The 72,089-nt window shown below is 40.3% G+C and overlaps 1 protein-coding gene across 1 annotated transcript; it reads left to right on the top strand.

The window, feature by feature from the left end:
* Positions 1-30,996: 30,996 nt before the first annotated feature.
* Positions 30,997-37,286, top strand: LOC147885322 (uncharacterized). The gene is made up of 5 exons (XM_087396999.1): positions 30,997-31,104; positions 31,190-31,361; positions 32,650-32,690; positions 36,675-37,009; positions 37,142-37,286. Exons 1-5 carry the CDS (start codon positions 30,997-30,999, stop codon positions 37,284-37,286), a joined length of 801 nt encoding a protein of 266 aa, XP_087253125.1.
* Positions 37,287-72,089: the final 34,803 nt, after the last annotated feature.

Genomic DNA, 72,089 nt, shown 5'->3' with positions numbered 1-72,089 from the left:
CAGTTTTAATATTATCAACACCAAACTCATGAAGTATTTCGTCAAGAAACTTAGTTTGGTGTAAAACCAAAGTTCCATGGACTCTATCATGGTTTACTTGGAGATCAAGAAAATATGTGAGAGGACCTACGTCAGTGATAGCGAATGTGGATGCGATTTCAGATTTAGCTTGTTGTATGACTGTTGGTGATGAACCAATGAGAGGAATATCATCTACATAAAGTACAGCAATTAGAAACGTGTTTGCAGTATGACGAATATAAATGTTAGGTTCTGAAAGGAGATGAGAATACCCATTTTGAAGCATGAAGGTGTTTAAACCAGAGTCGTGGGGATTACTTCAAGCCATACATTGATCGGTGAAGGTGACACACATGCTCAGGATGATCTGGATCAATTAAATCTGGAGGCTATTGTGTGTAGATCTCTTTAGGAAGGTGGCCATGTAGAAAATCCATCTGTACATCAAGGTGGTGAAGTTCTAGATTGAACATGGTAGCAAGAGCAAGTAGGAGCCGAAAGAATGCCATGCAAATAGTTGGTAAAAAGGTTTCATGATAGTCAAGTCCTTCAACTTGACTAAAAACCACGAGCAACTAGACGAGCTTTAAATTGCACAATGGTTCCATCAAGTTTAAGTTTTTTCTTGAGGATCGATTTGCTGCTTATGGGTTTACGATTTGGTGGAAGATGGACAATAGACCAAGACAAGAGTCGGCTTGCATCGCAACTTGTCAATGTTGACACTCTGGTTCGTCAAGTGCTTGTGAGACCGAGATGGGATCATCGGATGTAGAAACAGGTGAGGATTCCAACACAACAGAAAAGGCATACTTGGTGGTAAGAGTATGTTCAACTAGGAGAACATCAATTCTCTCAGTGGAGTTATAAAGTTCACCAAGTGATCGTGTCCTCAAAGATGTAGATGTTATATCTAAAGGAGAGGCCTCATAGGGAGGAGAGTTTTGTGCCTCTAAAGGAAGAGTTGGATTGGTGGGAGACATGGGGTCATTTTCTGAAGCATTTAGGAAGGGGTTAAAATCAAAGGAACTAGTAGATAAACTTCATCTATGATTTGAATGATGCATGGAACTGAGAGAGTGTTACATGTATCTATTTTTCACCCTACTTGCTAAGATTATTGGTAGTCAGTGAGTGACTACGAGTAGTCACTGAGTGACTATGTGTAAGTAAAGTATTAGGTAGAAATGCATTAGACGTGGTGATGGTTCTATCTATGCTTTGTGTGTTTAGTTGGGGATGCCTAACTAGACATGAACATTTTTGCCATTTAGTATCATGTGTGATTCCATTTGTAAATACTAAAATTAATTGTGTATGCTTATTTGACCATACAATGGTGTGATGCCATGTTTACGTGTTTATTGATGTTTGATTATAAACAATAACATTAGATTGATTAATGTGAGATGCATCTAATTGTGACATCTAATGTTATTGGTTACCTGAGTACAAGGGAAGACGTGGACAAAGGAGAATGAAGAAGCTCATGGAAATATTTCTCTAGCTTTGTATACAATGCTATATGCCTTAATTTTGTAATAGTGCTCAAAGGATTTTGTAGATGGTAGAGGGCTTAAATGCCTACCATGCCTTTTGAGCACATATCCACTTTACTTTTGGAGAACTATGTAAAAGGGTGAATAAGATGAAACGTATGGAAAAGGATGGGAGAAAGGTAAAGTGTGGAAAAGGATGGATGAGAGGGAAAAGTATGAAAAAGGAGAGATCAAGAAGACACTACGTATCGTTTGTATTCATGACTCTAAGCTTAATGAAATATCTATAAATACTCTAGGTGTGGAAGCAAGAGCCACACACCTAGGGGGGAGATTGTACCCAATGCTTGTCCCTTGTCTTCTTCTTGCTCATAGATTTCCGCATCTCTTGTATTTGATTCTATTACTTGGTAATGTTAAATTTCCCTTTTGTAAAAGTGGTATCAGAGCTTTGGTACTCTCTTTGAGGGAGAGGATTGTGGAGTACTTCAGTTGAGGTAGATTGGGAAGAGAGCCTGGAGGGAGTTGACATCTCAAAACCCAAGGGAGGTAAAGAGAGTGGTCAAAAAGGGGAGTTTGAGAAACTTTGCAAGCCAAGATTGTTCAAAACAAAGAAAGGAGATGAATTTTGCAACAGGGAGATGAAATCAAGCCACGCCATCACTACTTGCTTACTCTTGTCTCACCCAGACGCCTCTGGGAGAAATTTGTTAATTCATAGATTGAACAATGAGTCAAAGATGAATCACAATGAACACTTCTTTATTCATGAGTGGTTACATATATAGGAAACTGCCTCCACATTGGTATATCCTAGATCCACAATTATCTCCATAATTAGATCAATTAGTTACCTCCTATGATTACTCCAAATTCACACATCACACCAACCTGACATACCTAACTGCCAAGTCACTAGAACCTTCTAGCACACCTACACTCACACACTCCTAGCATAGGACTCCTAGCCCATAGGCACACACACACACATACATCAATTTGTCCTTCATTCCCCCCCATAAATTGATGACCTCAACCCTAGCAGTAGTCCATGGGAAACTTCATGGCTTGTCCACCTCTAGTGGGAACACACATGATCCACAACTTGGAACTCACTCTAGTTGCATCAGCAGTGGACTCATTTGGGCATCCTCATCCCAACATGATCTTACTCTGACTTTAGTCTTTTGGTTTTTACAATTGGGAGATAGATAATGACTATGTATGGAAATCCCCATGAGTCCTACAAGGTAAAACCTCCAAAAGACTAACAATCATTTAAGGATGGAGTATGCATGGTAGAGAACCATTCTTGACTCAAACAGACAACATAAAACTAGAAGGCAGGACCAATGCCCTACTGGATGAAAGTCTCCTCATTGATAGAGGTCTTTGCAGCATCTTGGTCTGGTTCTTTCTTCCTGGTCTTCATAGTTTTCAAGAGCACAAAGATATCAATATTGATGTAACTCTTTTTCTCTTTGTCCTTCTCCACACTCTTTAATGCATCTTGTCCATATTCTGCAATACAACATCTTTGTAGTCCTTTACTTTCTTTGAGTGTCCAAGCCTTAAAAACATTTTGTGAATCATATGTATTGAAGAGAGTCTTACCACTTTTCATGCAAGGGCAGTGTCTACTCTTGTACAAGAGGAGGTCATGATTGGAAACCATCATGTAAGTCATGATATACTATTTCTTCATGTAAGCTCTTGTCATAGTCAACCCACACTAGTCAACTAGTCAACTAGTCAACAAGATAGTATGACTTGAAATCCACTTCAAAGTACCATAACTTCATTGCTCAATATAAAAGATGAAAAATGCATTCAACTAAGCTTCAAAGAGCATTCTCTAAATTGAAAAAGCAATCTTTGGACTGTACTTTTACTCCACTTAATACCTCAAGCATTTAGTGTAGCATCAAACTTCAAGAAATATCTAGAAATGCTTGCATAAAATAGAGGAAATTTGGAGGCTTGATACCTCACTCCACATAGCATCAAAATTGGGGCTTTTATTACAAAATCAAAGGTACATAGGACGAGAAGTCTCAGTACAAATCTCAAGCGAAATGGCCTGTCACATTACCCGGGGCAGTAGCACCTTCATCAATTGAGAAAGCCATGTCTTCACCTAACACGACTAGTTTTTCATCGATTTCTCCTCATTCACTTGACCATTTGTACTCAAATTTCACCAACAAGTGGAGCATAGGGTTGCCTAAGTTCTCCTCACAGCATTTTTTGAATGGTGGCTCTAGTAGGCTCAATTCTCAAAAATGGCATGGGCTGAAGAAGGAGGTGACACGGGTTGTAGAAGCTCTAATTCTGAAATTCCTCATAGATGGAAGTGCACCCTAACAAGGGGAAACTACAGTAGAGAGGGCATGAGAAACAGTGGCTTGTAGGTGGAGAACAGGCTTAAGGCATTTCAGGAAGGAAGGTAGAAGAGAAACTCCATTTGGGGAAGAAGAGGGAATCTTCTCGGAATCTTGTGAATACTCTTCCTAGGCACTAGTATTCTCAACAAGCTCTGATACCACATGTTGGTTCATGAATTGAACAATGAGGCAAAGATGAATCACAATGAACACTTCTTTATTCATGAGTGGCTAATATATAGGCAACTGCCTCCTTAATTAGCTCAATTAGTTACCTCCTATGATCACTCCAAATCCACACATCACACCAACCTAACATATCTAACTACCAAGTCACTAGAACCTTCTAGCACACCTACATTCACACACTCCTAGCATAGGACTCCAAGCCCATAGACACACACACACACATACATCAATTCATCCTTCAAAATCTTTCGACAAAAATCACAAGCGAGATAAGTGGATATTTTATTGAGTATATTTCACTTCTTTTTGAGTTACTATGCCACAACACTTCCCACAATCACCATCAACTAAAGATCAATTGCGCACACTACAACTAGATCAATTCTTACAAGAGAGGGAGCAGAGAGAAAATTTAGAAAGAGAAATCGAGTGCATAAAGAAAAAGAGGAAAAAACACTCACGAGAGAAAAGCACATCAAAATCAGATTCTAAGGGGTCACGACCAACCCCCCCATTGTCAAAACAAAATATGTCATCAGAAGGGAAAGAGGCTTGTGTGGAAATGGGCTGCAAAGGAGGGTGGGCGAACAACGAGCAGGAGGGAAGGGCAAGGGCAAGGGTAGAGTGGAAGAGTGGAGGTGGGAGGAGCTGGAGCAGAGATGGGGGGATCGTAAGTGGGTGGAGAGGCAGAGTGGGAGGTTCGGGGAGGGGGAGCAGCCGCTAACGAAGGAGTTGCTACGGGGGGCAGCAACAAGTGAAGGAGTTGTTCTTATATGTATATGTATGGTTTTAATTTCAAGATATAATTACAAGCTATATTTTCACTGATTAGTTTGCAACAAGAGGAAATAATCGATTGTTTTCTGCTTTATAGTGTGCTCATGGGAATGCTTCTCAAAGCAGACCCATGGGTTCGTGATTGCTTGCTATCTTGTCATGCTTCAACCAAGGACAATGCCACTATTGATGGCATGTTGTGTACCATATAAGCTTGTTCAGGATGTGTGTGTGTATGTGTGTGTGTGTGTGTGTGTGTGTGTGTGTGTGTGTGTGTGTGTGTGTGTGTGTTAAATTTCTCTTCCGATTATTCTTCCTCGAGTGCTTCGTGAAGACCTTGAAGGGATTTGTGAGACAAAATGCAAGGCCTGAAGGTAGCATGGCTGAGGGTTGGTTGGTACAAGAGTCACTTGTATATATTTCTGAGTTTCTTGTTGATGTGGATAGCTCTCTCCCATGAATATGGAGAGATGATGAAGACCTAAGGATGACCTCTATTGTGCCTCAAGGAAAAGAACGTAGCAAAGTAATAGACACGGAGTTTCTTAATAATATCAACCTTTATTGCATGCTTAATAGTGATGTGATGAAAAGATGGGTGACAAGATACGAGGATGCAAAGGCAAGAAGACAAGGGGAAAGGGCTCTCTTTCGTACACACCACGGATCTCATGTGCCATACCCTCAACATCTAAGAGCACTTCCAAAGGATATCCATGTGGATTGGCTACTTAACGAAATGGAGAGAGCAAAGAGTGACAAGGGGATGCATATCACAATGGAAGAATGGAAGTATGCTAGGGGATGCATGAGCAAAGTTGGTATATAGAATGTTATGCATAAGTTAGGAGCTTTCAACAATTTAGATTACTTATTTAATTGATTTTGTCTTCGTGTAGTGTACTATGTTCAATGCTATATGATGTGAGGGCAAGCATTTTCGAACACAACAGATTGATGATAAGAGAAACACACAAGATTGCGGCGTCATTGCTAGCTTTGAGGGAGCCAATGGAGCCATGGATGATTATTGTGACATAATCCAAGATATTATTAAGCTGAACTTTCAACGCTTCTTTGTGTATGTTTTGGATGTAAAGTGGTTTAAGGATGTGGTGGAAAGAGGCCCTAATGCAATAATCAAACGCCATGCAAGTGGCGTTGTAACTATTGACTCCACAAAGTTTTGGCAAAGTAAGAAGGACACACTAGTACTACCGCAACAATGTGAACAGGTATTGTACACACATAAAAAAATACTCACTTTTAAATATTTGATACCTTCGATGCAAGGAAAATAACATGATTGTATTTGTTTTTGAATTAGGTTGTCTATCAACCAATGGTGGATAATAATAGGTGGTGGCATGTCATACCTATTACGCCACGTTCCAATGTGATGTATTATACATTTACTAATATGGAGCATATGGAGGATGATTATGGCCATGGAGGTGATGGAGAGAGGAGGATGATCATGAGATAGGAGATACAGATATTGAGGCCATGATCTGTGAGGACGAGCCTACCATTGGTGTTGCTGATTTCGATGAGCACATGAGTAGCACAAGTAGTAGTGGGTTGAATGTATTTGTAGATCTCAACACTGGTTTAGATTTTGAAGTAGATAGTTTGGCAAGGGTTGACCTCATTGAGGATAAGATTGGACCGTAGCCCATCATTGATATTGGCAAAACTATTTTACATATTGTCTCATTCTCCTCACCTCACTTAATTTTTGTATATGTGGGTTTGCCAAAAAGCATTGATATTTTTGTTAAAATTATGTGCTTTGGTAATCGTGGGCAATGTTTGGAAATTAGTGATGTACATTTATCAGCCTGCATCAAAATCTCACTTTCTGTATTCTTTGTTTTATGTCTAAATCCGCATCTAATTCACAGTGCAGACGCGCTAATAGGTGCGCTAATAGACACACAAATAGACATGCTATTAGATGCGCTATTAGATATGCTCGTATTTTCACTATTCTAGCAGCGTCTGTAGATGCGACCGCTATTTTGCACGTCTATCAAGCGCATCTATAGTTGCTTTGTCTTATTATGTATTACGAATTGCAATGACCTTTGACATGCATATGAGCCATATATCAAGGAATAGCATGGAAAAAGAAACATTAAAAAATTATAAATATTGTTGGATTTATTAAAAGTCCTTGCATATTTTCAAATTCTTCCATTCTAGGGTGAATCTAGATACAAATATCACCTACTATATCAATGTTTGAAGACCACCATGCACTAATCTCACTACTTTGGCTTCCATTTTTTCAACTGGTTTTGGTTTTAAATAAAACATGAAAAAGTTATGGAGCGTTTCCTCGAATGGGTGTGCGAAATTTTAGCACAACATTTGAGGCCCCGTTAAACCACATATAAGGTTCTCAATTAGGTGTGTCCATTGGTTGAGAAGAAGCTCATGTAGTGTACTTTTGAATGATTACTTGGTTGCATGCATTGTGTGGAATAAAATTGTGATGTTTTTGAATAAATTGTTATAATGTCCTATACTCTTCAGGATGCATGCTTCAAATGCAACATAGCACTTGTAATGCTTTAACAGTCTCGTTCCACATCTTTATTCCATATATTTTTAGTCTCATTTTGAAGATTGGAATGTGTAATATAACGTGAAGGCAAAGTTTGTTGAATTTCATTGTGCAATGCATAAGTTATGGGTCAAGAAAGGTATCCTTATGCCAAAAATGCCCTAAACCTCACCAAAAATGGCTACACCCAAGCAAACATTGACCCACCAGCTTAACATAGTGACCAGTACAAGGAAGGATTAGGCAAGGGCAAAGTAAGGCAAGGACATATAAATCGATTATAAATCTCTAATATGATGTTGAAGAAGAAGAGAGAGACTGGAGAGGACTCACATGAGGAAGGACTTGACCATCAACTCACTCCATCACAAAGCAAATGTCTTGTATACAACTTGCAAGGGGAAAGGCTAGATTCAAGGAGACCTTTAACAATAAGCCATGACGAGTTCTTTCATTGGATATTTTAGTATCTTTGTGTCTCCTTTGTGTAGACATTTGAGAGGAATTATATGTGTGTATCTTTGTGTGTCCTTTGTGTAGACATTTGAGAGGAATTATATGCGTGCATGCACGCGCCCATCGGTGCATGCATGCATCCAAGCATGCACACATACACGCACACTCATACACATGCACACACGTGCGCACATACATGGAGAAAGTATTCATCCTTGGCTAGTTTGTCGAATGGACATTTCATGCCCTTTGTGTAGAATTTTGAGAATGGTTACCCTGCTAAAGTCATGTGTGCAATTGTATTTAAAAAAGAAATTGAATATTAAATTAGTGGAAGGGATGTGACTCGTGATGGCTGAATATTTAAAGTCACGATGAATCTAAAGATGGAAACAAGGGAGTAGGAAAGATGCCACAACCCTACTTTTAAAATGTATACTATAGGGATAAAATTGTAAGAGTTACTCACAATTTGTGAGTCTAACCCCCCAAGAGACTCCAAGCATTATAGAGGTCTTTCCTTAAGAGGTATACCTAACGTGTGGCACTCTTATGGGAGGCATTCTTGTCGTGTTGAATTGTCAAAAGACGTATGCATGCATATCGCATTTTAATGCATTAGTTTGCCATTTTGGATATGAAGGGTGGGACACCTAGGGGTGAGGTGTTCCATCGACTCGCCAGCTTCATCTCTCGCTCCATCCTTTGCATCCTTCATTATCATCATGAGGTGCATGCTCTGCTTCATCCTCGCTTCCCTTCTCCTCTCCTTCGCCTTTTCTTCTTGGCCTACCTTCCTTGGCCACGAACAGCATCACTTCCCCTTCGACGCCATCCCTGCACCCATCCAAGTGCCTTCCGGTCATCAGCTACGGGCTTGCTATTACGCTGTGGGACTGCAGCACTACTCTTACAATGGATCTATGTGGGTTCTTTACAATGCCATGGCCAATCTCTACAAGGAGCCCAACGGAAAGGTGGTTGGACAGCATTTCTTCTTGCCCCATCCCCATGCCCAGGGTGGGCAACCGTCCTAGGAAACATACCACCCCAAAAGTCTAGTCACAACAAAATCCTTGCATTATAGAAGTGAAAAAAAAACAGAGAGATGTACTAATAGCAAAATTCTGTGGGGTTTAACAAAATGCTGTGTATGCTACAGGAACCCCATTTCTACAATGTGCAATTCAATTCTTATAGCCAACCACATTTTAATTAGCACGATTCCACGCATGTCAACAGCCGACGATTACAATTTCGAATAAAACACTACAACTCCAAAACATTTAGTTCACAAGGCATTCATTGATAGAACATTGCACAAGGAAATTGAATGCAAAAAAAATAAAAGGAGTATACATTAATTCATAGCCTAGAAAGTGCTTGTATATATGTATAGCATGAAACCAAACCACTTGTGGCTTCAAGTATAAAAAATAAGAGGAGTGTATATACAAGAGAGGCAGCACACAAAGTCAAGCCAATGGCTTTAAGTACAAAAAAGGTAGCTATCACTAATTCTAGCACTACTTCTACGACTAATCTAAGTCATCTCCATCCTCACTCCCTTCTTCATCGCCTTCTTGACAGGAGTAGGGTACCTGCCCACGATATCAAACTGCAAATAGATGACACAATTTGCAGAGAGGTTAATACAAAGAAACAACCTCCTAATAAACCATATAAACACAATATAATTTGAGATCGATACTTACAAATTGGGCCTCCCATGATGCAATACCCCCTGCTCTAAAATGCACATTTTCATATTGCTCCATTTGGATCCTTCGTGGCTCCACATGCTGCGAACTGGGATCCACCTTCGCTGCCTTCATTGCTTTTTTCCACTCGTGCTTATGAGCGGTGTAAGGTTGGCCCCTTAGTAGTTGACCTCCCTCTCTCTTGGCAATCTCGGCTAGTGCCTGTCTCTTAAGCAAAGATCTTTTATTGGCAAGTATAATGGTAATCTTTGACTTTGTCCATTTCTCTGTGAACTCAATATTGGGGGGATTGGGATACCTAGAGCGTACATCATTGATGGTATTATCACCCAACCTTTTTTGCTACTCTTTGAATGGAATATAGAAATCTTTGTAGTTGTTAGCAACTATAGAGTGCATGAAGGCCATGATGTCCTTCCCCTGTGTATCCATCAAGATGCCTACTGTCATAGTGATGTCATAGAAGACCGTACCATCATCCTCTGGCATGACTGCATCATCTGAATCCTCCCCGCCCCCATGATTACCCCCAAAGCACTATGCCATGCATCCCCCAAGGCTCTCCCTGCTACTACACCTACTGCCTTGTTGTGACAAGCTAGTACGCTGGGTACTCGTCTCTTGAGAAGAGACTCCCAGCCGCACGAGAGTATGCTGGTGGCTCTGTGAGGCGAAGGGCCTCTTGATGGTAGGGGAGAAGGGACTCCTGATGATCACAGGGGAGAAGAGACTCCAGACCGTAGGGGAGAAGGGACTCCTGATGATTGGGAAGAAGGTTGGTAGTTCTGTCGCCTATTGGGCTATCTTAGCTCCACAAGAGTAATCTCAACTGGTGTGGGTATGGGGTGGTTTGGAGTCTATACTACCGACTCCTGGGGGGTGTTTTGAGTACTTGTCATGTATGTGTACAACTCCTTAGGAGTGGGAGGTTGCCCCAAAATGTTATATAAGTGTTGTAATATGGCATCCCGAAGATCAAGCGAGGCTCCTGAAGAGCTTTCTAGCCACATGATGAACTATAAAAAATAAGAGAAGAAGATTTCCATCATGCATGCCCTCTTTAAATCATGCATGCAATCCTGTGATTTTCGTCATGCATGCCCTCTTTCCATCATGCATGCCTTGTTTCTTTATGCCACCCTCATGCTGCAGCCCAATTTTCTTCATGCAATCACTTATTTCCATCATTCTTGCAATCACTTATTTCCTCACGAATGCTTAATTAGGCATTGAAAATTTGACTTAAACATGAATGCAAGGGAAAGGAGAAAGGAAAGAGAAGGGAGGATGGGAGAATGGAAGCAGGAGGGAGAACAGAAGGAGAAGGGGGAATGGATTAAGGAGAAGGGAGATGGGAAGGGGAAAGGGAAGGGAAAGGGGAAGGAAAAAAGGGAAAAAATGTCTATCAGAGCACGTCTATAGGTGCAGCTACATCATTTTCTCTAGTGTTTGATGAGTGTTTGATGTGCTGTTAGACGTGCTCTGACAGACACTTTTCGACAAAAAGTTGAAAACGACAGACACCTGACCCCAAAAAGAACAAAAGGACCCAAAAAATCCTTTCCTTGCATATGACAAAGGATGAATCTAAAGAGAACAACTTCCAGAGAAGACCAACTGACAAGAGACGTACCTTGGATAGAGGTATGGAAGCTTCTTATCTTTTTTGAAATCTTTCTCTCCTTCTTCTCTTGTGGATTCCTTCTTCACCCTCTTCTCTTGTATGCTTGGGATGAGTGTGTATGCTTGGACATGAGTGTGAGTGCCTAGAGCTATGTGTGTATGCTTGGAGACCTATGTATTGAAAGGAAAGCAAGCGTGGCGGAGAGAGGAAATGAGCGAAATGTAGGTTTAAAAGCCAGTTTGCGTGTCTAAAAGCGCATCTAACAATGCATCTACACTATGTATTAGATATGCCTATAGATGCATTCCATAGTATAGATGCACCTATGGGCACGCTTTTAGATGCGCTATAGAGTTTTCTCATTAAATACTCAAGGAAGAACACATTTTTTGGGTTGTTTATCTATAGGATGTCTTGATCTTCAACAAGTACTTCTAGTTAGAATAATCCCTCTGTATCCACCATCGAGAAATGTGGTTAGAGAAAAAAATCAAATGTATGTGTGATTGATGTTGAGGGAACATGTATCATGCATGTGGAATTACACTCAATCACATCTTAAAGTATGACTCCGTACCTCTACGCTATCTTTTTGGATGCAACATCTCTGCAAGGGCTACCAAACTTACATTTATCCCATCCAAAGCCCTCACTAATCCACCTTTACATGCGCTCTCCAGTATGCATGATTGCCATGTGGCGATCTTCTCTCGACCAATGTGGAGACCAACTGGCCGATACACATGCAACGCCATACTCTATTGTCTATGCCTACTACGTGAAAGAAGTTTGAATATATCAAATTCAATGTAATATTGCGCATATTTTACCCCACGTCATTAATCTTTATTGCATTCAGGACGGCCCAAGAATTATAACTGCAATGTATTCTTCGAACCTTGTTGACATCAGTTCTGTCTTATTTAAGGCTCGGAGAACAGAATACGTAGGATGTACTTTATTGCCTTCACGAGGGCCGAATTTTAATGTATTCTTCCCTGGTTGACATTAGCTTGCGATTTAAGGAAGGGCCATGTATTAGATTGGTGAAAAGAACAAAAAATATTTGCCACAAAATTGTCAGCTGAAATACATAGATTTTTTGAAACCATAAAGCCTATGTCTCTTTGCATGCAGGTAGGGTGCTTAGTCTCTTTGTGACGATGTAGGTGGAGAGAGTACTAGAAAATATTGAGAAAATGGATAATAACGAGGAAGTTTTTAAATGTGGCATTCATGGGGGAACAACGCAGGCTTTGATTATAACTTCGAGAAAGCTTACCATGGATTTCACTCCTACCCTTTTAAGAAAACCCAAAACAATAAAAATTAAGAAATTAAGAAAGTGGAAAAGGTAAGAAATTTATAAAATACTAAAGTTGCAAAAAAACAAAATCCATAGGTGATGTATGGGGAGAGGTAACACACTTCCTTTCTGGTTGTTTATAAAATGAGAGAGCATGCCCTCTCTCATCAGCTTTTGTTTCATCTTTTCTTTTAGCTCTACTCTTTGCTCAGTTTTTCTCAACGTTTGTTTTGTTTTATTGAGTTCAAATCTCGAACGCTTCCCTGTAATGCTTTGCTCATATGCTCCTTTTGTTGATGAATGAGGAGTCTAGGCTTGTACTAACCAGTGTGTCCTCAAACAATGCTCCTAGACTTTCTTTGCCAATCGCCTCGCTGTCAATGATCAATCAAAGTCCTTACTAATCTCACAACACAAAAGAAGAAATGACACCTTATAGGCAAGTTCAAAGGAAATTTGAAAGAGGTCAACACTGATCAACATCCTTCTCTCAATTGGCATTATCTAGTTTGCACAAGAAAGAAATATCAATTTCAATAAAACTCCCCTCTTATGTACATGTCTCCAACTATGAAGAATTATTATCCAAGAATTCACACGTAGGAGCCCTCGATAGGTCGACGGATCAGATCCTTAGAGACTATGTAATATTACCCCAAACAACAAGCAACTGATTCTACTACAGAAGAGATGGTAGTAGCCTTTATAGAACATTGGTCTTGCACAATCAAAATATCGGGTGAGATTACACATGGCTCCAAAGACAGATTTGTGCTTGAGTAGAGCAACAAAGGGCATTACCCTGAGACAACCGTCACTCAACCTTGTCGTACTATGCACACAAATTCTAAGCATCTCCAACTCCAAATTTGTATGCAAATGTGCAACACAAGACATTATCTAAAATTGGAGTCCTTCAAGTAATGGGGACAACCCTATATGCCACTTTCTTAGCTAGAATTGTTGAGAGTTCATGCTCAACATCATGTGATCATATGTGCATAGCACCATCATGTGATCATATGTGCATAGCATTGCATAGCACTAACCCAATAGAGTGCTATAAAGGAAAGGGTTAGATGACCTTAACCCTAATTAACCCTAAATGAGTTTGTATATATTCTACATTTTCAACTAAATCTAGTGTGCAGTTAGTCATTTGTGGTGTGTGCTCTAGTTGTGCCCTCTCTCCTCATCTCCACTCTTCTCCTCTCCCCTCTTCATACTTTGTCATGGTATCAAAGCTCCCTTGTCTTTCGTTGAGACATCAAGATCCTTGCGAGAGCGTGAGAGAGTTATTGAGAGATCGAAAGAGATCTAGTGTCAAGTGATTCCATCCTCTCATTTCGTTGATGAAAGAGATTTCCGTCCACTTAGAAGAATTTCCGTCCATTCCATTCATCTTTGTGTGAGAGAGAGTGCTTTTGATTCATTCTTCAAGAGAAAGAGATAAAGATTTCAGTTGTGAGTGTTGAAAGTTCATCTCTTCTAAGTGATTGTGAGATATTCAGCACCTTGCGAGATCTTGTGAGATCTCTTTTTTCAAAGAGATAGAGAGAGAGTTCTTCTTCATTTCTACTAGTTTGAAAGTTTTTGTTCATTTCCAGAGAGACTTCTAGGTCTTTGTAGCTTTCAACTCGTCAGCAAAGCCTCTCCAAGCTCCATCGACAGAGGCATCTCCAACAAAGGGCCTTACAAAGCTACGACTCCAGTAGGCTCACGGGCCAGCTCCATAGCCAGCGTCTCTAAACTACATGCCTACTAGGAACAAGGAGCTCGGATCTACACATCCATCAACGATCGGCTCAACAACTAAGCCTGATTGTAGCAGCGACTAAAGATGCTGTAACTCCGATGGCTACAACGAACTCCCTCACAGCGGCTGCTCCAGTCTATCGACTGACGATAGCCCAAAGCTCCACGGGCTTCAACGACGACACAAAGCCTTCAACGAGGCCTCAGCCGCTCCAACAACCACCGAGCTAGCACTAGCGACTCAAGACTCGCAGTGCACCAAGTACTCCATCCGATGCACCGAACTTAGCAGAGCAAGTCTCCAATGACGCTTCTCTAATAGATTCAGTGACAGCACCAACGCCTTGCACACAGCCATGCCATAGCTCATCTACGTGCAGCAACGAGACTCCAGCCTCCCAGTAGTCGACTCTCTACATGACAGACTCGCCCGCCTAAGCAGTGTGTGTCGCCTCCAACACTATACCTAAAGCTACACAGCCAAAGCATTGCGGGCTCACGGGCCCTGCACGGGCAATAGCCGAACGACTAGATCTTGAAATGACAATGATCTCCTATCCTCCAGCGGCTCTATAGCTCCAGTCGCCATAACGGTAGCAGCTTCAAGGCTTACAGCTCCTCCAACAACTGCTCCTTGTCAACGACCCAAAGTAAGTACTCGCAGCCACGAGCTCTAGCCGTCGAGCTCCACCGTTGTCAACCCGCCTGCGTTCTACTCCGACATGGGCTACGGGCAGCGCTCCCCATAGTGTTGACGGAATCCTAAGATTCCCTGAGAATCTTAGATAATTCTGGTAGTCTAAATGCTCCATGTGGCAGATAAGGGGTTACTTGCTTGATCATACATGGTTAGGAGATTGACACGTGGCACATCAATCAGCCACATCATCAACTAACACGTGGCAGGTCCACGTCATTCTCCACTTGACAGCCACATCACATACCATGTCAGCAAGACATGTCACTATGCCACATCATCATTGATCAAGTCAACTAGTCAACCTAACCCTAGTTAGCAAATGGATAGGATTGGTTAAGTTAACCACGGGTCAGTAAACCATGGTCAAGTTACCTTGACTCAACCAGATTGCCACATCATCAATCTAATCATCTGCCACATCACAGTACTGACCCTCTGCAAGCACGCATAGTGCTCCACAGGCACTTCATGTGAACAAAGGTGCTACCGCATCATTGCTTCACAAGCACACCTCCTGCTAAGCACAGTGCCACATCACCACTGGATGTGACTCATAGTGACGCATCATCTTTGAGCACATTTGCACTCCTTTTGCCCCTCCACCTAGATCAAGTCGTATCTCTTGATCTAGGAAGAATTTGAGGGTTCTCCAAAAAGGAAAAATGATCGATTTCTTATGCTCTATGCGTTTATCACATCATGCACATATTTCAACACAAGTATCACTCACTTTTGAGCTTCACCGACAAATCCACTTCCTACACGCACATCCGCCTCTATGTCAATGCATTTGGCCCATCACATAAAAAGAACCAAAGAAAAGGAATTATTTGATGTTCTTTCATCGATTGACGGTTGATAATAAAAGCATTGCCCCTAATCTTTATCGGGAGGATCAGGTCCTATGGACCTTATGTGTCGCGTGTCGTCTCTAAAATGTTCCTGTTTTTTTTTCTACCTCTTTTTAAAACTGCTCAATTAGATTATATTCCGAACTAGCGATAATATGCTCCATTAAAAAAAAAACTACACAACATCAAATTCAATCAATAAATGAATGCAATAAGATGCAAGGCATTTGACTAATACAATCAGATGTGTTTCTCATTATAACTGCAAAAGAATATAAAATATTGGGTTTAGAAAAACGTTATCTCTTCTCTATCTCTATATTTTCTTAAGGAGGAGTTGCCATATGGCTGCCAACAGAAATGCCGCATGCTGCTAGCTAGAGCAAGGAGAGCTCATGGAGGAGAGCATAGAAGAAAACCACGTGGCTGTATGGAGAGCTCATAGAGGAGAGCAAACTACACAGAGAGCTCACAGAGTATGGGGAAGCAATACACCTATGTCAAATGTAAACATATTGCAGGTGGATCTGGTCGTGCGCTACTAGTAGTGTATCTTAGATGAATTGCACTATGAAAAGCTTACCATCAAGATATACACGATGGTGAGATATCTTCATAGATAAGGAGTTTGTAGAACTTCACAAGAATCCTTCTTGGTGTTTTTCTTATATACAGTTTAAGCTTAGTTGGGTAAGCGGCTTGTTATTCTAATTATAATAGTATACCATCTAGATTTGAAACTCCTTCATCCTCCCTCCAAGCCACCTCCACCCTCCCTCCATCCATCCCCACATCCCTCTCCTATACCATCACTCCAAGTTGCCTCCACCCTCTTGCCAACCATTCAAGAGGAGCTTGGCTTCTCTAGATCAAAATAAAAAGATGATTACTCTCCATGTTTGAGATTCTCCCCCTCTCCTCTACCGCTTCCCTTTTCTCCCCCTCTCCTCTCCTCTTCCTCTTCCCTCTTCTCTCCCCTTTTTTCTTTCTCTATTCTTCTCAACTCACTTTCTTTCTTCTTCTCTTTTACCTTTATTTTCTTCCTCTTTTTGAGAAATTTCTCCCTTGCTCTTTTCTTGTCTCTCCTTTTTCTATTTCTCCTTTTTTTCTCTCCTCATTGTTTCTCCTTCTCTTCTCCTGTATTTCTTTCCTCATTCTTGTTAGAGCTATATATAGCTTGCCCTAACTCAACCTACTATATATATGCCTATGATCTATGAATAGAATTACTTTTCTTGGGAGCAACTCTTGTGTCGGTGTCTCTCCTGTTTCTCTTCCTCTCAACATGGTATCAGAGCATGGCTATGCTCTAGTGTGACTATGAGGAGAAAGCGATATGTTTTTTGTCAATCTGGCAACACGATCATTCACAGAACGTTCTTTTTTATCGTGTCGACTATTTGATTGTTGCTAAGTTTTGAGTTGATATGCAAAAGTCATCAAAGATCCATCGCAAATTAGCATTATGGTCATGATTAATAAAACGGCCCGTGTTGGCTTGTTCGAAGTGTATGTGCTGGATATTTTAATTGATTGGATCACTACATTCCGATTTCTAGCAAGAAAGTTATGGTTATTTCTTTTTGCTCCTGCTATCAAATAAATTGGTAGAAGAGTGTTTGGACAGGAAGATGAACACTCATAACAGAGAAGAATTGATCTAGGACATTAGGATGGAAAAGGTTCATACTTTCATAGAATCAATAATATTTGAAGCAAAAGCAAAAGCAATTAAAAAATATATATCTATACTTAATGATAAGAAGCTTCCTAACACAGTGTCGCTCTCCCACTTTCAGTCTCCACCAGTTGATCACACCATCTTGCACTCAGTATTTGTGTTCCCTTGGATTTAACACACTAGCATATCTTGCTTTTACATTCCCACATGAAGAAATAAGATGCTCAATCACATAAAGCAAACTTCTTTAGCTATAGGACTCCATAAAAATTTAGATGAAGAGGAGACCCAACACCCATCAGTCATATCCATAAAAACCAAGAGCGCAGGATCATTGTTGTAAGCATAGTAAATCTTTAGGGATCAAGATCTTATCTAATCGATGCCAAGTAGAGTCTCAATCTTGTCATTAAGAGTAAGGTAACCCAATCTTATACATGCTTTTGCAATGATAATTATATACGTTCAACAGACTAGAAAGTTGATTGAGAAAATCACTTGGACAAAAGGTTATCTATCATATGAAAGAAAATTTTGATTTCTATTAGGTCATTAGTGAAAACAAGAGTTTAGTGCTTCAGCACTTGTGGTTTCATGTTGCTTTTGCAAAAGTAAAAGCCAATGATGCTTCACATATATTAAGCTAGTTTTTATTTAGTGCATCCTTTACTGACCAGTTTCTTATTTAGTTCATTGCTTGCTGAGTCTTTGTGTAAGTGCTTTGCTACTCAACATTCATAGAATGTCCTTCAACCAAAGAGCTCTATCAATATCTATACTCGAGTGCCTCACAAAACTTAATTGTTTTTCAGCAATCACTATGACATACATCTATGTGTTGGAGCTTTTCTTTCTGGTGAATGTTTCAATATTTTATTTTTATTAAAGCATACAAAATTTCGATGCTAATATAAAAGTTTAGCTTCTTAACAAAAATAACAAGTCATACACCATAGTGGCCCATCTCAACCGATGAATTAGGATGCACCATCTTCTTAGGCACTTTTCCCTTCCAAGTTAGTCATCTCCCCTACAAGCCATGCTTCCTTGTCTTGTTCCTTGCAAGCCTTACACCCAGTCCTTTTAAGCTCACTTTCTTACTCCTTTGCAATCCTTGCACCTGAGTCTTCATCCCTGACTCTTTGCATGATGTTATGGATGTCTCTACACACTCTAAGGCCTAAAACCATCAAACCATCTTGCAACAAGATAACGTGAAGAAGGGATACATTTTCTATGGGAATACAATTGTTTGTGGGAATACTACAATAACCTACTCGGGATACATTGTTGGAAATGCTACAATCTACATTGGTGTTGATAGTATGATATAAAACATGCTCAACATTCTTGGAGGTAGTTCATGAGCTACTTTCTTAGAGCAGGAATGGAAGAAAGAGAAAGATCTAGGGAATTCTCCCATGAGTGGTCTAGCAATGATGGTGGTATAGACTTTGAACTTGTTAGAAGAAGTTCATGAAATGTTAAAGAATACTTGAGCATTTGTTTAAGATATGCAAGCAACCATGAAGTAATTACAAGTTTAGGCAATAGTAGAGCAATTGCATGGGTGTGGAGTCTCTCATTAAAAGGTGATCATCTTCAAAATCGTACTCAACAACATGAAGAATGAATGTGAGGGAAAGTCAAAATTTACGTCTCAATGCAAGAGCATTGGGTTGCACCTATTGGGCCATGATCTTGAATCATTACACCAATTGGATGAGATGATGAGGAAGCAAAGAGGAAACATGATGAAGCAAAATTGACTAGTAGAAAGCACTACCACGAAAGCAAAGAGGAAACATGATGAAGCAAAATTGAGTAGTAGAAAGCACTACTATGAAATATGGCCTTTTTAATGCTTTATATTAGTAGTTTTTAAACAAAATTGACAGACCTTATTAATGCCGCTAGAACAAGTGGTATCTAAGTATCAAAATTAGCATTGATAAGATTCATTGCAAAATTTTCCATACCTCACTTTGATAAGGTACATTCTTTCTCATAGTTTATTACATGGGAATTATGTGTGAAAAGTTTAGTATACAAGAAGCAATATTTGAACCATGATATCATCCATGAACTCTTGAAGGACGAGTATGTCATAACAAATTTGTATTGCATAGTTAGTTATACATGAATCATTGGATGAATCTTCTGCATTATCATCTAACACCATATCGACACCATCATCTTCATTATATTGTAAGTCTTTTATGTCCCTTGCATAAAAAACTAGATCAGTCACATCCATGTCTGAACTTAATCCAAATAGCTTAATTTGTTAGTATCTTTTGGAGGTTGTATCATCACCAACTGATGAGTAGGGAAGGGGCATTGGAAGCGCTTGCCTTTATGTCATCTAACATCACATCTTGCATCTCTTCCTTGATTTCCTCATCTTCAAAGACATGCCACTTCCTTGGTTTAACTTGCATCAGATAGCACGAATTTAAATCGAAGGGATCCCCTTGAAAAATGACATGAGAATAAGTTATAAGGTGAATCAACAATTAGAATATCTATGCATCAAGAATTGTTATTTGGTGCGAAAAAAATTGTAATATCTATGATCCAAATTCTTGAATAACAAGTCAATGGGAAAAGAACCATTTGAATATCTTTTAATAGTTTTTTGGGCTCCGCTACACACAACTTTAAAGCATTCAATTAGGGGAGAATTGGGGTCTCAAAAGGGCCTCATAAGGAATGGATTAGGGAATGCTTAGTGGGCTAATGCAAGGGGCTTGGAGGGTCCCAAAGAGGCCTAACAAGCCCAACCTAGGTGGGTTAAGCCTATATTTGAGCCCACCTCTCCCCCCATCAATGAGGGAAGGGGGCTACTTTTTGAAATTTGAATTCGAAATTTTGAATCTCCCTCCCTCCCTCTCTCTCTCTCTCTCCCTCCCTCCCTCCCTCCTCCTCCTCCCTCTCCCTCTCCCTCCCTGCCCCTCCCTCCTCCTCTCCCCTCCTCCATCTTGCTCCTCCTCCTCCTCTCCCCTCCTCCATCTTGCTCCTCCTCCTCCCTCTCCCCTCCTCCTCCTCCTTCTGGCTCCTCCTCCCTCCTTCTTCTCCCCTCCTTCTCCAGCTGCCCAGGATCCCTCTCCTCTGCTCCTCCCTCTTGCAGAATCTCTCCCCTCCTCCTCGCTCTTGTAGCATATCTCCCCTCCTCCTCCCTTCTATAGCAGCTCCTTCCCTCCCTTCTACACCTGTTGCCCTACTCTCCTCCTCCTCTTTCTCTTGCCCTCATTTGCTTCTCCTCCTCCCTCTTCCTTGCTACTCTCTCCCTCTCACTGCTCCATCTTTACCAGCTCTCCCCTACATTTTAGCCTACATCACTGATACCTCTCTTTGAGTACTCATGGCACCATTTGAGGACATATCCAACAAGTACCATGTGAACCTACAACTGGAGGTAGAATATGCAAGCACACACTCTTTGGGATATAGTGGAACTCCTCAAAGTGTGCTCCACAGTCTTTGATTGCAAGAAGGGAAGAAGCATCTTAACCTTTGGGTGGATGGAAACTTATATCCTTTAGACCCTGCCACCCAAAAGAGTCCTCCTTTTCATACAGTGCATGATGTTGTTCGGTCTGTTGGCAAGGGACATGCTGGATTGCTCAATTATTGCAATCAATTGAACCATTCTCAGACATTGGCTATGCAAGCAAGCGAGGTGTAGAGAGCCCAAGCAAAAGAACTTGCACATTTGGGAAATATCACTATTGTGGCAATGCATAATAGTATGCAGGATCTCCAATTGCAAAACAAAGAACTCAGTGACAAAGCACATGCACTGGACTTGGAGCAACAATGAATTGAAAGAATCAATCTAGAAGCTTGCTGAAAGCAAACAAGATTTGGAAAGGTCTATCTATGGCCAAATTCAACGTGCTATGGAGAAGGAACGAGAGAAGTCGATAGAACGAGTACAAAAGTTGAAGGGAACACCTTTGGGACTAAAGGAGAGGAAAAGACAATTGCAATATATGGATGCATTGTCAACCAATAGTGGTGCCCAAAAGAGGAGAATACGGGCTGCAAGGTTAGTTCCCCAAATTCTCAATGAAATTTCTTACTCCAAAATATTTTTGGTGTTGCATTCTTTCCACTAAAATTCATTTGTACTCTAGGAATTTCATGGAGGATGTGATGGGAACAATGGAAATGGATGATAGTGATCCTTCATATGTTCTAAGAAGTTTAATAAAGCCAAGTGATGTCATGGAAGTGTTGAAGGACCCTAGACAAAAAGGGCTACATAAACAAGTTGCTAGAGATGTAATGAAGGATTTCAAGGGCCTGGTACAAGAAAAGGAGGTGCTTGGAGCTTGTGATGCTGCTGGTGTAAGTCATGAAGCTTACAACTTTGTTTTTAAAATTTTCAAGTTTGCTATGGAGGAAAAGTATAAGATATCTACAATGCCATTGCCAACACCGTGGTCTGTAAGGCTTGCACGTTAAGAAACAAACCAATGTGCTAGAGAAAAGCTTGGAGGATACCATTGTGTAAGTGGCACAATGACTTGGAAGAGTAAAAAGAAACCTGGCATCCAAATCTGTGAGATGAATGCTTTCAATAATGTTTACATGGATGTAGAGAATTTGCAAAGAGCCATGGTCAAATTCTATGGGATGAGAGAAGAAGGTAAGAGAAATTCCCTCTTCACGTTCAACTTTATTTCTTCTGATTTCTATATCCTTACTGAATTTCGCTTTCATTGTACAGATGGCAAGCTAGTATTTGTTATAAAAATGGATGAATCTCAGTTGGTAATAGAGCACAAGCTAGAGAGGGTGAGCATTTGTATTATGAATGATGCCTTGCATTTTGCTCAAGGGGATGAGGAAGTTGAGCAGGGTTTCTTAGTCCAATCTAAGAAGGACATATGGTGGCTTGCAGCCTTTGAGACCCCAAAGGAGTGCCACGAGACATTGAAGTGGGTTTTAGAAAGAACCGGCATCCCGTCAATTATTCAAAGACAAGAGGCAGGGCAAACATTAATTGTGGATGGGCATGGAACGTTTCAAGTTAAATGGCATCTAGCTAGTGATTTGAAGACCCTCAAGTGCTTGTATGGTTGTGATACAGGTGCAGATGCAAAATGGACATGCTTGTATTGCACCCACTCTCAGAAGATGCAAAAGGGAAGCCTACAGTGGGAAAATGGCATCCTTTCTTACAACCAAAGTGCAGCCCCTGATCATCACAAAAAGGATCCTAAGTGGGACCCCATTCTACCAATTCCATTAGAGTGGCTACACGTGTGTACTTTGAATGTTGAAATGTGTATAGTTGATAAGTTACTTTATCTCCATCTAGTTTATGCTTGGAATTTGAGGCCACATCAAGTATCTGAAGGCGGTTCTCATCCAAGCAACACGAGTCCCCACCATTTGACTCTCATGGGGGATCCCAGGGATCTCAACACCATGAGAAATCCCAGCACGATGAAGGATCCAAGCACGATCAGGGGTCCTCTAGGCCTTCCACACAACTAACCATGGAAGTAGAGAGGTCTCCCAAGTGGGGCAAAATAGTCGAGTCAATCCTGATCAACTGCCCCTCCCTCCTCTGTGGGGTCCTAGCATGGAGCATCTAGACCAACAAGGGGAGCAAGAAAGGCAAAGAGAGGAGATGGAGAGATTACAGGGGCCACAACAAGAGGAAGTATTTGGCGGGCTCGCAGATATAATGAACCTTGGCCCCAATCCTCCAATCAAGCAGACCGCATGGAAAAGCACCATCAACCCTCTATGCCTCGATATTATCAGATATGAGGAGCCTCTAGTATGAGCTGAGCAAGAGCCTCAGCCCGCTATCTCATAGCCTCATGAAAAGGAAAAGAGACCAAGGACAAAGCAGACCCTCAATGCCATACCGTCAATGCCATACCTTGAAAAGGAAAAGAGCCAAGGACATGGCTACTGCCGTCAATGCCATACCTTGAAAATTGGTTCCAAAGGCATTGAGGGCAGCCATGCGGTTCACCAAAATGACCTTGTCAGCATTGCGATTGATGTCAGGTGACCAATCACTCTTGATAAGGCCTTGCACTTCAGGAGGTCATTAGTGCCATGTGGAGAAAACTTTTTGTGGATAACCACAAAGCACCCTTTTGCTTGGCCAAGGTAATGTGCCAGTGAGTGATCTCGGCCAAAGCTACTACGAACAAGGCGATGCCGACATGAGAATAGGTCGACCTCAAATGCCTCCTGCAACAGTCCAACATTACATTAGAATTCCATTAAAGCAAAAGTATACCAAGAGAGAAGAAATTCAAAGCTCATAGTTTCTTACCACTATGGAGTCATCATGCTCAATCCCTTCCTCTTTGTCAATGAGGATGGATCCAGAGGCCTCGTGCTATCTGGAGTGAGATGTGGAGGCTTCTTCTAACATCAGTTAGGTCGGAGTAGATTGATGTCTCTACATCTTTGATTTGGGCAAGTGTTAAAGCAAGAACCTCTTCTATTGAATCATCTACTCCCAAAAACCCAGGTTCTTGCATAGTCGTGTCCACCTCATATCCACATAGGACACCAAGAGCTTCATCCTCCCGGAGACCAAACATAACCTCTATGTCATGGAGAAAGAGGTATTGTTCTCCATCGACAAGAAGGGGAGCAAGAAACCATATCATTGTTGCGGGGTCAATAGAGGTGGTGCTCGAGGTGGATGGAATTTGAGAAGTAGAATGGGGTTCAAGAGGTCACTGGAGCACTTCCAAGGCCAATGCAGCTTCCCGCTCCTTAGCTTCTTCATCTATGGGCTCTTCATTGTAGATGTTGGGCTCATCTACAGAAATAAGAGGATCGGAAAGGGCAGGGGTAGGGGCAGGGCTTGAGGTCGAGGCCTCCTCTTCCATTTGTCCCTCCTGGAGAAGGAAAATAAAGGTCATTTCCCCGGATAGGAACCTATTTTCTATGTTTTCGATGATGCCACATGCTAGGAGGTCATCAGTGTCCACCTCCCTAAACCCTAGGGGTGTGAGTTGGGCTCGAGAGCGATCTAAATGCTTCACAAACCTGGGTTCTTGATTGAACAAGTACTTCAAATAATCAATTGGGACCCATCTTTTTGTAGACTCATCAAGTTGATATGCAAAACTCGCGATGTAGTCTTGCATGTACTTGATGAGGTCTTCAAAATCATCTCAGGCTCCCAAGTAACCTGACCAGGACATCTATGCTCTTATCAAAGACTAGAAATAACTCCTCCTCTCTATCAATTAATGGAGTACGGGAGATGAAATCGTGGAAGGCAGACCTAGCAGAATCCATGGTAGTTTGGTAGCTAGGATAACTATGGCAAATCCATAATTAATTAAACCACTATTAATTGGAAAATGTCAAAATCCATAATTGTTCCACCCCACATTGTTTACAATCTTCAATATTGCAGGAGGGATAAAAGTGGCACTATGCATGTGCTTCTCTGCATGCTTTCCTACCTTTTCACCATTTAAGGTAAAATGAAAGGACTCAGACATGCCATCCTCCATGACCAATAGGTGTTCCCACACGTCCCTGCACTATGATGTAACAGTCACATTCTTGACATATCCTAAATGAGAACCAATACATAAACTTACCCATGTATTATCATCATCATTAGAGTCAAAAAGGAGCCAATTGCCACCTGTTTTCTTCCAACTCCTATATTGGAAAGCAAAATATAACATTTGGCGAGAGATGTGGTACTTGACAACCACATTGTCCTTACATACATGGCATTGAAACAGATCACCCTTTTGTTCACTTGACCTGCTTCTCCAATTCACCCCAAGCAATTCCTCAAGGGCATTCTCATGTGGGAAGTTTTTCAAGAAGGTGGGTCTCTTTAAGCAATGTAGATTCATTTTTTGTGAGATTTCATTTTGTGAGTGTTGAAGCATGTTTCTCCTTGTATTGCTAAGGTCATGTGCTAATCTTCATGCTTGACTTTCAGAGATTGACAAAAAATGAGATTTGGTGAAAGAAAGAAGACACCTCTTCTCTTTTTGGTATTTGTCTTCCTCCTCTTTCTCCTTGTTTGTAAGCTTATGCTTTCTCCTTGTTTGTAGGCTCGCTTATTTTTAGTATATCCCAAACAACTACCACATTGGTTTTATTAAATCCCATAACAAACCCACAAATCCTAAATGAATGAATTGTATGCCATTCATCTTGTAATAATAGAAGCAAACCGTCGCACTGGTGGCTATTAATATCCTGGTATGCAAATAACCACTGTGCTGGTGACAACATATCCTACACTATGGCCTGCTATCCTAAAATTCATTTTTTCAAAGTGCTATACTAAATCAATCCCCTTTAGGCTGGTTATCTTTAACTGGTTGATTTCAGCCACTGGGCTACTTAATACATTAGAGTAGTCCTATTTCATCACTTCATCCACCTCATATATTAAGCAATCGTGTATAAAATTGAGATCCATTCGAGTTTACTTTGCTTGACTAAAATAAGATCGGCTAACATTTTACTTAGGTAGACCTAAGGTAATTCATATATGCTCACAAAATATTACGCTCATATTACTGACACTAAGAATAAACCAACTGTCTTTCTAGAGACATTTAAGTATTAACATGGAAGCAGGTCAACACAAAATCAGGTATTACAAGCACCATAGATCATGGATGATGGCAATTTGAGAAAGTCTACGAGTCCAAGAAATACCTGCAAGATTTTTACTTTTTCAAAAATACAATGATATTTTGTGGCTAAAGGAAATTCCAAACTATCGACTATCTTATCAACCTATCTATAGCAAGCATCTCCCAGCTCTTTAGGCCAGTCTGATGAGCTATTGCAGAACTCATTGCACACTCAGACCACCAACTTATTGCTTGCCTTTTTTAACTTGTACACCCATAGTAACTCCTCCTTTTGCTCGGGGTCCTCTTCATCCTAGTATTGGCGCTCTATAAAACTTCACGCTGCCATCATGTCCTGCCAAAAGAAACCTGCATTATGAGCTTGACAATTGTGAAGCATGTCCTCCTTGTAGCCATTATCCTCCCTTTTCTCTGGGTCTAGTTCTATGAGGAGGTCATCCAATATTGTTCTCAGGTAGAACATGAGCATTCCAAAATCTTTTGGGTATGCCATAGATTTTCAGTAGGCAGATAGGTGTACAGAGTTTCAAGGCCAGATTTTATAATGGGCTCTTAGTTGTGTCTGCACTGCACTTAAATAGGGAGAGGGTACACTGAGCCCGGCCTTCTCATTCTTCTTTCATATGACCTGACATGTCCACCTCTCATCATTCGGCTGAGGTGGGTAGTCTTCTCTGTCAGTGTGTTGGAACTCTAGCAAAGATATGCAAAGATAATGTGTGAGCAATGACTTCCATACATGGAAGTTACAAAAAGAATCACAAATACCTTGAGTGATGTCACAAGAATCTATGTGAGGATCTATAATTACTCACTACCAACCTACCACCACCGGGCTTGCATGATCAGTAGAGTACAATTAATTACCACAGTGACCGTGCTTGCATGCTTAGTAGAGTGTAGCTAATTACCACAATTAATTACTAGTTAATTACCACCATGACGGTGTCACAAGAATCTATGTGAAATCATTTGGTTGAGGTGGATAGTCTTCTCTATCAACATGTTGAAACTCTAGCAAATATATGCAAATAGTAATGTGCAAGGAGAATAACACTAGTAATAATAGAAGCAAACCACCACGCTAGTGGTAGTTAATATCCTAGTGTGCAACCAACACCACATTGGGGACCACTTATCTTGTATTAGAGAGGTGATCAACACCTAAAAAAGACCTGAGTAATATATATCCAATATTTACTCTTATACATTTTGAATTAGTTGCACTTAGAATGAAAAAGCGCTTCTGAGGTTGAAGTCGAAACCAAAAAAATGACAAGTGAAAACCAAAAAACTAAGTAGCCAAAGCTCCAACCAAGAGATCAAGTGTGCCATCTCTGAAGAACTTTATATTCACACAAGGCTTTGAGGATAGGGGCATGACATAAAGAACAGTGGGAGCCTTCAGCAAACAAAGTACTTCAAAAAATGTGGGTCCTTATAATATTGAAGGCCTTCCCAAAGTTCCTCTTGCATTCGATCCATCTTCTGAATGACAATCTTGGGTTGATGTTGTGGAACATCAAGTACCTCCTCCAAATGATCAATCTCTTATATGAAAATCCTTGGTTGCCAAGGGACCCATTGCAAAATGACTTCATCTTCCATAAAACAATAGGCTAAAGAAATGTCGTTGCTACCATGGCTTTCTATCTATGTTCCTTCATTGTTTTGTATCAAAGAGCATGCAAACTTTAGCAATCTTCCTACAATATATAGACATATAGATGTATATGGATGTTCAAAATCTTTCATTTGGCATTATGGTCCTTTTCTTGGCAAAGGATCCCTTCAATCACTTTGGAGCTTTATATAACATCACTTCAATTTCGATCACTTCATCTATAAATTTGGATATATACAGAGATATAGATAATGTATATATTCAGTCTGACATTACGGTCCTTGGCTCGTGACACCTATCTTAACACTTGACTCAGAGCATTCTCTTGCTATACTAAGTGCTACTGTCATCATAGCAACATCTCTTCCTCTCTCATTAGCATTATCCAACCACTTTATTTCAAATCTTCAACTCCATTTAATCGAAATCTTTCATCTAACACTTAGTTTGGCACTCAACTGTCCCTTGATAGTTGTGTGTTATAGTTGAAGCCTAGTGTTAGATGTGAAGACCATGGTTAGTCAAAGTTACACACTCAGTGTCACTCAATAACGCGATTTTTTGTGATTTGATTTTCAATAGTCTATTACATGAGTTGAGTTTAAGTTGAGAGGTTTACCTAGGTCATTTTGGGAATTTATTGCATTGTTAATTGTTATGGCTTACTCATTTTTTTATCGCACTTGGCACTAAATTCTTTTTTGAATTTTGTGTCGCAACTTGTTGCATACTAGATGTCTCACATGAGTGAGAAGAGAAAGTTTCAACATCCTGATCTCATTAAGACTCAGAGAAAGGTGCTAAAAAATGAGAATGTGCACTTCTTAATGAATGTCAATCAGAACATCATTGAGAGAGATTTTAATAATGGTGAAAGCAGTGTACAAATTTTGGCTGGGACACTGGCAGAGCGTGGAGTGAGGACCCTGCTTGAACAATTTCCAGATGTATTTCCAATAGAATCTGTAGATCAATTCATGCATCACTTCACCTTGGAGAGTCAACGATGCCTTGGTCAAATAGATCGAGACATCACCTCTTGTGACACAAAGTGGGAGGGTCCTGCTATAGAAGCCAGGGTCGCATACATTAAGAATGCATGGCAAGGTTTCAAAGGAAAAGGAGTTGCCTCATCCTCCCTCCATCAATACACCCATGCCCCCAAGCACTACCACAAGCATCATTGCATCCACCACAGTCACAAGAATCATTGCATCCACTGCAGCCACCACAAGCACCATTGCAGCCACGCCACCCATATGCACCAATGCATCCACCACAACCTATCTTCTCCCATATCCCTTTTCCCCAAGTTCTTCCATACCCACAAGCAATTCCTCCACTTACTCCCATCACATGCACACCAAAATTTTGCATCTTTGTTTGTGCCTCATGTCACACATGCGACCAGTTTCCCTCTCCTTCATACTCGCCTGCACCAAGAATGCACAATCTATTTGCACATGTTAATAGGGTGCCATTCTCACATTCATACTCGCTTGCACAAGCACCACCCGCATCACATGGCATGCATGAACATGCACAAGTGGCAACACCCGTGCGACCCATATTGCTTCAACGACGTGACGTTCGATTCACACCTAGTGGAGTTGTGGGCACAGGCACATGCGGAACTATCAGCATGCGCAATCTTCTTGTCACACCATTTGATCCACGTACAATTTATGCCTATAAGGTGCTGAAGCATTCTGTGCCTACCGATGCATTGAAGGAAAAAGCCTTGGAGGAAGCCACATGCCTGGGCAATGTCATACATCCAAGCATCATCCAAGCTATAGGTCTAGTACATGATGATAATCCAATGATAATATTTCCATTTTGGAATGGAAATCATTTGGAAAGATAGTTGATCTACCTGAACATGAGAGAAAGAGACCATCTTCAGTGGGACACAGAGATGATGTGGAAATGCCGGCTAGAGCTCCACGGGTCCGTCAGCATGTTTTTGATATTTTAAGTGCACTTGTTCGCACTATTCATTGCATGCACTGACACCATTAATGTCCTACATAATGATTTGCATGCACAAAACATTATGCTACATTTCTCCAAGTCATCAGAGGAAGTGTATCTGGGCATTTGTGATTGGGAAATGATGACATTGACAAGCACTAGCAGGCATTATCCAGCATTACTCAATAACAACCTCAACACTATGCGGAGTTCTTGTCTAAGACTTTGCCAAGTCGCTCTGGAGTGCCTGTGCACCAATCCCCACCTTTCGATGTTGCACAAGATGTTTATGCAATGTCCCATCACATTTTTAAAATCATAGACATTTGTACACCATCTACTAGTAGTGGACTCGCAGAAGCTCTAATGAGTGGCTATGATGATTTGTGGTTCCAGGAAAGTCTGCACAACCAAACAGTCATCCAAGTAATGCTGATTTTCATGGGGTTTTTTATATTGCTCCTAGATGTGGCATACAACTCAGTCCCCACTAAGGACTTAGACCAGCAAATGACTGAGTCTTTCCTAAATAATTTGTAATATGAATTTTTGAACATGATTACTTGTAACATTACTATTTTTGTATATCATCCAAGTCTCCACCAGTCCATGATTCAAGTTTGTATATTTGAAATTCAAGTTGGTAATATTTAAGGTGATACATGTCATTTTGGTACTCTTTAAATATTGCTTATATAAGAATTAATGTGATAAGTGTTCATGCTAAATTTAATTGTTTAATTTAGTATACATGATATAAAACAATTCTATCATGTTGTCATTTTTTAGGTTAAATATGAGAAGGGAGGGAGAGAACATTCTCCCATAGGATCCTCCCCATTCAGAGGACCCTCCAATTCATGAGGATCCAAAAGCATCATTTGCACCTCAAGAGGCCAATTTAGTGGACCAACTAAATCATGCCAAAGCTCAAGCTATCTTGCAGGCCCAAAGAGAGATGTTGGGCAGGGAGGGGCTGGGGATTTTTTCCACTGGTCCAGTGGATAACGACAACATGCAAGGCGACCCACTCTCTCTTCGGCAAGTACAAAGGCATTGTCCATCGGAGTTCATAAAAAACACCTTGTTTGTTCAATCCGCAAATGCTAGAAACAAATATACACATGCCAAATTGTTAGACTTGTGGCACAAAACACCCACATTCATAGAGGTGGAAGAGAGAATCCCCAACAACCAGCAAATACCCATTTTCTTCCTTCAGCAGGTGTAGTTCCGCGATGCGTTGCATTGACGTGCAGATTGGAACGATAAGCGTCAGCTATCAAGAACAAGAAAGGGACGTCCTGTGGAGCGCAAGTGAGCAGAATAGAGAACAGATAGCCCATGTCTCTAAGGCCTTGCGTGCTAACTCCCCAGGCACATAGTGACCTTGTTGACTTGGCAACATCTTCCATACCTCTCCGTCTATAGGGTGTTACTGCTGAGGAGTTACAAGCTCGCCTTGCAACTCAAGCCAAAGAGATTGAGGACTTGCAAGCACGTGTGTACATGCTAGAGCCTAAGCTTGCACGCTATAGAGACACTTTTGGGAACTTGGATGCCGCTATGAATATTGACACATTTGATTTTGAGGACCTCGCTAGTATAGATTCGTAGGTTGCAGGTCCAAGTACTCAGGGAATGGCAGATGTGGGACCTAGTACATAACTCTGTAAACTTCATACATAACTTTGTAATATTCTTCTTCCAATATAATGATCCGGATTGAGTGCATAGTGTGGAATAATGTGGTTTAAGTGGTTAGAATTGATTAAGTGGTTTAAATGGTTTAAGTGGATAATGTGAAGCTAATGTAAAGTTTAAGTGGACTAAGTGGTTTAAGTGAATTCATTGGATAATGTGGAGCTAATGTAAAGTTTAATGTGCATTAAGTGCAAAATGTGGATTAATGTAGTTTCAGTGGTTAGAATTAATTAAGTGGTTTAAGTGGACTAAGTGGTTTAAGTGAACTAAGTGGTTTTAAGTGAACTAAGTGGTTTAAGTGGACTAAATAGTTTTAGTGATTTAAGTGGTTTAAGTGGGTAGCATTGATTAAGTGGTTTAAGTGGTTTAGTGGATTATGTGGGCTTGTAAAGTTTATGTTGAAATGTTGAAATATATCGAAGTGGATTAGTGCATATGATAGCTACATCAACCCTTGTGACTTGAAAACATAAACTTCAATTGCACATGTATGATTGTTCTCCCCTTTTTCTCGATGTTGCCTTCAATGTTGCCTTGAAAGTATTTGTAAGTCACAAGGTTGGCTCTAGCTATTATGTATACCAAATCATCCACAAACTGAATAATTACAACATAACAACATAACTTGTAGCCCATAAGTCATTAGCTTTCAGGTACAAAATGAGACGAGATGGATACAAGCATATGCGCTCTTCCATCGCTTGACATATTCTCCCACCCATCCCCTCACATACAACATACTGACCTACATATTTAGAGCTTCATCCACTGCTTCCAAGTACAAATTAAGATGAGATGGATATGAGCATATGGCTCTTCCATAACCTAACATATTCTCCTATCCATCCCCTCATGTGTGACATACAACACTCTATATTGCATTTAACACAGGTACGATATCGTCTATCTCTTCGACTTCACTATTGTCACTGAGTAGCTCAAGCTCGTCTTCTTCTTCACTAAATGCACCCTCGGCAACTATTTTTGTAGTCAATCATTGCCCAGCAATTTTCATTTTATTGCAGCTTCGCTTGTTGCCCTAGTCGCAATGTTGAACCCTTTCAACAATCGTAAATTCCCAAAGAAAAAACTAAATCTGTAGCTCTTGATGGCTTTAAATGGTTGTCTCTTCAAATGAATAAAATTGTATGCACTCCAATTTCGCTCACATGCACCCGATGATGCAGCAACAAAGAGCACACGCATTGCAACATATTGCAACTCCATTGTCTCTCCACCATATTCCTTCCACCAAGTAGGTGCAATCGTTATCTTAATAGCATCAAGATTCCAGGGATCTCCAAAAGATCCTTCACGGTTCGTATACCTCACTCATTGTTGTAGGCCAATTTGCCTTGATCTCCTAGAAGTAAGTTCTTACAAACCTCTCGAAAGTTACTTATGACTTCTAGATTCTGTGATTGAGCATGCATTTGATATTGTGGATGTATTGCAAATGTGCTGGCTCCATGCAAAGCGGTGTGCATTTGTTTTCATCTCTTATCAGGCAAATATACCACTTGTTGCTTTTCCCTAGGTGAAAAGCGCACGAATTCTTTAACCTATCGCATTGCTTTGGACATCTTTAAATACACTTTACCCAATAGAACAAAGGCATCAGTGTCGACCATCCTCAACATTGTCACAAATGGCTCTACACCTTCTTTTATTCTTTCTACATTTTTCGAGAATGCTGATGATTGCACAAGATGTACACATTTAGTTCCTGGTATTGCATACTGCATCTTTTTCTTGAGCCAATTTGCCCATCGTCTATCAGCAACAGTGTCGACTAAATCTTGGTACTCGCTTGGTGCACTTCCAACAATCTAGCAAGAACCAGAAAACAAGTGGCAAATCTAGTTTGACCAAACTACCTTAGTTGCTTCACAGAGTGCTCTTTGAATACTGCATGCAAGTATTTATGGCTCTTTATAAAACTCACTACAAGGTTAGCATCTTGTAGCACTAGTTGCACAAATGGCAATTGTCCAATATCTTTTAGCAACAATAACTTGAGAGTATGAGAGCCACATGGCACCCATCTCAGAGTGGCGTACTTTGCCATGATCATCTCACCCGTGATCTTATAATTTGATGCATTATCTATTACTAACGCAATAACATTTTCACTGCCACCAACTTATGAATTGCTATTTCGTATTTTTTTACATTGCTATTTCGTATTTGTTTATAATATATGCTGAAGTTTTTTCTTTTAGAGACGTATCAATACTCTCCAAAAACATTGTTCCCTTGGGAGTAATGCATTACATTTATCAAGGGTCTGGCCTGCTTGTTGCTAGTCCATCCATCAAAAGCAAGAGTGCACCCATATGTAGGAATAATATCCAATATCTTTTTCTTTAAGCAATCTGCCACAGTCTGTTTAACTCTATCTAGCTGATATGTATGCATTTTATTATAATCTGGGAAAACAAACCTGGTCTAGCACATGACTTCAAGGCATTACGAAATGTCTCATCTCTCATGACATTGAATGGTATACCATTTTTTACAAATTCTTCTATCCATCTTAAGTGCTCTTCATGCACTTCTTGTCGAAGAAAACCATCCTCCATAAATGATTCCCCTTTTTCTCTTCTTTACCTGACTAACATTAGTCACGTCAAAACTCACCTGCGACTCGCTTGCTAGCAAATCTACATCACCTTCATGAATTAATACACCCCTCACATTTATCAGTGCTTCTCCTTCAACAGTCTCATCAACCTCAATGCTCACATTAGGAATTGGATGATTCCTTATCATGGTCAGATTAACCAGTTTTTCACTTTCTCTAAATACAATTTGCATAACAGAAGAACATCAAATGGAGCACATGAGCAAGCTTCAACGTCACTGCCAATTCTAAGAAAATGTTGATGCGAGTAGAACCGCCCGTGAACTTGTGTCCATAATATTTACACTGCACGAAAGAGAATGAGGCATCCACTTTTCATATCTCCGTCGCATATGACAAAATCTTGCCATGCACCATGCTTTTGAAGTTGCAAAAAAAACAAATTCCAAAAGTATGAATTTGTGTATGCAATAGATAATACAAATTATGTCGAAAGTAATAAATATACTTTAAAAAACACTTATAAGAATGCAATATATTAATTGTCATTCATTCAAATATCATTATCAAAAAACAAGATTATTTTCATTCATCAATAATTATATTTCATTCACATAAGATTATATCCTTACTGGAATATGATATTTCATTTTTTAACAATCTTTCAAAAGAATATAAAATATTATTTCAAAAAAAAGTGTAAAAATGAGTAAATGCAAATTGCATTTTATTCATTCACATTATTTTGAAAGAATATAAAGTATTCATTCAAAAGCAAGTGTAAGAATGAGTAATGAAAATTGAGAGACATGGATTCATATTCTATTGAAAGAATATACTCAAATTGTAAATCATTCATTCACATTCTATTGAAAGAATATTAAATATTCATTCAAAAGAAAGTGTAAGAATGAGACAAGTGTTCTAATAACCTTTAAAACTCTAAAATCATAAACACACGAAAAAAACTCTTTGTATTCTTTCACATTCTATTGAAAGAATATTAAATATTCATTCAAAATAAAGTGTGAGAATGAGACTCTAGGTGTTCTATTAAGCTAAGATACAAAGAAACAAATTTACTCTAACATCATAGACAAACACAAAACAAAATCACATTTCTCACAAGAGATCTAAGGAATTCAATAAGGAGAACCTAGAACTCCCATAAACAAATTCCATAGACACAAAAAGACCAAAAGCACATTTGTCACAAGAGATCGAAGGCACTCAACAAAGAGAATCTAGAACTCCCAAAAACAAAGACACAAAAACCAAAACCACAATTCTCATGAGAGATCTAAGGAACTCAATAAAAAGATCCTAGAACTTCCACAAACAAATTCCATCTTAGTTCAGACCTTCTAGATTGCTTTTGCAACCTTGGAGGGCCTTTCTTCTTTCTTTTCCTCATTTCATCTCTTATGCTCGGCTAGGGAACCAAGCGTGAGATAAGATAAACTGGCAAATTGTGAGCTTAAATACAGGAAAAGAGTTACATAATCATCCTAATGCATTTTTATTCATACGAATAAGTTATTCATAGGAATATTAATGGATGACATGTCGATTTATGGAAAAAACGTGATGTGTCACCGTGTTTTTGCACGATTTTTTTCTCTCTTCGAATCATTCGTCCGGATTTCTCGCATTTTTCGAATCACGAATTCAAATTTTTCTACTTAGGAGTGAACTCACACACACATACACACGGATAAGCAGATGTGTACATGCATATTGGAAGGGACATTTTAAAAATGGTTCAATATATGTGGAGAAAGTATTCATTGCAATAATCTTGGACTAGTTCTTTAATTGGACATTTCATTCCCCTCATGTAGACAGTTTATAAATTGTTACCTTGCTCATGTCACGTGTCCAATTGCACCCAAAAAGAAATTGCATGAGGAAGGGAGTGACAGTGAAATATTTAACATGATGAATGGCAATGATGGGAACAAGGGAATGGAGCCTCATAAAATTGAGTAAGGACATCACAAGCCTAATTTAAAAAGGGTATAGTTTAGGGATAAAATGTAAGAGGTGGCCTTATAATAGACAATCCACGTACGTGTAGGCCCCCCCCCCCAAGCATTATACATGTGTTTCCCCTAAGAGGTAGGTCTATGATGCATTGTCAAGAGGTGTCTATATATGCATATTGAATTATTAGGATTACGTTGCCATTTGGCGGCCCACCTAGGCATACGAGAGCTGGAGGGTGAAGAAAGGTCAGGCATGAAATCTTTTGAAAAGCGTGTGAAGGCAAGCTTTGAAGTCTTCTTTGGGAAGGAGGGTTTAGGGGAATGAGAGTCATCATGCCCATGTGAGGCATGACATCTACGAACTAATTGTTTGACAAAACCAACTAACATCGACTGACCACTTCAAACCTTTCCTCATTTATATACACTCTCAGTTCGTCAAGTTCTTCCATTTCGCCAGCTTCGACCTTTCCCTGTCTTTCATTTTTATACACCCAGAGCCAGCCTCATCTCTTGCTCCTCTCGTCCTCCATCCTTTGCACCCTTCATCATCATCATGAGGCGCGCTCTCTGCTTCCTTCTCGCTTCCCTCATCGTCTCCTTTGTCTCCGCTTCTCGGCCTACCTTCCTTGGCTTCGAACAGCATCTCATCTCCTTCGCCATCCCTGCACCCATCCAAGTGCCTTCCGGCCACAAGTTACAGGTTAGCTATTACGCCATCGGACTGCAGCACTACTCTTACAACGGATCTGCGTGGGTTCTTTACAATGCCACGGCGGATCTCTACAAGGAGCCCAACGGAAAAGTGGTCGGACAGCATTTCTTCTTGCCCCATCCCGATGCCCACGGAGGGCAACCGTCCTGGGAAACGTACCACCCCAGGAGTTTAGTCACAGCAAAATCCTTGCAAGCAGTCACGGTTGACCCAAATAGCATTTCATGGAACTTATTTGAAGCTACTAGCGCGACCGGAAGCAAGTAAGCAATCAAAGTCCTGACTCCCCCCCCCCTCTCTCTCTCTTTTCACTCACACGTCTCCTCGTTCCGTACGGTGTGTCTGTCTCAGTGTAAAATATCTGATACGTCTTTCTGTATACCTGTGACCTTCAGGAAATTCCTGGGAGCAGTAACTTATCTACAGCGAATTTTCGCCAAGGGTGGTCTACCGCCATCCACTTCAGAGGGAGCTCGCATTGGCGATACACACGCAACGCCATACTCTATTGTCTATGCCTACTACGTGAAAGAAGTTTAAAAAAATCAGTTTCTGTGTTGCGCATATTATACCACAGGACATTGATCTTTATAGCCTCCACCACGAGTGCCCAATGTATTCTCCCTTGATTGACATCAGTTTGCAATACATCCCTCCCGATTTACGAAAGGAACTTGTATTCGATTGTTTTTTAGATCAAAAGGACAAAATATTGCTACAAGACTAATTACTAAATATACAGATTCTTTCTGCGTGCACGTAGGTTGTATACGCTCTTGTGTTAGGTTGGAAGAGGAATTATCGTTTTGTCGCAGTGTCGACAACAGTATTCTTATTGCAACGACTTATCCGCTTTGTTTTGCATTATACTCGGTCCAGCGAGTGAGAAGGCTTCCACTTCTCTTGCAAACACTCTGAACAGCAAGTCTCACCTTCCAATACTTTAGCCACCGATTTCGCTCTCGAAACTGGCCAGAAGACATGAGGAATCAAAGCCTTCCGTGAGGGCTTACCACGTTTAAATTCTCCAAGTATGACATTGATCCTTTAGAAAACAAAGTGGCAAAACCACTATGGCCAACTAATGCCACTTTGGCCTTCCTTAAGGAGTTAAGTAGTACTAAAGGAAGGCAACCTTTAATGCTCATTAAGGACTACTTTCTATAATGGCCAATGGCCCTACTTTAATCAAAGGAAGAGTGGTTGAGGTAGTATTAAAGAAGGGCAACCTTTAATGCCCATGAATAACTTATCATAGATTAGGGTTAAGACTAACACAATACTTAACCCTAAACTCAATTTCAAAAAAGTCATGTTGACTCAATACAAAGGAAAACAAGCCGTCAGCCTGGATTAGCCAAAAAAATTTATATCATTCCATAGACCTTAGAAAGGCCAATATTGATGGGTAAGTGGATAAGAATGAAGTAATATAAAATTTTTGTTAGAATTATAATGGAGCAAAACAAGAAAGCCCTAAAATCCTTACTATATATTGATAATAATTTGCATACAATGAGTCTTAACAAAGAGAAATACAAAGCATAACGCAATTCATGCTTTTATTATTGAAACAGCATTGCCAAGCAATTCATGCTTTCATTCTTGAAACAGCAAAGGCAAGGCAATGCATTAAAAAAGCAAAAGCACAATACTAATGCTAAGTCTATGTTCAACACCCTCCCTCCAAGTTTGGTTTAGTAAATGCAAAACCATAATTGAAACCAATGTTGACTACTTCTTTTTTTTGTTTAAAGAAAAGGTAATTTGTATTATATATATATATAAAGATTTGTATATTGTCTTTCACATAGATTCTCAAAGGTAAGGTATTTGCAATAAAAACCCAAGAAGGGTGTTACATCAGAGAACTTCAAGGTGGTGACCATAACACTGCTCAACAAAAGAGAAGACCATTCAAGTGACTGTTCAAGTTCGACTTAAAATGAGTTAGTTATTTGTTTCTTTGCCTTGCAATCTACAAGTGGGAATCAAAATGCTTATTCTCATGTTCTTCTCTCTCCTTGATGAGTTGGAAGCACGCTTCATTGTATTTAATGTTGTCAAGGTCCATAGCAGTTCCTGTGCCTGCTCATGACAAAAGTAAGTTAGTCTTGTTGGTTAAACAAAAAATTTATGAAGGCAAGCTGTCTTTGGAACTTCATTTATCAAGCCGATTGCTAAAGACTTCCTATGCATTAATAAGAAGGTTGTTAAACTACAAGTTGTTCCTAGAGTCCCAAATCTACCAGAGTACTGCATGCGCTTTAGTAAGTATCCAAGTGTTTTGCTCAGTTTTCTATGCATCTCCTAGGAGAATTGCTTTCCATGTGATAGGTTCCCCTAGTTGTATCTGGACTACCTTCCAAACCATTCTTCTTCTATCCTAGACATCTTTTGCAATGTCCATGCTGAGACCCCTGTTGTTTGTCCAAATTGCTTTGTGTAGTTTTAACCAAGGGAGGACACATAACTTTTTAGGTATCCTCTTATCCCAGATGTTTTTGAATCATCTTTTCCATTGGAGTGGGCTATCAAAGATGTTCCACCTCCTATTTTTGCAATATCCTGCTTTGGGGTGGTATAGGCAAGACATGGGGGAGTTGATCTAGGGGTCAATGTTTGCTTGGGTGTAGCCAATCACGAAACTATTTTGGGAGCCATTTTGGGGCCACGACACGACATGTTGGTGGGTGAGATTCTGAATTTTACACGGACCCGTGCTCTCACCGGAAGTTTTTTTGGGATCATGATTGCTGCACTGGCATAATAATCAGACACAATCTTATCATTGTCAATAGCGTAGAGCTTGACATATGGCACTATCTGCATTTGCTCATGAGCACAGAGACTGTTGCTCCGCCTTTGGCCTGACTACATCACACAACTTATGCCTTGCCACCTATCATTGCGCAGCTTTGCCATCTATCACTGCACAACACAATCTTTTGTTGCGCTGACCACCATGTTGGTTCTAGCAATGATGTTGGCATGGAGCGACTACCATGTTGGCCTGACTATAGCACAAAACTTTTGCCTTGCCACCTATCATTGCGCAGCTTTGCCATCTATCACTGCACAACATAATCTTTTGTTGTGCTGACCACCGTGATGGTTCGAGCAATGATGTTGGCATGGAGAGACCACTGTAATGTTGGCATGAAGACCACCATGGTAGTTCAATCCCTAAAAGGGACCCCTCAAGGTCCATATCTACAACCACTGTGCTAGTTGTTGGAGCTAAACCAAGGAAAATATGCTCTTATTTTGGAGCTATTTTAGTCCTATTAGTCCTTCTGCAACAATTTCTCAACCACCGCACTCGTTCTTGGAGCTATTTTAGTTCCAAGCTAAGGAAAATGTAGACATTTGCAATTTATGATAGTTTCCTTGCAACCACCGCACTAGTTATTAGAGTTATTATAGTTCTAAACCACCGCGCTTGTTATTGGAGTTATTATAGTTTTAAACCAAGAAAAATATACTCCGATTTTGAAGCTATTAGTCCTACTAGTCCTTGTGCAACAATTTTTGCTAGTTCTTAGAGCTATTTTAGTTACAAACTAAGGAAAATGTAGTCCTATTTTGGAGCTTTTTTAGTAGTTCTGCAACACTTGCTTGTGCAACAATCATGCCGATTGCATTGGTTATAGTAATCCCAAATGAGGGCATTTGTGAACCATTTTCACTATAGTAACAATAGTTTTTTCGCAACGATCCCTATGGTTGCAGTAAAATGTAAACGAGGGAAAAAATATGCCATTTGTGCTTCTCTAGAGCAGCTTTCACTATCAAAGTAATAGCAACAATAGTTTTTTTGATAATGGTACTACATTGAAATTGAAACAAAAGAAATTACATCCGATAATTTTTGTGATAATAGTATTACATCAAAATTGAAACAAAAGATATTATATCTGAAGCAAACATTTAATAAAAGAGATTGCATCCAAAGATGCTAGCACTTTGTCTTTGTGACACTTCTTTAAGCACTTTTAGCACTTGTCAACTCCACCATTGTGGTAGGACCTGGTGTCACTTTTTGCCCTTGTTAGCACTTTCTTACACTTTAATTTTGACCTAATGCCTCACATGCAGGGGACAATACAAGCACCTTATAGTTAGCTCTTTCTTACAATTTTGACCCGAAACTCCTCGTATGTAGGGGACAATAAGAGCACCTCATAATTGAGCATAACCTTCTTCATAGCAACTTCCTTCAAGGCACAGGGAGAGAGAACTCAACTTGATGGTGAGCTCAACCTTCGATAGTGGGCAGGGAACTCAATCTGGTGGTGAGCTCCAACATTGATTCTCTCAGTGTGTTAGAGCTCATCTCCAAGTTGAGTTCTCCTTCCCCAGTGCCAAAGGTTTTGCTCAATTACAAGAGGCTCATCACCAAGTTAAATTCTCTCCTAGTGCCTAATGGAACAACGGCGGACATTCGTAGCTGAAAATAGGATTAAATGCGATGAACAACCTTTGATAGTGGGCAAGGAACTCAATCTGGTGGTGAGCTCTAGCACACTGATGCATGCTCTCAGTGTGTTAGAGCTCATCACAAAGTTAAGTTCTCCTTCCCTAATGCCGAAGGTTGTGCTCAATTACGAGAGGCTCATCACCAAGTTAAGTTCTCCCCAATGCCTGGCAGAACAATGATGACAGACATTCGTAGTAGTTGAGAATGGGATCAAATGCAATGGACCTAAAATCCATTATGCAATCCCCCCTTAAGACTCATTTCCCTTGGCTCCCCATCCTGCAATTCCCTTGGTCATGGCTATGGCTGGTGGAGTGTTGCAGGATGGAGAGCCAAGGCAAACAATGGATCCCATGACTTGGGCAGTATTATGAAGGGGCATCGAGGTTCATCACAGGGGCGGAAGGGGGCTTGGAGAGCATGAAAGGGGGTAGGAGGGATTGTCCTGGGTGCGGTGAATTGTTTCTCTGCCCTTAAGGCCTTTTTATAGCTAGACTTGCCACCCTCTCACTCTTTCTCCCTTCATTTCTTATGTCATTTTGTGTGACTCTAGGTGCTTATCACTGCTAAGAGCACACAATCCATTCACTGCTGGTAGCCCAGCCTAGCGTAGGTAGTCATATGCATCATCGTCTAGCCACCATGATGTGCGATTAGATGGTTGCCATGATAGAATTTATCGGTCATCGGAGCCAAGATCATAATAATTCAATGGGATGATGGGGGAGGAGCAGTGGCACATGCACATAGCTTGTTGGTAACCTAGCCTAGTGTAGGCAGTCATATACATCATCGTCTAGCCATGAAATGCGATTAGATGGTTGCCATGGGAGAATTTCTCACTCATCGGAGCCAAGATCATAACAATTTAATGGGATGAGGGGGGAGGAGCGGTGGCACATGGGCTTGCTAGTAGCCCAGCCTAGCATAGGTGGTCATGTACATCATCGTCTAGCATGACGTGCAATTAGATGCTTGCCATGGGAGAATTTCTCGGTCATCGAAAAATTCTAATAGTCTGATATGTTCTTATAGTCTAACTCTAGCTTAATGCTAATCTGAGCATGCGAATTAGATGGCCCCTCATGCAAATTCATTGTTATTACAGTAGTCTGATTCTGACTCGATGCTAATTTCATCCTTTGAACCATATGGCCCCTCATGCAAAGTCATTGTTATTACAGTCAACTAAAGAAAGGCAAGATAAAAAAAGGACATCAGATTAGCATTAAGTCGGTTCATCAGACTGTAATAACAATAGTTCTCGATCATAAGAACAAGAACTATTGTTATTATGGTCTGATGAACAACCGAATGCTAATCTAAGCTCTCTCTAAGCTTGTGAACTAGATGGTCCCCCATGCAAAGTCATTATTATTACAGTCTGATTTCCACTCAATGCTAATATAAGCCTATGAATTAGATGGTCCCTCATGCACAATCATTGTTATTACAGTCTGATTTTGATTGAATGCTAATCTAAACTTATGAATTAGATGGTCCCTTATACACAGTCAGTGTCACTAAAACAAGCATGGTGGTTGTTTGGGAATTACATTTTGCCTTGTTTGAGACTTATTGATTGGGATTTACTAAAACAAACGTGGTGGTTGTTTGAGATTTACTAAAGGTTATATTTTTTGGGGGCTACAGTTAATTCTAAACCAACAAAAATGCCAATTTCCTTGCCCATGCCTACCTCCTCTAGCCTTAACTATCATACAATTACCCTGTCATTTTTATCAATGTAATGTGTGGGGAACCTATCAATACATGGGTCTTCAAAGATGGCAAAAATCTCACTAGATTACATCATTGAGCATGTCAAGACGGCTTGATTTGACAGATTAGAATATGTGAACAATTATAGCTTGGATAGTAGGAGATCAAACTAGTTTTAAAGGAACAATGAAGGAATAACGAAGGACATGTCTCGAGTGAAGGAACAACGATAAAACAAAGATGGAAAGCAAGAAAAACATTAATGCCATTTTATATTGCTTATCCTGAGCTTGAAGAATCCATTTCGCAAGGGGTCCCTCGGCAACCCAAGACTGTCGTAGATGAGATTAATCGCTTGGAGGAGGAACATAGAGTTCCCAAGAGTGTCATTCACAAGATGGTCATATTGTAAGAGGAACTGTGGGAAGGCCTTCAATATTATAAGAACCCACAGTTTGTGAAGTGTGTTGCTGAAGGCTCTCACTGTGCAAAGTGTTGAGCCCTTGTTCTGGAATCCTTGCATAAATATAAAGTTCTTCAAAGATCTCAAACTTGATCTCTTGGAATCTTGGATATATATTACCCGAAACTTTTTTAGGGCTGACCACCCATCTAATACAGTAGGCTTTTCAATAGAACTTTAGTTAAGTAGTAAATTGTCTTCTTTGAAAAAACATAAAGTAGTAAATTGTCTTTGTATTTATCCATCTTTAGAGACGATGGTGGTCTCTTTTCGAAACGAAGAAGAGTAAAACTTGGTTGTATACTACCTAAGTATGTAACTTTAGGGGCTGACTATACATTTGGCTTTTCTATATAACTTCAATTTTAAAGTAATAATTCACCATTTATCCATCCTTGGATATGACTGCTTCACTCAGCTGGACTTTATAATTTGAAAATGTTGCATTTAGTTGGATTCGAAGGTCCTATTTTCTTATGACTACTTCACTCAATTAGACTTTATAATTTGAAAATGTTTCCCTGAGTTGGATTTTATAATTTGATGCACATTTTCCAATAATACAATACAATTCTATAGCTTGCAATTCATTTAGGATTTGTGGTCACTAGCCCGGTGGCTGAATTCTGATTATAGAGCCTATCATTTGGGATTTACAAAAACAAGCACGGTGGTTGTTTGGGACACATGATGAGGATCCAAGTGGCCTTTCTTGTGACACATGATGAGGATCCAGGTGGCCTACAGATTGCACATTCATCAAGGAGACATGGGCTATCAAGAGCAATTGCAAAAGAATACCAACAAGAAAAAGATGGTTAGAAGATGGCAATAGGATAAATGCAGTGATTGAGGGCATTCTCCTTCCTACCATGTTGGCTTGATATTCCCTCCATCTCTCTAGTTTTCCCCTGAATCTAACCACCATGAAGCAATCCCACCTATCCATCATGGAGACTTCAAAGTGGTGGTCAATCCCACCTATCCTTCATGGAGACTTCAAAGCCCATGGGAATTCCCAAAATTCTAAAATCAATGCTCTTTCAGGAATAATTTAGAAGCCAAGCTAATAAGCAAGAGTGGCATGTTGTTTCCTAAAAAGGGTGGAGTACCCTGTTTTGGTGTGATTGATCACAAAACTTGAAGCATTGCGAAATACATCCAAAAAGGCTAGGACATCTTAGGTATCCTAGGGAGTGTTTAAGGGAGTCAATGTCATGTCATTAGCAAAATACTTTTTGGTGATTAAGGGTTTACTAGATGGGAGCTCAATATACCTTTGAGCTCACTTTTTCGATGATCTCTCAACCAACCACCTTAATGAATCAACTTCTATGCCCAAAAGTATGGGAGAAAGAGGACACCATTGCCTTATTGACCTTTTGAGAAGGAAGGCTTCTACCATCATACCATTGACATAGACTTTTGTTGAGGCATTTGAGAGAAAATGTTTGAGTTAAGAAACAAAACTTTGTCCTAGTCGAAGGTCTCGGAGAGTCTAGATGATGAAATCCCATTTCAAATTCTACTTTTAAAAAGCAAATGCCATGATTTGTGTCCTTAGCATACTACATCCTTCCCAACGGTTAACAATGGCTTCCAATAGGTGAGCAAATAGGTGTTTGCCTTTGATGAAGCCTTTCTATATAGGGAGAAACTAGGAGTCCATTCTCTTTTGGATCCTTAGTGTCACAGCCTTGGCAGAGATTTTGTAGCTATAGTTTAACATTGTCAAGGGTGTCTAGTATTTTAGTATCTATCTATATCCCCCTTTTGAGACTAGCTTCATACCCCTCCATGGGTAGGGCAAGACCTAAGACACTTTCTTCCCAGGGTTTAAGAAGATAGTAGCCTATGTCTTTCCATACGACTTTGTAAAACTCAATGGGGAGGCCATCTTCTGCAAGATCTTTTCCATCATCCATAATGTCAACAGCATCTTCCAACTGCTTTGGAGTGTGAGGTCAGTCTAGGTAGAGGTTTTCAAAGTTCTAGGAAACTTTGATTCTATTCTATGTCTGTCTCTCCCTTGCTTGTATCATTTTGAGCATCTTCATTTCCAGAGGTAGAGAGTAAATTTTGGAAGTGATGTTGGATCATCTCAAGGTTATCTTCTTCAAAGTCTGAAAGAGATTGATCCTCTTTTCTCAGTAGGGGGATTTCTTCTGCTTTTCTTTTTCTCCTAATGAACCTAAAGTCCTCAGGGATAGGTCTGTGAATTTTCCCAGCCCACCAATCTCTAAATTAGGCTCTAGATTCATTTATCTTCACCTATTCATGCCTTCTTAGATTTTCCTTGGCAAGGAGGATCATTGTAGGCATCTAGATCACCTTGTCTTGCACTGGCTTCAAGAGAATATATAGTTTTTTATCATGTCCATCCTCTGGTCTCTCATGGCTTCAGTATCTTTTCTTGCCCTCCCAAGTGCATCCTGGGTCATTAAAACTACCTCTAGACATGAGTCAGCGGTAGACCCTTGAAAAGATAAGGCATGAGATTCTTGTTTGGGCCTAGACTGTCTTCAAGTCAAGCAGCTTGGAGTCAAACTTGAACCATGAGGAGGACCTCATGCCTTTACCCAAGTCACAGTGAAAGAAAACCGGTTTGTGCTCTAAAAGAGGTAGAGTTGTAAAAGTTTAGGCCTTACTATTGATTGTCTAGTCAAGGATTCCCTAGGAGAGGTAGCATCTGTGGCCTCTCTTCTGCAGTCTCCAATTTTTCTAGTGCATCAAGTGAAGTCAAGATGGTGCCTATATCAGCAGCTAGTTGCAATGAATCCTCACTCTATCCTAGGTCTACAATTTTTCTCCAATCCTAGACCCCTTGCCAAACCATCTATCCCTATAAGTTTCAACCATATTAATGTCTCCCCAATGTCTCCTAGGAGAATAAATTATCCCCCTAGCATAGAGAGAATCACATACTTGAATTCTACTCTAGGTGCTTGTTGGAGCATATATATAGGCCACAATGAAAGAGATATCTTTTATGATGCACCTGAGGGCTACACATATAGCTTGATCAGGGGTTAGTTCACTAATATATATAGGCCACAATGAAAGAGATCTCTTTTATGATGCACCTGAGGGCTACACATATAGCTTGGTCATGGGTTAGCTCACTAATTACCCCTCCTTAGTGAGAGAGTATACTAAGGGTCGTGCTTCGTCTTCCCTCTTCATGTTGGGTGTAGTACCAGGTTCTTCATTTGTCAATAGAGAGAAGTTTTTTCTCAAGCTATTGCCTAGTTATTTTCAATTCTTGAAGGGCCAAAAAAGTTGGTGAACAGGAGTTGGCTCTCAATTAGTATGATATTTCACAAATTCTTGAAGGGTTAGTATGTCCACACACATTTAGTGTGAGGAAGGAAATGGATTTACTTACCATTCCTACTCTTCCCCTTTTTTGCCTTGTGGGGTGGGCTTTTGATCTGAGGTGTGGCTTCTTTTATCTATGATAGACTTCTCATATTTTGTAGAATAGAAATCGCTTTAATTTTGAAATCCTTTTCAACAGTGATAGGGGGGAGTTCCTCTTCTGATTATATCATCATTTTGGTTGACCTCATTCTCAAAGTCTGAGGACCATCCAGTTTGGATCTTGAACTTCTCTTGATTTTGCATTATCCAATCCTATATTCCCATGTCCACTAGGGCATCAAAGGAATTCTTTGAGAGGATAGGTCCTTTACTTTGCCTCCCTTACTGGCTTCCCCTATATAACTATCTTGCCTGCTCCTAATTTTTTTCTTGGATAACCCTCTCTCTCTTGCTTTCCTTAACTACCCAAACATGCTTGTTCTCTTATTGGGCTTGGGGAGGAGGAGGGTTCTTCTTTTTAGTTCTCTTTAGAGGTAGTCTTTTACCCTTTGTGTAGCTTGATCATACAGGAAGAAAAAATGGGGTAGATTTATGTAAATGGCAGGCTGCTCTTTGAACGATGAAGACTGATATATTCCTATTGAGTATGACCAAAGTCTCAAGGAATTATAGGGCAAGGTACATCTTGATGCAAACCTGTGGGTTTCCTCTAGGGTCGATGAACTATTCTCTCTCAAATCCAATTACCTCACCTAGGCCTCTGTTAGCTTGGTTGCATAAAGAAAGATGTAAATCAGGTAGCTCAACCTAGATAGGGACCTTGGTAGATCCTTGTCTATCTGGGGAGAATTTAAGGACTCCAAGGTTCCAAGTATGGATACTGGCTTCTAAGGGTCTAGAGGCTTTGATTGAGAGTAGCATAGGCCATCTACTCTCTTTCAAAGAGGAAAATGTAAGACCCTTTTCTTAGGAATTTCATAAATTTGGTGACAATAAGCCCTTTCTTGACCCATTTTGATCTCACCTAGTTTTCAAAGAGAAGGGCTAGGGGTCTTGTGCCAGGAATGAACCCTATGAGTGCATGAGTGGCCAACCAATTAATTGAATCATGGTGAAGTTTTTTATCTACAAAAGCAGAGACACAAGTACCTAGACCAATAGAGTTTTCCTCGTTCATCAAATTGGCCTCCTTCTTCTTGTAGATCTTCTGCCATTCCAAATGTTTTTGAGCCTTCTCCTGGATCATACCTAGTTCTTGTTTTGCCACATTCATGGGGGTGGGCATGTCTTGTTCCTCTTGCATAGGCTCCTAGTGTTGTTTCTTTGGCTAGTGGGTTGCTCGAGGGGCACTCTCCTAGAGCTCTCCTACTGCATCTCCATCTATAGAGGGGCACTAATTGGGGCTTTTTGGGTGACAGGTTCTCGGGCCAAGATTCTCCTCTTCCTTGATTAGTGAGGATTCCTCCACTTTTTTCTCTTCCTCGGAGAGGGGCTGTCATTGTTATTGAGAGGACTCCCATTTGAAATGATGAGCCATTTGCATGGGTCTTTATTTCAACACGTTTTCACTTTTGGGGTTCCTCATCCTCTAGGTTGTAGTCTAGGAATGGAGGGTAGGAATCTACAAAGGAAGGGCAATTTGGGGAGGTGGAGGACCATCGGAGTCCACCTCCATTCTCTCTCACCCTATCTATCTTGATCTAAGATACTTAGAAACCTAATGCCAACTAGTTCTAGACATACTAAGTTTTTGAAAAAACAATGTCTACATGGTGCTTGTGAATGGCAACAAGATTAGCAATATACTTTCATTACAAAAGATGCAATCAACCATTTGTATCGTCTCTCTTCATTTGTAAGCCCAAACAAGGATTGGTTTCTCCCACATCTTGCCTCTCAAAAGCTGAAGATGTCTTCCTTTTTCTTTATCATAGAAATTCTAAATTACATTGGATATGAAGATAATATCATCCACACAAATCCCAATTAAAATCAAAGGATCCCCCAAAATGTATCACATTATTTTCAATCATTGGAAAGCATTCATAATGGTACAAATTTTATGCTCTAAAAATCCATATTGTTGAGGAGAATAAGGATGATATATGGATTAATACCTATGTATATATACATATATATATATATATATATATATATATATATATATATCGAGATAAGAATTTCCTATCTTCATATAGTTATGGTAGCTGGTTTTAGATTGCAAGGGACACCAACTATCGGGTGTATCCCTTAAAGTTCTCTAATCCATGTGTGAGGGATGTATGTAAAGAGAAGAGAAGATTGATGAATTCATAGGTTTATTGCCTCTGAGATTCCATTCAATGCTTTCCTCTAAGGTTCCATTCAAATGTTTATGGTTTTACAATTCACTATGTTGTAGTTCTAAAATATTTTGTCCTATATTTTGATTGCACTATTTGCTATGCATATTATCCTGTCAATGTTGTTAGCATGAATTTTGGCAATCTGTACTCTCTTTTAAATTTGAGAGCTGAAATCATTGTGTATTCTAATTTGGATTCTTTTTTAGGGTTTCAAATCAAGCCCAAAACACTAGCGATCCTACAGTGCATTCACCTTGCCAACTTCAAGACCAAAGTGGCCAATGATGACAAAGTTGCAAATAGGAAATGATGGTCAAACATTGAAGCTCTATTGTGAAAGTATGCATTTGATGAGTATGGTGAAGGTTGATAAGCGATTCACACAATAATTAATCAATTGTGTCATGAAGTTACTAATGATTGTGTTTTTAGTATCCATGGATTAGATATGATGTTGTTTGGCATTTAATCATCCAAAATGTTTATCTAACACTACAGGTGGAATAGAAAGCAAGAAGCAAATGTATGCATGTTAGACTCTATAGAGGAGTTAGGACCTATTGCTTTGCATACAAGATCATGACGATAGCATTGCCAAGGGAAGAATGCAAAATCATGAACCATTGAGTGGGAAGTAAATGCCGACATTCCCTTAGGGATGGATGGAATCATGCCAATGGTGCCCTAGGATGATGTTGATATGGCTATGTTGGGAGAGCTATTGCGGCATCATTCAAACTTTTTGTTGCAATTCAAATTGTGGCCTTGGCTAAGTGGCACAACAATCATCAATTGTGCTATGATCCACTTCAAGTTAGAGGGCTTGGACAAAGGAATCTAGCCACAGAACTTGATGTGCTATGATCCACTTCAAGTTAGAGGGCTTGGACAAAGGAATCTAGCCACAGAACTTGATAACAAGAAAATTTGTATGCTAGTAGTAGAGGGATTGGATCAGTATGCTAGTAGCAAAGGGATTGGATCAGATCAAAGAAATTTGATAAGTCAACAAAACCCACCATTACAAAATTGAATTCGGCAAATCAAAGAATTCTGTAAGTCAACAAAATATAACACTACAAGTAAATCCGATAGTACAATCAAACTCGATAAGCCAATCAAATCCAAACATATAACACAATCTTATAAATAAATGAAATCCAATAAATCAACTAACTCCAACAAGAGCATTGAATCCAGTGCCACAGCTGAATCCAGTAGGTCCAATGGTGCTACCAATTCCACCATCCAATCCAATGAATCCAAAAATAACTAATTTAAATTGTAATTTCACTAAGTTTAAGGGTCTCAAGAAGGACAATCTTGATAGCCATGTCGTGAAATTTGAAAATGCAATGGTGGCAGGTCAGTGATTTTGATACTATGTTTGGAGATGTAGGAAAACTGCAACAATTTACAGACACCTTGAGCAGTAAAGCCATGAGCTAGTTTAGCCCATACGGCGTAGACCAATTCACAAATTATGAGGACCTAAGGATGGAATTGTTGAACCAATTTCCAAAAAAAAAAAAACTACAAATGACATTTGTAGGAAGTTCTGAGAGTTGTGCCAAACAACTTGCTAATGGATGATTACACCCAAAAGTTCCATAATCTCAATGCATGGTTAGACGTGGTTGAAAGACTTACAACCAAGATGGTGGCAAAATAGTTTTTTGAGGGCCTGTAATCTGTAGTACTGTGAGCAATTTGGAAATTTGTGGCCAAAATGGCTTCAACAACTTGGTAGATGCTGTGGAAAGAGCAGAAAGAAGGTGCAAATTGTCTAAATCCAAAGAAGATGATTCTGATAGTGGGTCATATTCAAATACGAATAAAAATACAGAATCGGATAGTGATGGATCTGACAATGATTTAGACTTATGAAGACTATAATTCCAAGAAAAGGAGAAAACATAAGAAGCGCGAACTAACAAAGAAAGAGTCAAAGAAGTCTAAGAAAACGAAAAATAAGGCCACCAAAATGGAAAAGTTGCTAGAGAGAATTTTGAAAAGTTTGGGAGTGGCCAAGTAGGTCCTAGATAGCATGTGCAATTTGCACCAAAAACCATCCAACCGAGGGGCATTGGTATAATCCAAATGCCCGAATAAATCTGAACATAGCAAGTACCTCAAACACCAAGAATAGGAGCCAATCAAGTGGTGATTGAGTAAGCACCTGCACAAATGTGGCACAGATTCAACAAAGGAATGACTAGAATCAAAGAGGAAACTGGAGTCCACAAACTGCATGGGCTAGTATTTTGGCATTGATAAATATTGTGAGTACTATTTAGGAAACAGGAACCATCAAGTCTTGATGCCCATTTTGGTGCAAGCATAGAAAAGAATGTGGATTGGAAATCCTACATTGGCCATTGAGATGTGGACCACCTTAGTAGGAGCATCCATTGGCACAAACCAATGCGGTGTTGATTGAAGAATGGGGAGATAATCCATATGTGAGACCAAGTCAATGGCTAATTTGTATGAGTTGCAACAGTTTGACTACTTGACATGCACTATGTAGGAAGAGGTGCAGTATACCAAGCCTTAGAAAATCAATGTATATGTCATAACATGATCTAAAGGTCTAGTTTGAGATTTTGTATCAAAGGCACCATCACAAAAGGAGAAGTGTTTAAAGTGGATGGACCAGGAAGAGGTTTGTATGATAGCTTTGAAGTAGATTAAAAAGATCCAAGAATCCAGAAAGAAAAAGGAGGAATGGCAACTAGTTACACCTATTTTACACAAAGCCTCACCAAATTATCCCAATACAAGCACAACACCACAAGTGGATACGGAGGTAAATCCAACAACTCATATTGATGTAAAGGCCTTGAATTGGAAAAAATTTTAGATGGATTGTTGACATCTTTGAAGAAGCAAAGGTGAAAATTTTGGTAGATCGGTTGCTATAGATGGTCCTAGAGATCATAAAAAGTTTAATAAGAGAGATGATGTGGCCCCATGACTAGTACAAACCCCAAGAGTTTATACCTCCAAGAAACCTATTTGAGGATGTGCCAATCGCATGCCATGCTAAACTTGAGGATGTTGATTATATGGTACCGGCAGTGAAGGTGTAGTACCATAGCCAAAGTTTGGTAGAGGTATTGCTGGATGGAGGTTCTGGAGTAAACATTCTGCCTCAATATATGTTCAAAAGGTTGGGACTTTTTGGCCTGGAGCATTCCCTACTTCAGGTCCACATGGTGGATCAAAGAAGGATTCAGCCATCACCACCACCGATAGGTATCATACATAATCAAGTGACCCATATTTTGAGAATGGTGTTCTGTATCAATTTTGTGGTTCTTCATATGGAAGAGGAAGATGTGCACTACCCCATGCTCTTGGGTAGGCCATGGTTCAAAGCCATGAGAGAAAAACAAGACTGGGGCTCCTCAATGACTATATTAAGGGGTAGAAAAAAGAAGCTCAAGATGCAGATGATCTCAAAGTACATCAAGGAGTATCCAATGGCCACTTTGTAGGAGAAATCACGGCAAAAAAGATTTTTCAAGCCATTGTGGTGGTGACTGTTATCAAGTATGCACATGAATTTGCAAAGTGCTATGGGTATTGTTAAAGAATGGTCATCCAGTGAATGCAGACAGCATACCTCTAAATCCAACTCTTCCATTTCAAAAAATGGGCCTTGAGTTCATGGGTCCATTTAATCCAGCAGCGCAGTATACGAGAAATAAGTATGTGGTGATGTCCACAAACTATTCAATAAAATGGGTTGAAGCTCAAGCACTAGGGGATAATATGGTGGCAAGTATAGCAAAAACTTTCTATCAAAATATCATCACCAGTTTTGGATGCCCAATCGAGCTATCTTGAATCATGTGACTAATTTCCTAAATGATATTGTGAATTAGTTGATCACAATGTACATGTGGTGGTTCATAAGATGGTTACAACATATCATCTGCAAGGAAATAGGGAGGTGGAGAGTATACCAAGACAATGAAGCAAATTTTAAACATGATCATATCAGAGAACAAGAAATACTAGGACACAAAATTGCATTCAGCTTTGTGGGCACAAAATAGCTTTTAAAGTCACTACTAGGATGACACCATTTTGATTGAAGAGTCGGTTCGTTTTCATTAGGAACATTTGCTCTGATTGGAGAAAGACCAAATTCAAATTCAATATAAGACACATGTCATCTGAGAATGGAGAAGGGCATGGGTGAACCATAATATTAAATTCAAGATTTTTAAGGTTGATGATCTACTGCTATTGTACAACTCCAAGTTAGGGAGGTTTCCAGGCAAGCTAAAGTTGTGATATCAAGGCCATACCTATTGTGGTGGATCTAAAACAGAGAACATTTTGGATTGTAGACTTGCATGGTAATGTATTCCCAACACCCATGAATGGATTTTGCATGCAGCCTTTTATAGGTTTACGAGAATTGATGACCCAATTGGATGATCCAAAGTTGGAGGTTCTAGTCAAGAGTCGTATCTGGATATAATAAGATAGTGGTGTGGCATCTCATAAATCAATTGACTGATATTTCACACATACGTGTCACCCTGAGGAGATTTTTTGAATTGCATGTGCACAATTTTAGAATTCATTTCAAGATTACCTTTGTCCTTGAGTTCAGTAACCTTGTGCAAGGAATCATTTCTATCAATCTTTAGCTCACTATGCAATGTCTTCTCCACAGCAAGACCGTTGGTTCATTACGAAGTAACAAATATAGCAAGCATGAACTCTAGAGTTCAAACACAGTCTGACTCACAAACACTCTTTGATACTATGGGTAGGCAGAAGGTATCATTCAAAGAAACTCATGACCTACACTCAAAGGTGCAGAAACTAGTAAAGTTGGAAGACAATGCAGTGGAGTCAGAAATCAAGCAAGCCAAATGCATTAATCAATATGAAGTTGTAGACTTATCTCCCTTCATCAGTTTTAAATTTTATTTGGATGAGACTGAGCCACAGAGTCAGATATGGATTTGGAAGATGGACTTGAAAGAATACCACAATTATCCTTGGTGGAAATGGCAAACTAATCTCCAAGCTGATGAGAAATTTTCCACGTTGCAACAGTCAAGGGGATATTTAGTCCCGAGTCTTTAATTGATAGAGGAGGTCATGGCTACAACGTTCAAATTTCCTTTAAGACTAGATGCATCAATGAAAGCAAAGGTTAAGGGTGCGACACAAATGATGGTTGTGGAATTTGGGATGCCTCAAACAACTAGACTCTATTCCTTGATCAAAAATTGCAGGAATTCAGTCAGATAGAGTGAGTTTCTATGGTTTCTGGAGAGAGTGAACTATTTCTTACCAAATATGATTATATGTTGAAAGCTAATTATCCTTTAATATATTTTGCAAAGAGTGGGAACAAGTATATTTGGTCTGGAATTGTTCATGCTAGCCTTCATGGGAGAAATGTCAGGTAAAGAAAAGTGGTGATGTGTTAACAATCAAAACTCAAACAAATGTTGGCATCCTTATATGAGTATGCAAATGCTTTGTTGCATCCAAAAAGACTATTGGAGTAGAGGGATTGTAAGGTAGTACTTTGAAGGTGCCACTAACACATGAGGACAAACTAGAAATTAAGAAGATTGGGTATACAAAGTAGGAGTTGGAGGGATCTTACAAAATGTTAAAAACGGTTGATGACATTTTATCATCACCTCCTCATGCCAAGGTTTTTGCTCTAAGAATTAGGAAATCTATGAAGCTAAGATTCAATAATTGGGGATTAAGACAAGAATCGGGGACCAAAAGAGAAGGATGTGAATAAACCACCTGAAAATATTAGTGCTCTTGATGTGGTAAAACAATAGAGGGTGCAAACAAAAGGCATTAAAATGTCTCTGGCAAAAAACGTTGTTGGCACTAGTATTGCAGTAACAATTGAACAAGAAGATGAGGAGCTAAAGGAAATCATCCGAGCTCCTTCACCAGATGCCCCAACCCACATGCAGAGAATAGAGTAAACAGGGAAGTCATTGAGAACATAGTAACAAGAACAAACAAAACCACGAGAGATGATAGTGTTGTCTCTATGCCAACATGGACTTAGGTAGTACAAAATGTGTGTGTAGAGTAGTAGAAATGCTCTGCTTGTACTTGCATAAGGCTAGTAATAATATCTCTTAGGAATCCTCAACATGCAAGTTCTACTTGCGATTCCTACATGCGAGTTCTACATGCAACTCCTACATGCAATTTCTACTTGCAACTCCTACATGCAAGTCCTACATGCGATTCTTACATGCATGTTCTACATGTGAGTTCTACATGCAAGTCCTACATGAGATTCCTACATGCATGTTCTACATGCGAATTCTACATGCGAGTTCTACATGCAACTCCTACATGCAGCATGCAACATGCAACTCCTACATGCAACTTGCAACTCCTACATGCAACTTCTATATGCAAGTTCTACATTTAGAGAGAGAATGTCTTACAATTCCTACATGTAGAGAGAGAAGCTCTCCAACTTGTATAAATACCCCATAATGGAATAAAGCCCACACTCTTTGGGGCGTTGTGTTGAGTTCTACTTTGGTATTCCAAGCAATTGTCTCAAGTGTCCATGCTTCCTTGTACTCCATGTTGAAAAGCATGTCCTAACCTTGCAACTCCTCCTCCCCTCTCCTCCAACCTTGCAACCCATCCTCTCCCTCTTCTCCTCCCTCCTCCTCCTCCTCCTCCCTCCTCCTCCCTTCTCCTCCTCCTCCTCCTCCCTCCTCCTCCTCCTCCTCCCTCCACCTCCTCCCTCCTCTCTCTTCTTTCCCCCATGCTCTTACACCTTCTTCCTCTCCCACTCCTATGCTCCCCCTAAACCCTTAGTTCCTCAACCCTTAACCTCCATGATCTACAAGGGAGACGAGTTCTCCACCATGTACTCTACCCTGAACCTTGGATCCTCCTTCTAACCCTTGAACCTCTTTCTAAACCTTGGAACCTCCTTCTAAACCTTGAATCTCCCTCTAACCCTTAAACTCCTCCTAAACCCTGTAATCCCCAATGAAGGTGAAAGCCTTCGTTACCTTAACCATGATGATGCACATTCCTTTCACACATGTATGCACTATGTTTTGTGGATTCATGAGGAAGCAATGACGCACACAATGTAAATCTTTATTCCAAGAATGGTTACATATATAGGCAACTGCCTCCATATAGGTAGATCCCAGATCCACAATCATCTCCATAATTATCTCAATCAGTCACCTCCTATGATCAATCACTCATCACACCAACCTAACACACCTAACTGATGAGTCACTAGAACCTTCTAGCACACCTACACTCACACACTTCTTGCATAGGACTCCAAGCCCATAGGCACACACACACACATCAATTTGCCCCTTCATTCCCCCCCACAAATTGATGACCTCATCCCTCAGCAATAGTACATGGGATGCTCCGTGGCTTGCCCACCATCATGTGGCAACACACATGGCCCCAACCTGTGACTCACTCTTAGGATTCTTGGTCTACAACTGGGAGATAGACAATGACTATGTATGTAAAGCCCAATGAGTCCAACAAGGAAAAATCTAAAAGACTAACAATCATTTAAGGATGGACTATCCATGGCAGAGAACCATTATTGACCTCACATACACATAACTTAGAAAACATATGGATCCTCACCCTTATCAAAAATGACTTGGGTGTTGTAAGCAGTGAGAGCTTTGGCATTCTCTGGTTCTTCTTCTTCTTCGGTTTCTTCTTCCTCAACAAGATTGGCTGAACATCTCACCTTGGCATAACATTCTTTTTCAAAGTGTCCAGGTTTGCCATAAAAGTTACATTTCATTTTGCACTTTCCCTTGAAGTTGCTTTTGGCCAAATATGCCCCTTCTTTGTACTCACTTCTTTGTTTGATTTTTCTCTCCTCTTCCAAGAGTGATGCTTCAATTTCTACCAGACTCATCTTTGGAATATTGGTGAGTGTAGTTACAATAGTGCCATATTCTTTAGTGAGACTTCTAAGTAAGATGGCAATTACAATATCTTCATCAAGATTAAACTTGATGCTAGATAACTGTCTCAAAATGCTCTTCATTGAATTTAGATGTGAAGAGATGGACTCCCCTCTATCCACTTTTAAGTCAAAGAACTTGATAAGCAAGCTAAACATAGAGCATCTTCCCTGTGCTCTAAACACACGCTCAAGAGAGTCCATGCAGCATGAGCAATCTCACATCCATCAATGTGATGAATAAAGGAGTCACTCAAACCAATAACAATTATAGCAAGTGCTTTTTCATCTTTTGGAAGCCATGAAGCTTCTCCTTCTCTAGTTGTAGGTTTAGTTTCTTTTTCATTTGCTACCTTCCATATTCCCTTTTTCATGAGAATAAACTTCAGTTTTGTTTGCCAAGTGTGGAACCCCTCTCCTTCAAACTTATCTATTTCCACTTTTGGAAGCCCTTTTGGGAAGGTCTTACCAAATTAATGGCAGTGTCTAATCCCTTTACAAAAGGTCAATCTTTTTGAGCAAAAAAATCACCTTCACCATAAAGATGCAAATTGCAAGATAAGAATTCTGAAAATCCTAATTATTTGGCATATTCATAACCAATTGGCTTCTCCCACAACGTCTTAACTGGAATCTTCTTCACCTTGTACTTTGGCTTTATAGTCTTCTTGACATTTGAAGAGCTTTGAGAACTTGAAGTTGGCATGTTGTCAAGAGATTAACACCAACTGAACTTGGAAGTACATTCTCTAAACTAAAAAGGCACACTTTGAAGTGAAACTTGGAAGAACAATCTTTGAACTGAATGTTTTCTCCTCAAGCATTTAGTGTAGCATTAAAAACTCCAAAAAATACACAAGAAATGCCTGGAGAGTACATGGAAACTTTAGAGGCTTGATACCTCACTCCAAGCATCACCAAGATAGGGGCTTTTGCTATGTGATCATAGATCCATATGCAAGGAAGTCTCAGAACAAACCATAGCTGAAATGGTGCATTATAACTCCCGGGGCAGTAGCTTCTTCTTCACTTGAGGAATCTCTATCTTCTCAGAAGTCAACTAGTTTTTTGTTGAATACTCCCTCATCTCTAGACCCAATCACTCCAAATCTCTACAGTAGGTAGCTCTAGTAGTGGAGAAGGCTTGGCATAGAGGAATTATGAGGTAAGTGACTATAGTGAGTAGCATTGCAAAAGAGGCGCGATGAGATTCATCAATTCCTCTAGTCAGATAGGTTGCCCATATGAGAGGAAGGTTTGGTTGAAATGGTTTCTCAAACCATTGCATGGATGGAGAGAACTACGCTTCCCAAGTTCAAGGTAGAAGAAGGAAGCATTTGGGAAGAAGATGGGATCTATTGAGAATCTACTTGGAATCTCATTCTAGGCACTCAGATTCTAACCAAGCTCTAATAGCACATGTGGATTCATGAGGAAGCAATGAGGTACACAATGTAAATCTTTATTCTAAGAGTGGTTACATATATAGGCAACTGCCTCCATGTAGGTAGATCCTAGATCCACAATCATCTCCCTGATTATCTCAATCAGTCACCTCCTATGATCACTCACTCATCACACCAAGCTGACACACCTAACTGATGAGTCACTAGAACCTTCTAGCACACCTACACTCACACACTTCTTGCATAGTACTCCCATTAGCACACACACACACATCAATTTTCCCCTTCATGTTTGCTTACCACACTTAAGCCTACGTCTCTCACTGGAATACGACTCGAGGTCCTAAGCTACATGTATACTACAAACGACAACCCCTATATATCTATAGGTGACAAAAACCCTCGAAACCCTGCATACTGAGAATACCTGGCTCTTCTTGCGGAAGTCGTGGGAAAGAGCCAACATTTGGCACCACTGTTGGGGAGACTAGCATTTGAAGTAATGAGTAAACATACGCATTTATGTCACATGAAGAACCAATCGATCTAGAGGTGCCATTCTCTATGGTGGCTAACCTCGAGTGGGATAATGAACCTGAAAAAGGTACCCATACCAATGATGATTTAGAGTTTCCTTGGGACCTTGAAACTGAGGCTGAGAATCATGCTGAAATTGAAGATCAAATCTTTGACAATGACCTAGCCATTCTTCATGCCCTAATGGCAGTCGAGCTCCCAAAAATTGGACCTCCAAAGTTGAATAACAACAGAAGATCCCACAAGAAAGCTAGAGGAAATCGCAGAAAATCCAAGGCCAAACACTTCAATGAACTCAAACGAGTCCGAACAAGGATCGTGGAATTGTATCTTGCAAAGGAAGCTCCCTCAAAATCAAAACCGCTACCTCTTGAATGGTCCCCTGAGGGACTAGAAGGAGTATGCATAGCAAATGAACCCTTACTTGGGAACACCTTACCACTGGAAAAGTTACCCCACAGTTCCCAATGTAAGAAGTTTTGGAAGTATAAGCCACATGTGCAGATGAAGCTCAATCAAGAGACTTCAGAAAAAGAAAGTCAAAAAGAGCCTAATACACATGGCACATGTTAGGCTAGTTCAACACCATCAAAGGCCGATCTTCGAGAAGTGCCATAGTACTTCAAGAATCACACAAGTGGCAGTGTTCCCATAGCATTGCCAAGACCAGTAAGAGAGTCTGAAGTTCAAGAAACTAATAGCATTGGAGAAACTCTAATCTATGAGGGACCGACAAAAAGTCGCACAATAAACCTCGCCCTTGAAGGGGAGGAAGAAAAACTAGTTTTCATTAGGAAACAGCTTCGACAAGAAGATGAAACCAAACTCAAAGAACTCCTAATGGAATACAGTGACTGCCTAGCATGGTCATACAAAGAGATGAAAGGAATTTCACTAGACATGGCAGCCCACACGATACCTATAAGGGAAGGTGCCCACCCTAAGGTATGTGGACCTTATTGCACAAATCCTAAGTATGGCATCATGGTTTATGAGCTGGAAAAACTCTTAGATGCCGGATTCATCTATGAGATAAAGCACACTAATTGGATTTCACCCATCATCATTGTGCCTAAACACAACAAGAAGCTCAGAATATGCATAGACTTAAAGAATGTGAATGCTACCAATTAGGGATCACTAACCCCTACCCTTAACAGAAATAGTGTTGGAAAAGGTGGCAAGTTCCGAAATATATAGCTTCTTGGATGGCTTCAGTGGGCTATAACCAAGTGCAAATTGCTCCTAAAGACCAATCAAAAACAACATTTGCTATAGAATGGGGTATTTTTGCATATAGAGTCATGCCACTCGGCCTTTGTAATGCCCCGGCCACATTCCAGCGAGTCATGTTCACAGCTTTCAAGTCATTTTTGAATAAGTTTTTACAGGTGTTCTTGGATGATTTGTGCATCCACTCGAACAAAAAAGACCACTTCAAATGTCTTGAACCAGTACTAATCAAATGCCGAGAGTATGGCATCTCCCTAAATCCAATAAAATGTCAGTTTATGGTTACCCACGGAGTTGTATTGGGACACATCGTTTCTCAACATGGGATTGCAACAACTGACATGGACAAAATCAAAATCATCATGGAATTGCCTCCTCCTACAAATTCCAAAGGTGTACAGGTCTTTAATGGGACATGCCAGCTATTATAGAAGAATGTGTCAAGTCGAGAGAAGAAGCCACTGGAGTAGAAGACAACTTACCAGATGCCACACTATTTCAAATAGATGATGTTCTAGAGTGGTGTGGAGATGTCATTGGGTACTTAATGGCAAGAAGACCACCCCCTGAAATGAAAGCAATAGATCCCAGAAAACTAATTTTAAAGGCTGCACCCTATCAACTCATTGCAGGACAACTGTACAAGATAGGCAAGGACCAATTATTAAGAAGATCTAGCATGCCTCATGAGATCATGCCAATCTTGAGTGAAGTCCATAAAGGCATTGCAGGAGGACACTTCCAAGGGGAAGCCACAGCAAGAAAAGTCCTCCTCATAGGCTACTAGTAGCCAACACAATGAGCAGATGCCTATGAATATGTAAAAGGCTATGATGTATGCCAATAGACTACTAAACCACAACACAAAGACTTCAATCCCCTAATAACAGTTGTTGCAAAAAAACCATTTGAAAAATGGGGATTGACTATGTGGGCCCCATCCATTCAGCAAATGCTACATCATTGTGGCCACTGATTACTTTACCAAATGGGCTAAAGCTAAAGCACTCAGAAAGGTGAAGAGGAGTGAGGGGTTGAAGAGATGCATCATGGCACAAAGAGTGAGAGCACAAGTGAGGCAAAATCCATTGTATTAGAATGAAGGAATGACCTCCATTTTATAGAAAGAGAGGATGGTGTAGGCACCTCCCCTATATCAGTGACAATCAGCCCCTACATCAGTGGGACGGGCCTAAGTCAAAGGAACCTCCCATGTGGGGGCCTTTGGCTTACATCATCACTTAGGTCACACACTAGACACATCATAGCACTAGATGTGCCTCTACAACACACACACACACATGTGAATCCCCTATATGCACACATGCACCATAGAGCAAGCCCTTCATCACACTTATCCCAACATACCCCCCCCCAAGGGTTTGCCTCTTGCAATGTCAAGGATACATCTAGTCTCATAGTTTCTAATGCCATCTCATGGTGGTCATACATGGCCATCTCATGGTGATAAAGGATAAATCTATGTCTAGGATCTCATGCTATCAAAGGTGCCCAAGGGTCAAGGTTCACAAAAATGGGATAGACCAAACACATATCAGATGGCCTACATCATATGGTGACCAGAGCTGATTTACAAAAGACAAAACATATGACATTCTTTTTGGAGTACTACTCCAGGCAAAGAACCTCAAAATTTGACCAAGTGATGATAAACAAAAATTCAAAGACAAGTTGCTCAAAAGGCAAAGTCCTTGTCTTCTACCACAAAGTTGGATGCTTCTTTTGCTCATGGAGTTCTCTCTTCAACCATATCTGACATAGTCCTATTTTTCTCATTGCAAAACTTTTTAGAGTGATTATTCTTTCCACAATATGAGCAAGGGTTGATTCTATAACAATCCTTCTCAAGGCGATTTTTCCCACAGTGTTTACAAGCCTTGTACTTGCTCTTTGAAAACCTCATTGCAAGTGCCTTTGTATGCATTTTGCCCACTCTTAAATTGTTCTTCCTTTCCTCTTCTTGTAAGGCACTAATGATGCCTTCTAATGAGGGTGGAGGTAGACGCTTCAAAGTAGTAACCACATAGTCAAAATTCTGAGGCATGCTCTTTAAAAGCACTGCCATAGCATCATCCTCAGTGACAGGGGAATTAATTGAAGCTAGTTGTGTCATAATACTTCTCATATTAACATGGGCAACAACATTATCTCCCTCCATTCCAAGTTCAAAGAACTTAATTTTTAGATTTAATTTGGAAGTATGAGGGCTAGCACCAAATAATATATCTAACTTGTGCCATGGGATTCCAAATCTGAGATGTGGTGTACATAGTCATCACCCAAACCTAATGCAATGATGGCATAGGCTTTCTCAATTCTCTTTGCATCTGCAGGTGTAGAAATAGAGTCAGTGGCTTTTCCTTTACCTTTTGTTGTAGTTGATTCACCTTCCTGAGACTCCCCCCTCTCCCTCTACCTGCCTCCCCCCCTCTCTAGCACAACCCCCTCTCCAGCACAACCCCCTCTCTCCCCTCTCCCTCTACCTGCCTACGTGCCCCTCTCTTGTGCAACTCTCCCCCCCCTTCTCCTCCCTAGACCCTCTACGTCACCCCCTACGCATACCAGTACAGGAACGCATGGGAGACCATGAATCCTTGAAAGAAAGACTCTATCAATTGGAGAAGCATATAGATACAAGACTAGTTGCCTACCATGCCATGACAACAATAGAAAAATGTAGAAGAAAGGCATGGTTTGATAGAAATCTTCAAGCTAAAGACATCAAGGAAGGTGACTTGGACTTGTTATACAATACCAAAGTACACAAGGGTTACAGGGTCTTACCTTTGTCAGGCAGTGTCTACTCTCTTACAAAATGACTAATTTTGTGGAACAAAGAAATCTCCCTCACTATACAAATGTAGATTGCTAGAGATAAATTCAAAGAGTCCTAATTGTTCATCATATTCATACCCTGTTGGCTTCTCCCAAAGTTTCTTGGCTGGGATATTCTTCACTTTGAATTTTGTCCTTCTTGAAGTCTTCTTCAAGTGATTGGCATTAAAAGAACCTTCAGAGCTTGGCATTTTGACAAATATCAGTCCCAACTGAATTTCAAACTAAAAATGCATTGTTTGATCTATACTTTGGCATTATTTCAATCCTCAAGCATCACTCTAGCATTTACTCTAGCATAAAATGTCCAAAACTATCAAAAATGCATTGTAGTAGACTAGCTCAACTTGGAGGGCACAATTCATACAAATGAAGAAGAGTTTGAGAGGGCTTTCTGTGCAAAACTAAAGCTTGAATACCCAAGTAATTTCACCACAAAGCATTGCTAAAATAGTGCGCCTTTTTGTCTAAGAGAGTTGCACCTTCTTTGACTGTGTTTTCTCTGATTTCTCCTTGCTCCAGTAAGCATTGGCCTTCAAAATTCATCAGCAGTAGGCTCTAGGCATGGACCAACTTGTGCTAGAAGGGCTCAGGCAATGGTTGAACAGAAGGGCAGAATTGTGCATTTTGATGTTTCAGCTTGCTAGTGGAATACACCATCTCTGGGAGAAAGCTCTCGGCCAAGGGAGCACCCCATAGTGTAGAATCTCCAGCTGGAAGGGCTTGGCAAAAGTCGCAAGGAATGGGGAAAACAGAGCTAAGCCAATTCTGAGAAGGAAGGAGACATCGAGCTGATACACATTCCATCTGCTGAGTGTCGCTAGTGATATCAAGAACCATATGGAATCCATCTTTGCTACTGGAGTATAAGTCTCATCATAGTCCTGACCATATTGCTGTGCAAATCCTTTTGCAACTAGTCTGGCTTTGTATCTTTGAATAATACCATCTGGATTGTACTTCACTTTGTATACCCATTTGTTTGCTATGGCCTTCTTTCCTGGTGGAAGGTCACATAATTCCCAAGTATTATTCTTATACAAAGCATCCATTTCTTCATTCATAGCAGTTTGCCATTCTGGCTTGTCAACTGCATCTTCAAAGTACACTGGCTCTTTTATAGCCATGATGGTAGTTATACGAGCATAGTTGGTGGTTTCCACCTGAATTGCTTTGCCTTTCTGAGCATATGTCAATCTGGTTGGTGGTTTGCTTTCCCTAGTAGACCATCTGAGCTACTGTGGCTCTGCTTGGGGGTGTTGCTGGCAATTCTTGTTCTTTTTCATCATGAACCTGTTCTGTAGATGATTGTGAAGTCGATGCTTCTATCTCCTGTGTAGGTGAGGTTTTCCATTCTAATTCCTCATCAAAGATTACATCTCTGGAGATAATGACTTTACGATTGATGGGATCATACAACTTGTATGCTTTGCTTTCTTCACTATAGCCAATCATGATGCATTTGCGTGACTTCACATCCAATTTCTTGTGATGATCATCATGTATGTGGGCATATGCTATGCAACCAAATATGTGGAGATGCCCAATGTGTGGCTTATGTCTAGTGAATGCTTCATAAGGAGTCATACCCTGTATCGTCGGTTTGGTAGGAAGCCAATTAAGCAAATAGTTTGCAGTGGCTATTGCTTCTATCCAATCGGAAGATGCTTTTCACTAAGCATTGCTCTAGCACTGTCTGCTAAAGTCCCATTCTTCCTTTTAGGTCTTGCATTCTGCTGAGGAGTATCTGCACATGTGAATTGTCTTCGAATGCCGTGACTTCTACAAAAGTTCATGAATGCTGAAGACATGTATTCACCTCCTCTATCTGATCTCATGACTTTGATCTTTCTGCCTATCTGGTTTTCTACCATGGCTTTGAATTCTTGAAATCTGGAAAAGACTTTAGATTTCTCTTTCAGAAAGTAGACCCAACAATATCTGCTATAGTCATCGATGAAAGTCAAGTAGTAAAGTGAACCATTGATGCTGCAGGTCTAGGCATAACCCCATACATTTGTATGAATCAAATCAAGAATACCTCGTCCACAAGAGGTACTTCTGACGAAGTTGGTTCACTTTTGTTTGCCAAAGTAGCATGCTTCGCAAACCTTTCCAAGAAACTGTAGCTTAGGAATCCCAATTGCGATATTCTAATTCCTAAGATCTGACAAGTACTTGAAATTAACATGACCATATCTCTTGTACCATTTTGTAGATAGTGGCATCTGTTGCGGTTGAGCTGACATGGTATGCTTTTCTAGTACTGTAGCTAGCATTCTGTATAAGCATCCTTCCTTGACACCTTTTGCTACTAGGCTAGTCAACATCTTCTGGATTTGTCTCTAATAGTGCATTCATCTCCGTCAAAAATGACTCTATAGTTGTGTTCCGTCATTTGACCTACTGACAAGAGGTTCTTGCTGAGCTTCAGAACATAGAGCACATCTTTCACCAATCCTTTCGTACCAATGAAATGTTCATAGGGATAACACCTGTCCCTTGAACTAGATTTGGTGTATTGTTTGCTGTGTAGATGAAATTTTTCTAACCTTCTAATGGCTTCCTTTCTGTGAACTATTCTTGATGATTTGTCATGTGAGATGATGCACCGCTGTCGATGTACCAAGGATCCTGTTCCACCTGGTCGACTTAATAGCTGAAATCCTCTTTGGGATTGAAATCAAAGTCTAGGTACACTGTATCACTTTGATGCATTTCCTCACTTGCAAGAAACATATTTCCATGTTCATTTGCAAAATGATTGTGACTAGAATGTCCACCACGATGATTTCCTCTGCCTTGGAAATTCCCTCGATTACTGCTAGATTGATCGCCTTGGTCATACTGCTTTTTGTGGCAATCTCTTTCATAGTGTCCAAACTTGTGACAGTAGTTGCACTGGATGTTTGACACATTGGTGGATGCATTCCCTCATCCTTGGAATCTTCCTCGGTTGGAATGATTTCCTCTTTGCTGATTGTAATGTTGCTAAGGATGATGTTGATGCTGATTTTGACTTTGCTAATTTTGTTGCTAATGATGACCACTTCGCTGGTTTGATCTGCTTCTGCCTCTGCCTCTACTTCTATCTGAAGCTCTGAATGCCTGATCATTAGAATGACGTTTGCATGCTTGTATGGCTTGAGTCCTCAGTTCTTCACCAACAAGTAGGACTGACTGAAGTCCTTCTAGTATCAGAAATTGCCATTGGATGGCAATACTCTAGACTAGATTCTCGTATCCCTATCCTAGTCCATTCAAGATTACTTGAGCCATTTTTGTAGGGTTCATAGTCTCTCCTGCTGCTGCAAGTTGATTGTTGTAGTCTTTTATCTGAAGTACATAAGCATGACCACTTTTGCTATTGTTGCAGAAACTCTGGTTGATTTGGTTTCTCAGTGTGAGAATCCTGGATGTGTTCTTGGACTCGTAGAGAGCTGCGAACATATCCCACGCTTTTTTCGATGTCTTGATTGTGTTGAGATGTCCTATCATGACATCTTGCACATTCTGCTTGATCAAATGATAGCCGTACTTGTCTTTCTTATCCCATTCTACTTGCTGAGTTCAAGCAATGGCAGGATCTGCTACTAGTGTGAAAGCTGTTTGTGTAGCTATAGATCCTATTGTAGATCCTGCTACTGGTGCTGTGACGATAGGTGGAGTAGATCTATTGGTGGCTGGATCGTCCAATGGTCTAGGTGTAGACCCATTGACATACTCCCATTTGTCCTAAAGTACAAGAATGGTTTCCATTTGGTATTTCCATGTACCATAATTAGCGTTGTCTAACTTAGCAGATGCCTCTAGATTGAGGTTGCTAGTTGTAGACATGGTGCAAGAAATGTACTCAAAAATGTCATGAAAATCTTTGTATGAATCAACTGCAAATACACTGATTGTGCCAAGTGAAATTTGAACTATTAGTGAAGAACTGCAATATATAAAATCCAATCTGTGTTACAAGGCTTATGGCAAATGATGTTGGGAATAGCCAAGAGGCTTTGCAAGGCTAAAATAATGTGCACAATGCCATGAAATAGCCATATAGGCTTTACAATGGTGGCATGTGTGTGTGAAATCAAATGCTATCTACCCACTGAACAATCTGCAACGCCTCTATACACGCTGAAGTTGGCTCATTGAACTGATGATTGTCAGGCTTCAGGTAATGTGATGATGTGAAACCATATGTGAGCGTATGGACTGTTGACTCTAAGTAGGTACTAGTCAGGAATTTTGAGCATGGCTTAGATTGGCAACTTGGGGAAATTCAAAGCATCCTCTCTATGGCAATCTAGTCTACTCTGATCTAGATCTATACCAACCGTCGATCGAAGAAAAAACAGCAAATAATTCCTTTTCTTTTGTTCTTTTCAAGTGATGGTCAGATGCATCGATGTAGAGGCTTATGTGCATGTAAGAAGTGGTTTTGTTCGTGAGGCTCAAATGTGAGTGTAACTTGCACCAAAATGTGCGCATGATGTGACCAGTGCGTAGAGCATAGAAAATCAAGAAACTTTTCTTTTTGGAGCGCCCTCAAATTCTTCCTAGATCAAGAGATACGACTTGATCTAGGTGGAGGGGCAAAAGGAGTGCAAATGGTACTCAATGATGATGTGTCACTATGGGTCACATGCAATGATGATGTGGCACTGTGCCTAGCAAGATGTGTGCCTGTGGAGCCCTCTACTGAGGTGGCAAGTGTGGTCACATGCAGTGACTGTGAAGCACTGTGTGTGCCTACAGAGGGTCAGTGTGCTGATTGGATAGTTGAGGTGGCACAGATGATGATGTTAGCAGATGATGTGGCAATGCTAACATGGCAAATGATGTGGTAGGTGACGTGTCACTAATGACATGGTAAATGATGTGTCATTGATGATGTGGCAAATGATGTGGTAGATGATGTGTCACTGATGATGTGGCAGATGACATGTCATTGATGATGTAGTAGATGACATGGCACCTGAGCTGGCAATGATGATGTGGCACAATAAGGTTGCTGACTTGGCAGTCGACTGCCACGTGTTAGCTAGGTGAGAATGGATTGCCACATGGTAGAAGGGTGACCAACCCTTTGTGATCCTTGTGATGATAAGGTGATCCTGTTTGGGTTGGCTCTTGTGCCACGTGTCACGAGGTGAGGCACCGAAATCATTATGATTCTTACAAAAATTTAAAGATTCTATCGTCTTCTCCATGGCTGCCTTTGTATAAGGGCTGAGCTATGGAGTCTGTCGTCGATGCTGGCGCTGGGGCGAGCAGTCGGTTGCTGTGTCTGATGGAGATGCAACCCGTGGGCGTTGCTGTTGGTGGTTTTGGAGCTAGTCACCAGTAGATAGGCTGCACGTTAAAGTAGCTTGTAGCATTGGCTATGGTGGTTGAGTACAGGAGATCATGAGGCTTGGAGGTGCAAGGTGCTATTTGCTAGCTTTTCGACTGGTGTGGTGAGCCTTTGTCACTATTGTAGGAGCCTTTGAGACTGCCTTTGAAGCAATCATATGGCGGCTAAGCGGGCGAACCGCTATTGCAAGGCACTATCATTGACATTACGTTGGAAGGAGCCTAGCCCATTGGTGGCCTTTGCATGAAGGCTTGTTGTAAACTGGCGAAGAAGCAGAGTCTCGGGCCATTCAAGCACAAATGCTCTAGAGAAGGCATCATCTGGCACTTTACGGTCTAGAGAAGGGCGTTGAAGAGCTGTGTTTGCTGCTTGTTGTGGAAATCAAGTGTAAGGCGGGCTTTGGAGCTAGAGCTAGGCCGTGCATTATTATGTTGCAGGAGTTGTTGGATTCGTAGGTGCTAGCTCGAGCAAGAAGGCATTGTGTGCAATGTTGGTCGACCGTTTGGAGCCTTTGCTGGAGATGTTGCTATGGTAGAGCTTGGCGAGCTCATTGAAGGTCAGCTGGTAGACCTGGCTGAGGTCTCGTGAGGCGCTACAGTCCCTGTAGAGCCATGTAGGTAGATGGCTTTGGAGCTGCTGTGCTGGACATTTGCTGGTTGTATGCACTGGGGACATCAGAGTCTTAGAGCCTTGTATGGAGCCTTAGGCTTGTTTGATGCTGTGTCGATGGAGCTTGGAGAGGCTTTGCTGATGAGTTGAAAGCTATAGAGACCTAAAAGTCTCTCTCAAAATAAAAAACTTTCAAACTAGTAGAAATGAGAAGAACTCTCTCTTTGTCTCTCATTAAAAAAACAGATCTCGCAAGTTCTCGCAAAGTGCTGAATATCTCACAACAATCACTCAAAAGAGATGAACTTTCAACACTCACAACTGAAATCTTTATCTCTTTCTCTTGAAGAATGAATTGAAAGAACTTTCTCTCACATAGAGATGAACGGAATGGATGGAAATTCTTCCAAGTGGACGGAAATCTCTTTCATCAACGAAATGAAAGGATGGAAGCACTCAATCTCTCAATCTCTCTCATACTCTCACAAATCGCAATGCCTCAGCAGAAGGCAAGGAAGCTCTCATACCATGACAAAATATGAAGAGGGGAGAGGAGAAGAGTGGAGATAAGGAGAGAGGGCACAGCTAGAGAGCACACCACAAATGACTAACTATACACTAGATTTAGTTGAAAAAATAGAATATATACAAACCCATTTAGGGTTAGGGTTAGGGGATCTAACCCTTTCCTTTATAGCACTCTATTGGGTTAGTAGTGCTATGCACATATGATCACATGATGGTGCTATGCACACGTGATCACATGATGTTGAGCGTGAACTCTCAACACTACTTTCATCCTATCGTATGACTCCTCTAGATCCTAATCCACATATCCAATTTTCTTGAGCTCTGCTCTTTCTTCCTTTGTCAAGGCACCTTCATAGTACTTTCTGACCCTCTTGTTGTGGCAATAAGTCTTCCTAGTTGTGCTATCACATATACATACTCATATAGGGTAGCTAGCAGCTGACTCAACTTGCATCGCATGACACTTCTATGTTTTTCTTTACCCAATACTACCCCCATAATTCTGGCATGGACAATGCCAGCCCAATTATACTAATCGTGGCAATTTTCAACAAAAAAATCAAGGAGAAACCATTCCAAGAACCAAAGAAAGTGTTTTTGCCTCACCTGACTCTTGCACTTTTTCATCATGTAGTATAATCTAATGATTTGAGGCATACCAAAGTATTCTACCATATGCTATGCTGTGCATTTCACTTCTGCTTTGGTCGAGGCATCAGGATGTAGATGTAGCTAGAATACTTTTGTAACAATCTCCTCCATGAGATGGATTCCTAGGGCTAAGTATCTCCCTGACTCTTGCAATTTTGTAAACTATTCATTTGTCTGTAGATTAATATGCCACTTCCATCATGGACAGTGGTGGTACCCTTCCAACCCCATCTTTTGTATAACCAAATTCAGTTCTCTTGTTCATTTTCATCTAGGTAGAACTTAAAATCAATAAACAAGAATGATTCAACAACTGCCTATAACCCACTCTCCTAGCTCATTTGATCTCTAACTCCACACATCATCTTCTAGCTCTTCCACCTTCGATGCTTTGGAATGAAGGGTCCAAGATGGCTCAAAGGACACTTTGTGCTTGCCCATGCTATCAAATAGTTTCTATGATTCTGAGTTTTCTTGTATTGATAAAGTTGCACTTGCAATATCACTTGCTATTGATGACAATGGTTGACTTTTGTGTAATAGCCCTCGCATCCGGAGTTTTGAATCGATCGACTTGACCTCCCACACACTACAATTGATCTCAAGGACAAGAATGCTACTGAAATGAATATTGGAATCAAATGTCTACAGTTTTAAACCATCTCTTTAAAGTGACACATACATGTAGACTGCCAGTCACAAGTAAATACGGGGCCGCCACCACCATTACATTATATTTGGATTTTGTCTCAACCAAAACTTTCAACTCCAAATCCTTTGACTAGGCTATTGGCTCTCATAATTCTATAAAAGGCTTCATGTGGAATCCTTAATTGATGTTGGGAATACATTGCCATGCAAGTTTGCAATCTAGAATGTTCCCTGTATCAGATCCTCCACAATTCGATATGGTTCCTGATATCTCATCTTTAGCTTTCCTAGACATCTTCCTAATCTAGATCTGTATACTAATACCAAATCATCAACCTTAAAAAGTTTGAATTTGATATTATGGCTCTCACCCATGCTCTCCGTCATTCTTGGATGACCTGCACCATTTACTCGGGTCCTCCTCCAATTGAAGCAATTGTTTTTACTGGAACTTATTTAACTCTTTCAAGCTCATCTTCTCGGCTGCAATCTATAGACTTGAGGATATAAGTTCCATCGGTACTACATCCTCTAGCCTCCATCGGTAGTATAGCCTATATGCCATAAACTAACCAGGATGGTGTTATTCTCTTGGTGACTTTAAAAGCCATTCTGTACACCCATAAAACTGAATCTATTTTTGTATCCCAATCCTTCTAGTTCTCAGATATGGTCATCTTTAACATCCACTTCATCATCTTGTAACACTCTCTACCTCTCTGTTTCCAAACGAATGATACATCATAGCCATCTTGTGAACCATCATATGTACATCTATCAATTGCTTCATTGTTGCATTCAAAAAGCGAGTCCCCTGATCCAATACCAATTCAATTGGGCATCCAAATTGTGTAATGATATTTTGGTTCAAGAATTTTGTTGTATTAGTCAATGTATTATCTCTTAGCACATGCACTTTGACCCATTTAGTTGAACAATCCATGGCCATCACCACATACTTGTTGCCTATGTACTGTGCTGCCCACTTAAATGGACCCATGAAATCTAGGCCCCATTATTGAATGGCTCCAATAGAAGAATTAGATTTAGCAACATCCTGTCTGCATTCACCAGATGGCCATCTCTTTGATAGTATTAGCTGCATTTTACAAAATGCATGCGCATCTTTCATGATAGTTGGCCACCACAACCTAGCCTGGAAAATATTTTTTGTCGTAATGTCTCTTGCTAAGTG

Source organism: Dipteris shenzhenensis, chromosome 25 (assembly GCF_047967505.1).
Source record: "Dipteris shenzhenensis isolate YYH24624 ecotype China chromosome 25, Dip_SZ_1.0, whole genome shotgun sequence".
NCBI classification, from domain to species: Eukaryota; Viridiplantae; Streptophyta; class Polypodiopsida; order Gleicheniales; family Dipteridaceae; genus Dipteris; species Dipteris shenzhenensis.
This window is presented reverse-complemented; position numbering and strand designations above follow the sequence as displayed.

What these genes read in the sequence shown, in the direction of transcription:
- LOC147885322 (XM_087396999.1), top strand. Translation starts at nt 30,997, where the DNA reads ATGCGTTGCATTGACGTGCAGATTGGAACGATAAGCGTCAGCTATCAA. An exon ending in TGATTTTGAGGACCTCGCTA is followed by an intron (nt 31,362 to 32,649) that starts GTATAGATTCGT and finishes CCGATGATGCAG; the next exon opens with CAACAAAGAGCACACGCATT. An exon ending in CAACATATTGCAACTCCATT is followed by an intron (nt 32,691 to 36,674) that starts GTCTCTCCACCA and finishes GGCTTCGAACAG; the next exon opens with CATCTCATCTCCTTCGCCAT.